Here is a 53,921-nt window from a genome sequence, read left to right as displayed (position 1 = left end):
TGAGATCACGCCACTACACTCCAGCCTGCACGACAGAGCAAGACTCTGTCTCAAAAAAAAAAAAAAAAAAAAAAAATGAGCTGGGCGTGGTGGCACACACCTGTAGTCCCAGCTACTCGGGAGGCTGAGGCAGGAGAATCACTTGAACCCGGGAAGTGGAGGTTGCAGTGAGCTGAGATCATGCCACTGCACTCCAGCCTGGGTGACAGAGAAGACTCCGTCTCAAAATAATAATAATAATAATAATAAATAGAAATAGCCAAACGTGTCTAGTGGCTAGTGGCTACTGTACTGGACAGTGAGGCTCCAGAATAGAAGTGCCATATGGGTGAGGACTTTGTTGCACTCACTTCTGTGAGTCTAGAACAGAGCTGGCAAATAGCAGGGAATCAATAAATATTTAAGTCAATGGCTGAGTCTTGACAGAAAGCTAGTCATGTCGGTATTATTCCCATTTCCCAGCTGGGACCACTGAGGCCCAGGGAAGTGATATGACTTGACAAGTTCACCTAGCTTCTCCTTGAGGAGTCCAGGATTTGGGTCCAGTTCTTCCTGACCTCAAGCCTATACCCTCAGCCACTCCCACAGGGCCTTCATTAAGCCTCTACCAGGGCTGTTGCTTGAACAAGAGGCAGCCTCTCCAGGTCCTTCTCAGAGCATCTCCCTCACCTGCAGTGGTGATAGCAGCTTCACAGTTCTCCAGGTGCCCTGGTTGGGCCCTGCCCGTCCTTCTACCCAGGCGTCACTGTGTCAACACCTTCTCCTCTCCGGAGCCAGGTGACCGAGCTCCCAAAGCCACAGATAGGTAGAACAGAGGTGGGGAGAGGAGAAAGAAGAACGGAGGAGGGTGGAGATAAGGTGAAGGGGACTGGTGCCCCATGTGGGCAGGAACGGGAGGCTGGAACAAGCACTTAGTTCCTCCAAGGAAGACGCATGAACCTTTTCTACACCTTTATTTATGAAATGCTTATTGAACGGATACAGAGTTAGTGTCTGTCAGCAGGCTGGTGGAGGGAGCTAATGTACCCTCCTTCCTTCCCCTGGTGAGGGCTGAAGCCACAAGTGGCTTTATCCTTCCCTCCACCTTGGCAGCAATGGGCTGGGAGGGCCCTGGGACAGGGAGGGGGTTCAAGGGCAGGAGGAGGAAGGGAACAATGGGTAGTAGCGCCTGGGGCAGAGCCCCCTTCTCCTGGAATAAGAGGCTTGACCCTGCTCACCCTGGCAGGAGCTGTGCTTCTCCTTTGCAGCATGGAGAAGTGGTTTGCACTGGGCAGCAGGGGGGATGAGCTCTGGGACTCTCTCCTCCTCCCCAGCCCAAGGTTCGGAGTGCCCTCTTCAGCTATTTCTCACATAAGGGTCCTCTGTGACACCTCTAGTTCCCTTCAGGAATGCCTGCCTCCCCAGATCTCAAAGGGCACTGCCCTCAGTCCTTGGGGTTAACGGGCAGGGAGCCAGACCTGGTGGGGCACAGCAGCTGGTGACCTCTCCCTGACGGGAGCCTCAACTATGTCCACACTTCTAGGGGGATCATGCCCTCCTTGCTACCCAGCGGGGGCAGCAAAGACTCATCCTCTAGGAACTTGAGGGGGAAATGGACCAGGTGGCCCTGGACCTGGGTGAGCTCAGACCGAGCCAAGGGGGGACTGACTGTGGCCAAGGGCTCCACGGCCACGTACTCCCGGAGAGTCCGCAGGGAACGCGTGGCATTGGACGGCAGGCAGCGGAAGATCTGTGGGCAGGGGCATGGACGCCAATGAGGCTTGTGGAGACTCTCCCAACAATCTAAGTCCAACTAGGCTAGACCCCTTCCCCCATACCATCTCTCCATACTCCCGTTGACCCTGGGCCACTAACTCTCTTTTTTTTTTTTTGAGACGGAGTTTCACTCTTTTCGCCCAGGCTGGAGTGCAATGGTGCGATCTCAGCTCACTACAATCTCCACCTCTTGGATTCAAGTGATTCTCCTGCCTCAGCCTCCCGAGTAGCTGGGATTACAGGAACCCACCACCATGCCCGGCTAACTTTTGTACTTTTTTTTTTTTTGAGACAGAGTTTTGCTCTTGTTGCCCAGGCGGCTGGAGTGCAATGGCGTGATCTCGGCTCACTGAAACCTCTGCCTCCTGAGTTCAAGAGATTCTCCTGCCTCAGCCTCCCAGCCACACCTAGCTAATTTTTTTGTATTTTTAGTAGAGACGGGGTTTCGCCATGTTGGGAGGCTGGTCTCAAACTCCTGACCTCAGGCGATCCACCCACCTCGGCCTCCCAAAGTGCTGGGATTACAGGCATGAGCCACTGTACCCGGCCTGGGCCACTAAATCTCTTGATAGCAAATGTCCCCAGGCCCTCATCCCCCTTCCCAGAATGACTGTGTGGTAGAGCTTCTCTCCATCCTACCCTGAGCAGGATAATCTACAAATTTCCCCAGGCCACTCTACTGCTTCCCTCCCAAGTTCCCACCTGCTCATAGATATTGGCGTTGCTCTCAGCCGTGTCTTGCCACAACTGGAAGAAGTCATCACAGATGGGGTCTTGGAGATCCAAGTCTGGCTGGGTATTTGCTCCAAGAATCACACTATAGGAGAAAGGGGTCCCAGCAGGGCCAGATTAAGATCCATAGGGAACCTGAGTACCAGAAAAGTTACATTGTCCCTACTCAGGTAATTCAAAATTGGCTGGGCACGGTGGCTCACGCCTGTATTCCCAGCACTTTGGGAGGACGAGGCCGGTGGATTGCTTGAGCTCAGGAATTCAAGACCAGCCTGGGCAATATGGCAAAACCCCATCTCTACAAAAAAATACAAAAATTAGCCAGGCGTGGTGGCATGTGCCTGTAGTCCCAGCTACTCGGGAGGCTGAAGTGGGAGGATCACTTGAGCTGGGGAAGTCGAGGTTGCAGTGAGCTGTGGTAACGCCACTGAACTCCAGCTGGGTGACAGAGCAAGACCCTATCTCAAAACAAACAAACAAACAAAAACAAAATAAATGCAATATAAAATAGTAAAATAAGTGTAAAAGAAGCCAACAGAGTTCTGATTTGTCTTGACTTCGATGACTACCTTGATGCTTTAAAAAATTACTTTTAAAAGATTTTTTTTTTGGCCGGGTGCGGTGGCTCACGCCTGTAATCCCAGCACTTTGGGAGGCCGAGACGGGCGGATCACGAGGTCAGGAGATCAAGACCATCCTGGCTAACACGGTGAAACCCCATCTATACTAAAAATACAAAAAATTAGCCGGGCGTGGTGGCGGGCACCTGTAATCCCAGCTACTTGGGAGGCTGAGGCAGGAGAATGGTGTGAACCCGGGAGGCGGAGCTTGCAGTGAGCCAAGATCGTGTCACTGCACTCCAGCCTGGGTGACAGAGCGACTTGTCTCAAAAACAAAACAAACAAACAAAACACAAAAGATTTTTTTTTTTTTTGGCTAGGGGCGGTGGTTTATGCCTGTAATCCCAGCACTTTGGGAGGCCGAAGCCTGAGGTCAGGAGTTCAAGATCAGCTTGGCCAACACAGCAAAACCCTGTCTCTACTAAATATAAAAAAATTAGCTGGGCGTGGTGGTGGGTGCCTGTAATCCCAGCTACTCCGGAGGCTGAGGCAGAAGAATTGCTTGAACCCAGGAGGCAGAGGTTGCAGTGAGCCAAGATTGTACCATTGCACTCCAGCCTGGGCGACAAGAGTGAAACCGTGTCTCAACAACAACAACAACAAAAAAGATTTTTTCTTTCGTGGCCAGGTGCAGTGGCTCACGCCTGTAATCCCAGCACTTTGGGAGGCCGAGGTGGGTGGATCACCTGAGGTCGGGAGTTCGAGACCAGCCTGACCAACACGGCGAAACCCCATCTCTACTAAAAATACAAAATTAGCGGGGCGTGGTGGCGCATGCCTGTAATCCCAGCTACTCGGGAGGCTGAGGCAGAAGAATCGCTTGAACCTGGGGCAGAGGTTGCGGTGAGCTGAGATCTCGCCATTGCACTCCAGCCTGGGCAACAAGAGCAAAACTCCATCTCAAAAAAAAAAGATTTTTTTCTCATTTTTTTTTTTGGTGTTCCTGCTTTACTGATACTCTAAACTGATTAGTCTGCCTACTGATTTTTTTTTTTTTTTTTTTTTGGAGGCAGTCACGCTCCGTCGCCCAGGCTGGAGTGCAGTGGCGTGATCTCGGCTCACTGCAACTTCCGCCTCCTGGATTCAAGTGATTCTCCTGCCTCAGCCTCCCGAGTAGCTGGGATCACAAGCGCCCGCCACCACACCCAGCTGATTTTTTGTATTTTTAGTAGAGACGAGATTCACTATGTTAGCCAGGCTGGTCTCGAAATCCTGACCTCAGGCAATCCACCCGCCTTGGCCTCCCAAAGTGCTGGGATTAGAGGCGGGAGCTGCCGCGCCCAGCCTTGCCTATTGAGAATCTAGTACTGCCTCTACCTCTGGCTCCGGGAGCACCTATGCGGTGCTACCTTTCGTCCTGCTCAAAAGGCAGACGCCCCCATCTCCCTCCCATCCTGTAGCACCCCGCCCCAGCTCTACCTGAAGCAGTGCTTCCGCAGACTCAAGGCAAACCTGCCCGCCTGATACTCTGCCCCATTCATGAGGGATGGTTCCGTCTCTGTGTCCTCGATCAGCACGGCCAGCTCACTGTCCCGCTTCCCCAGCAAGCTCCGGTCATTGATGTTTGCAGAACCTGGGGTGGATGCGGGGCACACTGTCTGCTTGGGCCCAGGGCACTCCCCCCAGTACCCCATCCCCTCTACCAAAGCACTGGCCTGCAACATTCCTTCTTGGACCCTCCACCCCTACGTGAGCCTCAGCTGCAGTCTCTGTCATCCCACCTCTCATCTCTTTGCCTGTCCCCACACCCTCTCCCTGCCAGGGGCCCAGATCCGGCACTGACCGATAATGACTGTCCGGTCATCTGCGATGAGCATCTTGCTGTGGATGTAGATGAGTTCCGAGACGGGGTGCCCGCCTAGCTCTCCATGGGTACGAAGCCCGCAGATGGAAATATAGTCCCGCCATGCTGTCCCCACTGCGTACAAGAGGTGGTGTGACAGGAGGGGAAGTGAGGTGAGAGGTGGCTCTGTGTGCAGACAGGGCCCTGTCCCACCTCCTCTCACTCCAGAAGCTCTTCCTACATAGAGTCTGGTCTCTCTCCTTCTCCCTGCGGTGAAAGGCCAGCTATGGCCTGCATAGCATCAGAGGCTCACAGGAATGACAGCCTCCTTCCCCCACCCCCAGGCCTCCAGCGCCCCAATCTCCCTCTTCCAGGGGCCCAGGGCTTGAGCCCCCAGCCCCCAGCACTCACTGGCTGCTTTGAGGCGATGCAGGATTGAATACTCCCCACGACACAGGGTCCTGAGAGAAAAGAAAGAGGGAGAGAAGTGGAGGCTGGCAGAGGGGAGGGGAGCGCAGGAGAGGTGGCCCTCCTTTAAGGCCCAGCAGGAAGGGATCAGGACAGAATCAGGAGGGGGACACGGGTGGGATGGGGCCACTGAGAGCTGGAGTCGGCCTGGGGGGTCACCTGTAAGTAAAGTGCAGAATGGCCTGGATGGAGTTGCCACCGCCTGTGGAGATGTCACCCTCGAAGCCAGGGAGTAACGGCAAAAGCACGTAGACTCGGTAACACTGCCCCTGTCTGGGGAGAAGGTGGAGCCAGAGGTGCGACTGGTCCCTCAAACCCCACCCCCTTCAACTGGGCTCAAACCACACCCACAGTCCCCACCTTCCTGACAGTCCACCTTACTTGTGGGCCTTCAGGATTCTGTCCACAATCTCATCGCCCACCTTGTTCAGAACCGTCCGCCCATCTGAGCAGCTAATGAAGAACTGATTCTGGGGCAAGAACCAGAGACAGACATCAGCAGCCTGGCCCCTGGCCCTGTCCTCGGCCTACAGCCTTGGTCCCAGGCTCCAGGCGTCTGCTTCTGCTCCACCAGCCCTCGATGACTGACTCCACTCATTCCCCAGGTCTCTCTCCTGGGACACCCCTTGCATGCTCTCCCCCACCTCCTCCCGGTCAGACCTCAATGTAGAGGAAGTGCCGGCTCTCCCTGATGGTGTGCAGGTAGGCATTGAGGATGGAGTTCTCCAGAGTCCCTGCTGACCAGCGGTCCACTGACCGCAAGACCTAGGGAATGGTGAATGCGATGTGCTTCATTTTTTTTCTTTTTTAAGACAGAGTCTCGCTCTGTCGCCTAGGCTGGAGTGCAGTGGCATGAGCTCCGCTCACTGCAAGCTCCGCCTCCCAGGTTCACGCCATTCTCCTGCCTCAGCCTCCTAAGTAGCTGGGACCACAGGTGCCCGCCACCACGCCTGGCTAATTTTTTGTATTTTTAGTAGAGACAGGGTTTCATGGTGTTAGCCAGGATGGTCTCGATCTCTGGACCTCGTGATCCGCCCGCCTCGGCCTCCCAAAGTGCTGGGATTACAGGCGTAAGCCACTGCACCCGGCCTTTTATTTTATCTTAATCTTTGAGATGGAGTCTTGCTCTGGTGCCCAGGTGGGAGTGCAGTGGCGTGATCTCAGCTCACTACAACATCCTCCTCCTGGGTTCAAGCGATTCTCCTGCCTCAGCCTCCCTAGTAGCTGGGACTACAGGTGCGCACCACCATGCCTGGCTAATTTTTTGTATTTTTAGTAGAGATGGGGTTTCACCGTGTTAGCCAGGATGGTCTCGATCTCCAGACCTTGTGATCCACCTGCCTTGGCCTCCCAAAGTGCTGGGATTACAGGCGTGAGCCACCACGCCCGGCCGTGATGTGCTTCTTAACCACAGAGAAGGACAGTGTGGGCAGCTCTCATACCAGGGAGACTGGGTTGGGGTGTTAGGCTGAAGGAGACAAAGGGGAGGGCTGGCTGAAGTGGGGGGCCTCACCTGTACGGTGGTGCACTGCCCTCCTGGAAGTGTGAAGGGGAGCTGATTGGCCGTGCTGGTCGACTTGGGAAGCAGGTAGGGGTACATGGGAGTCTTGTACTTGGCCTTGGTGGTCTGAGGTGGAGGGATGGCAGAGTCAGCAGGAGGTGCCAATCCGCCCTGGCTCCCTCCCTACCTCCAGCCCCTACCGGAGGGGATGAACACCTTGGTGAAGTTCCAGCGCTGGATGAAGTGTCGGGCGAGGTCCCGGGCAGGTAGGCCATGGACGACCACCCCAACGTCCCGCCATGGCATCCGGGGGGTCGTCTCCCTGTCAATGAAATCTGGGGGGTCCCAGGAGAGTCAGGGGAGACGTCAGGGCTGGACTCCTTGGGACACTTGGGGCAGGGAGAAGGAGCCTGCCAGAGGGAGGGCTGTACTACCCTTGACCCCTCTCATCCCATTCTCAGTACCAGCCCCAGCTTCTGACCCTGCTCTCAGCTGTCTGGGGCTTTGGCGGGTGGGAGGCTTCACCTTCGAAAGGCCGGTCCAGCTGCACCCAGTCCTTGGTGATAAGATTGCTGTAGTCCTTGCCCAGCCAGAAGAATTGGTTGTGAGAGAGGTCTGGGGTGGCTGGCGAGTCTGGGCACGGGGTGGGAGGCTGTAGGGGGAACATACCCAAGCCAGGGGCAAGGGGAAGTCATGGGGCTGTACAGAGCCAGGGCCAAAGAGAGGAGCACTGAAAGAGTGACAGAGACCGAGAGGAAGAATGAAACAGAGGGTCTGATTCCCCAGCCTTCCCCTCCAGCCGCCTTTGACACTTTTAGAGGAATGGGGTGATGGTCAGTGAAAATGGGGAAAGGACTGGGTTACAGCACTTTTTTTTTTTTTTTTTGAGATGGAGTCTCGCTCTGTTGCCCAGGCTGGAGTGCAGTGGCCCGATCTCGGCTCACTGCAACCTCCGCCTCCTGGGTTCAAGTGATTTTCCTGCCTCAGCCTCCCGAGTAGCTTGGATGACAGGCAACCGCCACCATGCCCAGCTAATTTTTTGCATTTTTAGTAGAGACAGGGTTTCACCATGTTGGTCAGGCTGGTCTCGAACTCCAGACCTCAGGTGATCCACCGGCCTTGGCCTCCCAAAGTGCTGGGATTACAGGCATGAGCCACGGCTCCCGGCCAGTTACAGCACTTTCAAAGTGGGTTCTTGGAGTCCCAGAAAGTCTGAGGAACCCTGAGGTGGGCAGGGCCTGGAATGACTGAGGGGGTAAGGCTGGAGCTGGGAAATGATGTTGACTGAGCTTATCTGAGTTTGGGGGTGCTCAGAAGGCCTCAGGGGGATTACCTGGGAGGCAGCTGATTCAGAGGAGTCTCCAAGGTCAGTCAGTCGGTAGTGCAGGTCATCCCAGCGGCCATAGGCAAGGTCCAGTCCCCCCAGGAATGCTACCACTTGGTCTACCACCAGGAGCTTCTCATGATGGGCCCACAACGTCACTTGGTCTGGGTGACGCATCACCTGGAGCAGGTATGGAGGGTTCATGAGGGTGGGTTTAGGTGAAGGAAAACAGGAGGTACTGGGAGGGAGAGAGGAAAGATGGAAAGATGAGACCGTCAGGGAGCGGGAGCACTGGGGGCTGGGACAGTGTGGGGAGAAGGGCTGTCATGTGGGAGGGTCTCTGAGGCCCAGATTCACCTTTATGTTGGGGTGCAGCAGCATCAGCGCCCTCTTGCTATAGCCACTGTTGATGCCCAACGCCAATTCCACTTCTTTAAACAGCAGAATAGACACGCGGACACCCTCCTCCTGGTGGTGAGTTGGGGAATCAGATCCTAGCGCCTCTCCCAGAGTAGCCCCTTTCTACACTCCCAGACCTTTTCCACGTGTGTCCCTCCAGCCTGTCTGGAGATCCTAGAGGCTCTGCCACATATGCCCTGCTTTGCTGCTTGCCGCAGACTTAGACTAAATGTCATCTGTGTGCTCACCCACTCAGCCATCCACACATCTATCCACCCACCCTTCATCATCCATCCATCCATCTTCCCAAGCATTTACTCATCCCTTTATGTACCATCTATCATTCATCCACCTACCCGCCTACCCTCCTAGCCCTCCACCTTTCCAACTCATATCCTTCCATCCATCACCCTTTCTGTCCTCTATCCATCCACCTGCCCAGCCACCCTGCATCATCCATGCATCCTTCTTCCTGTCCGTCAACACCACACATGCCCCCTCCATGGCAGGTGCTGTGCCTTGTAGTGGAACAGTGATATTAACTAGTCCAGTGAGAGAGATAGACATGTACACCCCCAGATAACACAATAAAGTATTATGTATACTGGGAGGAAAGTCTCTGCCAGGTGGAGGGAGCATGAAGAGGAAGTTGTCAGTTCTCCTTAGGGCAGAGGGAGAGGGCGGAGGTGATGCCTGACAGGCGCTGGGCCAGGATGGGCACTTTTCCCTCCCCTGAAGCCTCAGACTCCCTGCTTCTCCCAGGCTGCAGCCCTGCTAATCAACCTCCACCCACAGGCAACCCCCTCCCCCTGCGTCCTGACTGCTGTCCTCACCGCCTTCCTCTTGAGCATAATGTCCAGTCTCCAGTCATCTGAATGGGCCGGACGCTTCAGGTAAACCTCAGGACTCAACCTGGGATTCAGGGCAGTGGATTAGGGGCAAACGAAGCCCCAGACCACCAGCTGCACCCCCCCCCCCTCCTCCTAATGCTGATCTGCCCAGGCTCTATCCTGCCCCGTGTTGTTGGGGCCTTTTCCCACTCACCACCAGTCTGTGATGAAAATCTCCTCTTGAGCTCGAAGGATGGCATCTGCTACAGCAGCAAAGTAACCTGCCCCATTCACAAACCTGGGGGGAGGCCAAGCCAAGGAGGTCAGGGGAGTCAGAAGCCAGAAAGCTCTGGAGAGTGAAGACCGGAGGACAGTCGTGGGTCAGAGGTGACAGCAAAGTCAAAGATCAGAAATGATCAGAGAGCACAAGTGGTATCAGACACATCAAAATAGTGTTTGCCCATATGCGCTAAATACAAATAAAAATTACAAAAAGACACAATAACCTAATCAACTAAAGAATGGGAGGATTAATACATCATACATAAAGAACACCAATAAATCGACAAGAAAAAGTCACATGAGCCAACTGAAAAATGAGCAAAGAGTAAGAACTGACAGTTCACAGAGAAATTAAAATGGCCAATTGTGGCAAATGTTCAGTTTCATTAGTAAACAAAGAAATTAAAATGAAATTACATTTAAAAAATCCATTAGATTGGTAATAATTCAAATCATTGGTAACATTCGATATCAGCATATTGAATGTTATTCAATATGCTGGGGAATATTCAATATACTGGGGAAGTGGGTATTCTCATAGACTATGGGAATATAACTTTTAGGAGACAATTTGGCAGTATCAAAAAATATATGTATAGCTTTTTTGAGATGGTGTCCCGCACTGTCACCCAGGCTGGAGTGCAATGGCATGATCTTGGCTCACTGCAACCTCCGCCTCTTGGGTTCAAGCAATTTTCCTGTCTCAGCCTCCCAAGTAACTGAAATTACAGGCGCCCGCCACCATGCCTGGCTAATTTTTATATTTTTAGTAGAGACGGGTTTTTGCCATGTTGGCCAGGCTGGTCTTGAACTCCTGACCTCAATGATCTACCCGCCTTGGCCTCCCAAAGTGCTGGGATTACAGGCATGAGCCAAAGCGACTGGCCGGCAGTATCAAAATATTAAATGCACACACCCTTTCATATCATTAAATATACATAGTAATTACATGCCTAGGAATACATCCTATACAATGCTTAGGCAAAGACTGTGTTCATTGCATTGTTTGTAAGAGTGAAAAATGGGAAATAATCTAAGCGTCTAATCTCTCACACAGGTATTAAGTGAAAAAATAAGTCACAGAAGAGGGTGCATGATCTCATTTATGTTGAAACAAAAGTAACACGTGCATGCACATGTGAAAATATGCAGGAAGGCTGGGCGAGGTGGCTCATGCCTGTAATCCCAGCACTTTGGGAGGCCGAAGCCAGTGGATCACTTAAGGTCAGGGGTTCGTGACCAGCCTGGCCAACATGGTGAAATCCTATCTCTACTAAAAATACGAAAGTTAACTGAGCATGATGGTGCACACCTGTAATCCCAGCTACTCAGGAGGCCAAGGCAGGAGAATCGCTTGAACCCAGGGGGTCAGAGACTGCAGTGAGCCGGTATCGCGCCACTGCACTCCAGCCTGGGGACAGAGCCAGACTCCATCTCAAAAACCAAAACAAAACAAAACAAAACAAATGAACAAACAAAACCTCCTTCCATGACTAATATCACATGTGCCTGTGATATTAGCACATGGGACCCTGTGAGATCAGGTGCCACTGACTCCCAGCTTCTCCTCTGACTGCTTCTCCTCACTCAGTAACAACAATATGTCCTAGTGGTTCCCAAACACCCTGAGCTATTTCTGTCTTCTGTGCCTGGACTGTTCTGCATTTTCTTTATCTTGTATAGTTCCATGAGGATCAGCAAGTGTATGTTCCCATGCAATTACCAGTCCTATCAAAATATAGGACATTTTTATCGTCCTGGAATATTCCCTTTGTGCCCCACTACAGGCAATCTTTTCCCCATACCCTGATCTGATTTCCATCACTGTGGATTGGTTTTGGCTGTTTTAGAAGTTTATAGCCAGGTGCAGTGGCTCATGCTTGTAATCGCAGCACTTTGGGAGGCCAAGGTGGGCAGATCACGAGGTCAGGAGATCGAGACCATCCTGGCCAACATGGTGAAACCCTGGCTCTACTAAAAATACAAAAATTAGCTGGACGTGGTGGCGTATGCCTGTAATCCTAGCTACTCAGGAGGCTGAGGCAGGAGAATCACTTGAACCGGGGAGTCAGAGGTTGCAGTGAGCCAGGATCGTGCCACTGCACTCTAGCCTGGCGACAGAGACAGACTCCATCTCAAAAAAAAAAAAAAAAAAAAAAAATTAGCTGGGTGTGGTGGCACACACCTGTGATCCCAGCTACTTGGGAGGCTAAGGCAGGAGAATTGCTTGAACCGGGGAGGCTGAGGTTGCAGTAAGCTGAGATTGCGCCACTGCACGCTAGCCTGGGCAACGAGAGCGAAACTCTGCCTTAAAAAAAAAAAGTATATAGGCCAGGCACTGTCGCTCATGGCTGCAATTCCAGCACTTTGGGGAGGCTGAAGCAGGATGATCCCTTGAGCCCAGGAGTTGAGACCACACCCGGCTAATTTTTTAAATTTTTTGTAAAAAAAATTTTTTTTAATTAGCTGGGTGTGATGGCATGTGCCTGTAGTTTCAGCTACTTGGGAGGCTGAGGCAGGAGGATGATTTGAGCCTGGGAGGTCGAGGCTGCAGTGAGCCACGATCACACTACTGCACTCCAGCCTGGGTGACAGAGCAAGACACTGTCTCAAACAAAACCCAACAAAATTAATATTGTGTCAGTCTCTGATTTAAAGCAATCAGAGGTGGACCCTCAGGTGGTGACTACCTGAGGGTCACCACCTCGTGGAAACCTGTCCTGATATCCCTGCTGTATCAGGTACCTCCTGTCTGTGCTTGTTACCTTCTACCTATCACCAGTATGGCAAGTTCACATTGTTTCACGATTTGATCACCTACTTCCCTAACCCAGAGAGGCCTGTGTCTTACTGCCAGCACTGCTAGGTGCTTAGAAAAATGTTTATTAAGGCCGGGTGTGGTGGCTCACGCCTGTAATCCCAGCACTTCGGGAGGCCGAGGCGGGCGGATCACCTGAGGTCAGGAGTTCAAGAAGAGCCTGGCCAACACGGTGAAACCCCGTCTCTACTAAAAATACAAAAATTAGCCAGGTGTGGTGGTGGGTGCCTGTAATCCCAGCTACTCGGGAGGCTGAGGCAGAAGAATCGCTTGAACCTGGGAGGCGGAGGTTGTTGCAGTGAGCCAGATCAATAGAGCAAAACTCTCTCTCAAAAAAAAAAAAAAAAGAAAAGAAAAGAAAATATTTATTAAATGAAGGACTAAATCAGAGAGATTTGAGAAGATCATAGAGAACAGAGAGGGTCAGTATGGTAGAGGGGGGTTTAAAAGGTTATAGGAGGTTAGAGAGGTCAAGGGTCAGAAGAGATGACCAAGTGTGGGGGTCAGAAAGGTCAGAGCGACATCAGAGAGATCAATGTGGTTAAAGATGTCAAAGGTCAGGAAGATTAAAGAAGTCATGGGGCAGGTCATTGAGGTCAGAAGGGTTCAGATGAGATAAAAGAAAGGATGAAGGACTCAGAAATTACACAGGGGGTCAAGAAAGCCACAGACAAACTCGGAAGGGATGTCAATGTCTCACCACTGGGCCAAGGTCCCAGGCCGGGGTGGGGCGTAGCTGTCATGCTGGTGCAGCTGTAAGAAGTCTCTGCCTGGGCCCTGTGCCAGCTCAGTGATCTCTTGGGCCCACCACCGTGCCTGCCGGTAGCTGCTGCACTTGAGAATCAAGGACCTGGATGGGAACGATGAGATGTCCATAAATCCTCGCCCTCTATACCTGTGATCTTGCCTAGAGACCTCCCCTTTCTTTCCCACTTCCTCCCTTAGTCCCTAATCACAACTCCACAGGGACAGGGCGTGTATGTATCTGCCTTATTTATTTATTTATTTTTGAGAGAGAGTTTAGCTCTTGTCCCGCAGGCTGGAGTGCAGTGGTACGATCTCTGCTGACTGCAACCTCTGCACCCCAGCTTTTAGCGATTGTCCTGCCTCAGCCTCCCAAATAGCTGGGATTACAGGCACGCACCACCACGCCCAGCTAATTTTTGTATTTTCAGTAGAGACGGGGTTTTAGCATGTTGGCTGGGCTGGTCTCGAACTCCTGACCTCAGGTGATCTGCCCGCCTTGGCCTCCCGAAGTGCTGGGATTACAGGTGTGAGCCACCGCGCCTGGCCGTATCCACCTTACTCATAGTTGGATCCTAGTATTGTATCAGCAACCAGTATTGTACCAGGCACTCGGGTTTGTTGAATGAACAAATGAACAAATGGAATTTCATTTATGTCAGCAGTTCCCTTCCCAGGCTTCTACTAATCCCCTTTCTCTGGGCCCAGTCTAAGAGCAGTCCCAAGCATCTGGCTAGACCAGTTCCTGGTTCAAAACTATGTCCAGATCTGGGGAGGTGGAAAAGCCTTCCTGTCTCCTGTGGTCCCTCTTTCTCACCTCCCAGCAAGGCCGTGGGCTGGCTCACCACTCAGCTGGTGTCTCTCACCCCAGGGAGGCCTCACCTGTGGGAGGTGTCGATCCGCACGCCGTGCCGTGCCTCCGTGCTCCTTTTCCCCACCTGCACCTCGAAGCCAGGGTCAAAGAGCTGAACAAATGAGATGGCACCCGTCTCGAGGCACATGTACAGCAGGAAGGAGTCCTTCACCACCAGCCACCTAGAGCAGAAGGGCTCCCTGTGTTCCTCTCTGCCCTCGCAATCTTCTTCCTCACCCCCACCCACTGCCCAGCTGGCTCAGCCATAGCCCGTACCTCTTGGACCAGCGATAACAAACTTGGTCTCGGCCACAGCAGGTGAGGCCGGGAACACGGTGGCCACCTGAGCGCTTCCGGATCATCCCCTCCCTGTGGGACAATCAGGAAGAGAGGCGGGATGAGGACTCCAGACCCCCAGCCCACCCTGCACTGCTTGCCCCAATCTCAGGCAGGGAGAAATTAAGAGCGATGTCTACGGATGCCTGGGTGAAGGGGGCCAGACACTCACAGTCCTTTGCGGCCCAAGTCTGGGATAAAGGACAGATGACTGACTTCCAGGAACTCTGTCTGCAGAGGAAAACAAAAGCCCAGAGGAGACACCTGGCTTTCAGCCCCTCAGACCCTGGGGCCCCTGGCCCTCCTCCCCCTGAGGGTCTGATAATCCTGCTCCACATCTAAAATCGGCCCCTGGACCTTACCATGGCATGGTAGTTGCGATAGAAAGACATGGTCAAGAGACGGTTGAGGTAATTCTCCAGGTATTTCTGAAGTGGAGAAGAGAGAGAGAGAGACAGATGGGACCGAGCCATTTGCACCTCCAATGCCTTCCCGGAGGACCTGGCATCTGGTCCCACCTGTTTGCTGGCTGCATGTCTGGTGGAGCCCTCAGGATCTGCCCGGGGTAGAGAGGGCATCTCTCTGTTGGCTGCATCTCGGGCTGGAGAATAGGCAACGGCAAAACTGTGGAAAGGTTGGATGAAGGTCAGGTAAGAGCTGGGAGGCTGGGTGCTCTGGTTCCTGAAAACACTGGAGATGGGGCTTGGAGGAAAAGAAGAGGCCTGGAGGTGGCCAGGCGTGGTGGCTCATGCCTGGAATCCCAGCACTTGGGGAGGCTGCAGCAGGTGGATCACTTGAGCTCAGGAATTTAAGACCAGCCTGGGCAACATAGCAGCACCCCATCTCTACAAAATATACAAAAATGAGTTGGGTGTGGTGGCTGTGGTCCTAGCTACTCTGGAGGCTGAGATGGGAGGACTGCTTGAGCCCAGGAGGTTGCCATGAGCCAAGACCATACCAGTGCGCTCTAGCCTGAGTGACAGAGGGAGACCTTGTACAAAACAAAAACAAAAAAACAAACAAAAGGCCTAGAGGCTGGCAAAAGGAAGGCCCCCTACCCTGGGAATGGAGACTAGAAAAGGGTGAGGCTGCCAAGAGCATTTTGGGCATCCGGCCCAACTGAGATGCTGGCACAGAACCATGGACAGGCAAAGCTGAGCAGGGAAAGTTTCCTATTAACTGGGGTCAGCGGAGGCAGCACAGTGGCCAGAGTTGCAGGGAGGAAAGGTTGTGGGCCCGGGGTGAGACAGATAGAAAGGAGGGTGAGGGGCAACTGCCCTCTACAGGAAGCAGTCTGGTCACCCTCACCGAGCCAGAGGGAGCAGACTCATCAAGACTTTGTGTCTCAGGAGGTCCCGATGCAGCTCCTGAAAATGACGGAATTTCTTCTTGGTTGTCCAGGAAAAGTCGCCGTGAGTCAAACGGACAGAATACAGAGTGCAGGTTCCCACCTAGGGGTATGAGGAACTGAATGGATGTCCCCTGCGTGGGTCCCCGCCTCCCCACTCTGGCCAGCCCTCCCTTTCCCCCTTCCCTGGGGCCAGCCGAGCCACCTTGGATCCATTCCGGGCCCTCCTCCCTTTCCCCCTCCCTGGGGCCAGTCTGGCCACCTTGGATCCGCTGGTATATCTTTCGGTGCCCACCACCTGGGCTGTGACAGGGACCCCAGGTGCGAACACCAAGGGGTGCACTTTCAGAGGCTGAAGCTCATAGATGGCCAGAAACGGGTGCATCCGGTCGGCTGGGAGGAAAGAAAGTCGAGGAGTGTAGACCCCAACAGGCCCCAGCCCCCTGGCTCCCGAACGCCTCTCCTCCCTGAGGGCCATCCATATTCCCTGTGTACCTGGGTCCTCTCCCTCCTTCAGGGTGTCCACCTCATCGGACTCCATCTGGAGCTGGCTGGAGTCCAGTTCGTCCCCAGTGGGGAAGAGGCTCTCAGGGGTCGCCATCATCCTAGGAACATTGGGAAGCCTTAGGGAGGCAAGCTGCCCTGCAGAACCCGCCCCCCATCCTAACTCCCGCAGGTCCTCCATCTCTTCTAGATCCTCCTCTTCCCCCACGGACTCCTGACCGCCCGCTGATGACGCCTGACCAGTTTGCAACGCCCCACCAACCCCTTTGAGCCCCCATCCCCTGCCTTAGTCCTTCATCCACAATCCCAGTCCCGCCCCCCGACCCCCGCCCCGTCCCGTAACCAGAGCCCCGGGGAACACCCAGCCAGGCCCAGAAGGCTCCAACCTAGGGCGGCGCAGCAGCTGCGCGGGGAAGCGGCCCCGGGTGGTCGGGAGAGCGCGCGGCTACGGGGCTCAAGCCAGGCCAGGCGGGCCGGGGGCAGGGGTCCAGGCGGGAATGAGGAAGTTACGCGATCCCAGCCCGGGGGAGAAATCCCGAAATCTGAGCGTGCGACTGAGTCTGGAGGCCCCGCAGCCCGAGCCCGTTCCGTCCCCGCCCGATTTCCGAGACCCGGGACCCCTGCGCGCCCATTCCCGGCCCCCTCACCCTGGCAGACGGAGCCAGCGCCCGCGCGGGTTCCCAAGCCAAGAGAGCAGAGCGGAGCCGCAGCCGGAGCCCACGCCCCAGCGGGCCGGGGCGGAGCCCAGCTCAGGGCCTGCCCTCGGGGGCGGGACGGCCCCCGGCCTCACCTCCGCCGGATTCTCGTCTGTCCTGTCCCGCCCCCGCCGCCCTCGGCCCGCCCCGCCGCCCAGCGCGCCACCGAGAGCCCGGGGCCGGGGGCCGCCCTGTGCTCTGCAGGGCCGCCGGGCCGCGTAGCTCTCTCGGTGCGGCGGGCAAGTGCTGCCCGGCGTCGGGGCGTCCCGCGCCGTCGGTCCCAGCGTCCCCGGCCGCTGCCTCCCGGGGCACCCCGCGCTGCGCGCATCCCTCGGGCTCGGCGCCCGACCGGGGCCCCTCCAGCCGCGGGCGCTGCCTCTGTCCCCGGGGGGACGCGCCTCCGCTGCGGGAGCTGCCGGTGAGTGCCCCGCTGCCGGACCCGCTGCGAGCCACATTTGAGCTCAGCTCAATGTACAAACTCAGCGTACAAACGCCTAGCCCAGATAGCGTTTGTACCTGGAAGGAATGAGGGCGTAAAAGGCCTGAGGGGTGGTGGCTACAAACCCATTAGTGTATGAAAGCGGGCATTCTTTCATTCATTCACCAAACATTTATTGTGCGTTTACTCCGTGCCAGACACTGAGCGTATGGTAGTAAATAAGATGGTTAGGGAGCCTGCTCAGCTGGAATTGGCAGTCTAGGGGGAAATAAAATTTTTTCGGGTATTAAAATACAAGATATTTCAATCTTTTTTAAAAAGCAGATTTATTTTTCTCTTTTGATAGACATGTGGGTTTCTAGTTTTGCCCATTGTTTTAGCTCATGTAAACATTCCTGTAAGTCTTTTCGTGGATAGTTTTCCTTTATCTCGGGGTAACTAGGGAGTGGAGTTGTTCGATCATATAAGTGTATGTTTAACTTATAAGAAACTGCCAAACGATTTTTTTCTAAATGGTTTTTCCATTCTAGATTTCCAAAATCAGTGTATGGTGGTTCCAGTTATTCCACGGCATGGCCAACATTGGATATTGTCAATCTTTAGCGTTGGCCATTTAATGGGTGTTCTAGGCACATCATTGCAATTTGATTTGCATTTCTCTGGAGATCAATGATATTGACCATGTTTCATGTGATGATTTGCCATTTGTATGTCTTCTTTTATAAAGTGCCTATTCAGTCTTTTGCTATTTTTTATTTTTATTTTTATTTTTTTGAGACGGAGTCTCGCTCTTTTTTTTTCTTTTTTTGAGATGGAGTCTTGCTCTGTTGCCCAGGCTGGAGTGCAGTGGCGCAATCTCGGCTCACTACAAGCTCCGCCTCCCAGGTTCACGCCATTCTCCTGCCTCAGCCTCCTGAGTAGCTGGGACTACAGGCGTCCGCCACTACGCTCGGCTAATTTTTTTTTGTATTTTTAGTAGAAACGGGGTCTCACCGTGTTATCCAGGATGGTCTCGATCTCTTGACCTCGTGATCCGCCCTCCTCGGCCTCCCAAAGTACTGGGATTACAGGCGTGAGCCACGGCGCCCGGCCAGAGTCTCGCTCTTGTTGCCCATGCTGGAGTGCAGTGGCGTGATCTCGGCTCACTGCAACCTCCCCCTTCCAGGTTCAAGGGATTTCGGGCTAATTTTTGTATTTTTAGTAGAGACGGGGTTTCACCATGTTGGCCAGGCTGGTCTCAAACTCCAGACCTCAAGTAACCCGTCCTCCTCAGCCTCCCAAAGTGCTGGGATTACAGGCGTGAGATACCGTGCCCGGCCTTTTGCTAATTTTTTTTTTTTTTTTTTTTTTTGAGACAGAGTTTCGCTGTTGTTGCCCAGGCTGGAGTGCAATGGCGCAATCTCGGCTCACTGCAACCTCCGCCTCCCGGGTTCTCTCCTGCCTCAGCCTCCTGAGTAGCTGGGATTACAGGCACCCGCCACCACGCCTAGCTAATTTTTTGTATTTTTAGTAGAGACGGGGTTCCTCCATGTTGGTCAGGCTGGCGTTGAACTCCTGACCTCAAATGATCCGCCCTCCTTGGCCTCCTAAAGTGCTGGGATTACAGGCGTGAGCCACCGCACCCGGTCTTAAACTTATAAAACAGGCAAAAACAATCTATAGTGATGGAAATCAGATCAGTAGTTGCCTGTGGCAGGGTGTAGGGAAAAGATTGCCTGTAAAGGGACACGTGAGGGAACATTCCAGGATGATAAGAATGCCCTGTATTTTGATAGGAGTGGTGATTGCATAGGAGCATACACTTGGTAATACTCATGGAACTGTACATTAAGATGTGTGCATTACATTTTATGTACATTTTTGCTCCAATAAGGTTCATTGAAAGAAAAAGAAGGCCGGGCGCGGTGGCTCACACCTGTAATCCCAGCACTTTGGGAGGCCGAGGTGGGTCGATCACGAGGTCAGGAGATAGAGACCATCTTGGCTAACATGGTGAAACCCCGTCTCTACTAAAAATACAAAAAATTAGCTGAGTGTGGTGATGCGCGCTACTCGGGAGGCTGAGGCAGGAGAATCATTTGAACCAGGGAGTCAGAAGTTGCAGTGAGCCGGGACAGAGCCACTACACTCCGGCCTGGTGACAGAGTGAGACTCCGTCTCAAAAAAAAAAAAAAACAGATTTCTGTGTAACTCAGGCAGTACCGTGTAATCAGCAACCTAACACTCCTCACGTTGTGGCACCCTCAGGGAATGATGAAACAGCACTTGTGGCTGGGCGCAGTGGGTCACGCTTGGAATCCCAGCACTTTGCGAGGCTGAGGAGGGCAGATCACGAGGTCAGGAGATCGAGACCATCCTGGCTAACACAGTGAAACCCCGTCTCTACTAAAGATACAAAAAATTAGCCGGGTGTGGTGGCGGGCACCTGTAGTCCCAGCTACTTGGGAGGCTGAGGCAGGAGAATGGCGTGAACCTGGGAAGCGGAGCTTGCAGTGAGCCAAGATCGCGCCACTGCACTCCAGCCTGGGTTACAGAGTGAGACTCCATCTCCAAAAAAAAAAAAAAAAAAGGAAAAACACAGCACTTGCACAACTTTACTTAAGAGCACTTAGAGTCCTTGGCTAGGATGCTCTTGACTAGATGCTCCCAGCCTTGGCTCTGGCCACCCCAAACTGGCTGAGGTCATCGATGCTTGCTTGGGGACATGCTTCAGAAGCTCAGTGTACTGGTTAAAAGAGTAGATTCTGGGCTGGGTGTGGTGGCTGATGCCTGTAATCCCAGCACTTTGGGAGGCTGAGGCAGGCAGATCACTTGAGGTCAGGAGTTGGAGAACAGCCTGGCCAGCGTGGTGAAAGCCCATCTCTACTAAAAATACAAAATGTGGCTGGGGATGGTGGTGGGTGCCTGTAATCCCAGCTACTTGGGAGGCTGGAACAGGAGACCCGCTTGAGCCCTGGAGGCAGAGGTTGCAGTGAGACGAGATTGCACCACTGTAATCCAGCCTGGACAACAGAGCAAGACTCCCATCTCAAAAATTAAAAAAAGGCTGGCGCGGTGGCTCACGCCTGTAATCCCAGCACTTTGGGAGGCTGAGGCGGCTGGATCACAAGGTCAGGAGATCGAGACCATCCTGGCTAACACGGTGAAACCCCATCTCTACTAAAAATACAAAAAAAATTAGCCGGGTGTGGTGGCGGGCACCTGTAGTCCCAGCTACTTGGGAGGCTGAGGCAGGAGAATGGTGTGAACCCGGGAGGCAGAGTTTGCAGTGAGCTGAGACCACGCCACTGCACTCCAGCCTGAGTGACAGCGAGACTCTGTCTCAAAAAAAATAAAATAAAAAAAAAAACAGAGTAGATATTTGGGGTCAGACTGAGTCAATGTGAGGGTTGTGAGCTGGGCATGGTTCCTACTCTGCTAATAACTGCCTGCGTGACCTTGGGCAAATTACCTTACCTCTCAGTGCCTGCTTTTTCACATCTGTAAAACCAGGATAGACTTACCTAACCAGCGAGGGACTTACCTCAAAAGATCTTTGAGGCCTGGTGCGGTGGCTCACGCCTGTAATCCCAGCACTTTGGGATGACAAGGCGGGTGGATTCCCTGAGGTCAGGAGTTCTAGACTAGCCTGGCTAACATGGTGAAACCCCGTCTCTACTAAAAATAAAAAAAAAAAAGCTGGGCATGGTGGTGCACACCTGTAGTCCCAGCTACTCGAGAGGCTGAGGCAGGAAAATCGCTTCAACCCAGGAGGCAGAGTTGCAGTGAGCTGAGATCGCGCCACTGCACTGCAGCCTGGGCGACAGAGTGAGACTCCGTCTCGGAAAAAAAAAAAAAAAAGATCTTTGACATGATTAAGTGAAATGAGATAACATATAAAAGTCCCTAGCATTTACCTGACACAGCCTAATGAATCAATTACAACCATCTTCATAACAGGGGACAGGAACTATCAGACCGTTTAATGAGAATCTAACATTTCCCTGAATAATAAAGTTTCTTATTCTAAAAAATTAGAGTATTCTTTGAAAGTTTACATCTTGGGCACTTCAATTCTCATTCTAAAATACAAACAAATCCCCAGCGGTGTCCAGCCTGGCGCCAAGTTGTCGGGCATTTCCATAGTGAAATGTTACTGTATCTGTCTGTCACAGCACCTCTGCATCTGTCCCTGCCATGCCACCTCTCCCAACCACCTCCTGCTTCTCCATGGGGATCAGAAAGGACCCCCAAATTAATGGGGCATAAAAATAGGTGTCTGAATGGGAGTGTACCCCCACCCCTTTCTTCCTCCCTCCTCTCCCCCTTCCATCCCTGGCGCCTGTAATCACCAGGTGGTCTGAGGCTAAGTGGTAGTTTTGCCCATGGTGGGGGGGCTTGGAAACCACACCCCTCTCCCGGGGGCCCTCTTGGCCATTCCCAGCTCCGGTCGCCTCCACTGTTGAGATGGGTCTGAAGGGTGCATGGTGTTTCCCATGGTGCGGGTGCCGGAGGCAGCGGGGGACTGAAAGAGGAGCAGGTATGGAGTAGACTAAGGGTACAGCGGGGCTGTCAGGCAGACAGACAGACAACTGCATGGCGGGGAGAGAAATGCTCAAACCAGCAAAGGGAAAAGGATCATCTGTCTTCCTGGGTGGGAGATGGATCACTGAAGTCCTCACAGGACAGGCTAAATACTTCGTAGGGCCCAGTTCGAAATAACCAAGTGGGGCCCCTTGTTAACAATTTAGGAATTTCGGCCGGGTACAGTGGCTCCTGCCTGTAATCCTAGCACTTTGGGAGGCCAAGGTGGGCGGATCACGAGTTCAGGGGATGGAGACCATCCTGGCTAACACGGTGAAACCCCATCTCTACTAAAAATAAAAATAATTAGCCGGGTGTGGTGGCGGGCGCCTGTAGTCCCAGCTACTTGGGAGGCTGAGGCAGGAGAATCACTTGAACCTGGGAGGCGGAGGTTGCAGTGAGCCGAGATAGTGCCATTGTACTCCAGCCTGGGCAACAGAGTGAGACTCTTATCTCAAAAAAAAAAAAAAAAAAAAAAGAAGAATAAGAATTTCAAGATGGTGACAGCAGAGACCTATCCCAAGCATGGTGGCCCTTCTGGGTCGGAGGATCCTATGCAACTGCACAGGTCACATGCGTGTAAGCCAGCCCTGCTTGCTCTGCAACAGCCCCTCTTCCTCTCCCTGCTGCTGCCACCAACACTCCTCACTAGCCCCCAGGCCCCAGGTGTCTTCCCTTGCTTCTTCCCTCCTCAACCCTGGGTTGGGGGTGAGGGAGGAGGTGAACCCTGACCTACAACTTCCTTCTTCCTCCTCCAATCTTTTAGGCCTGAGTCCTGCTGCCCCTCCAGATCCCAGTCCAGCTATAGCCCCCATCATGGCTGAGGGAGGGGTACCCTCGCCAGGGCCTGGTGCCTACTTCAGCAGGAAAGCCCGACTCTCCTTCCGCCACCAGCTGCATGACATAGCATCGGCCAATGACTCCACCATTTGAAGGGGACAACGAGGAGCTGAACCTCCAGGAAGGCTTAGCAAGTTTCCTTCCCTAGATTTCTCAGAGATCCTAATGTCCACCTCCCCAAGTCCTTTCTAACCTTCTCATTAAATGTGTCCATAGTTGCTAACTGCTGTGTGTGTGTGTGTGCTGGGGGTGTAGATGGGGCCAAGGCTGCAGGGCTGGGTTATGGGGCTGAGATGGGAAGTGTTGTCTATGGTGGGAGTGAGACACAGCAACGATGAATATGAGGCAGCTGACCTAACGCAGGTGTGACAAGCGGGAAAATAAGAATTGGCTGACGTCAAGCTTCAGGGTTGAGTGTGGTGAAGACAGTCTGGGGCGGCTGGGGGCAGGGCAGGATAGCAGATGGGATGAGAAAGCATATTCATTCACTAAATGCCGAGTATCCACCCCTGCACGGAGGCATGGAGGATATATCAATGAATCAGGAAGGAGGAATTCTCCTCACTGAACTGACTTGCTAGTAGAGGGAGGGAGATGATCATACACAGGTAAACAGCTAAGCAGAACCCAAGACAGTGATGTGTGCTGCTGTGAAGAAAATGAAACGGGCATGTGAGAGTGGGATTGGGGGGTGGTGATTCTTCAGTTTCAGGTGGTCGGGAAAGGCCTTTCTGATGAGGTGACGTTTGAGCTGAGCGCTGCATGATGAGTAGCCATGTGGAAATCTGGGAGTGATGTGTCAGCGTAGGTTTACTAGTTCCAACAAATGGCCATCTCTGGTGCAGAATGTTGACAGTGGGGGAGGCTGCCCACGTGGGGAGAGGAGCACATGGGAAATATCTGTATTTTCTACTCAATTTTGCTGTGAACCTAAAACTGCTCTAAAAAATGAATTTTAGGCTGGGCGCAGTGGCTCACGCCTGTAATCCCAGCACTTTGGGAGGCCCAGGCAGGTGGATCACCTGAGGTCAGGAGTTGGAGACCAGCCCAGCCAACGTGCTAAAACCCTGTCTCTACTAAAAACACAAAAAAATTAGCCAGACGTGGTGGTGGACGCCTATAATCCCAGCTACTCAGGAGGCTGAGGCAGGAGAATTGCTTGGACTCAGGAGGTGGAGGCTGCAGTGAGCCGAGATCACACCACTGTACTCCAGCCTGGGGGACAGAGCCAGACTCCGTCTTAAAAGAAAAAAAAAAATTTGGGAGACTGAGGCAGGTGGATCACCTGAGGTCGGGAGTTTGAGACCAGCCTGACCAAAGTGGAGAAACTCCGTCTCTACTAAAAATACAAAATTAGCTGAGCGTGGTGGCACATGACTGTAATCCGAGCTACTCGGGAAGCTGAGACAGGAGAATTGCTTGAATCTGGAATGTGCAGGTTGCAGTGAGCCAAGATCATGCCATTGCATTCCAGTCTGGGCAATAAGAGTGAAACTCTGTCTCAAAAAAAAAAAAAAAAAAAAATTATTTAAAAATAGCTGGGTGCAGTGGCTTACGCCTATAATCCCAGCTACTCAAGAGGCTGAGGCAAGAGGATCGCTTGAGGCCACTTTAAGACCAGCTTGGGCAACATAGGGAGACCTTGTCTCTAAAAAATATTTAAGGCTGGGTGTGGTGGCTCATGCCTGTAATCCCAGAACTTTTGGAGGCTGAGGTGGGTGGATCACCTGAGGTCAGGAGTTCAAGACCAGCCTGGCCAACTTGGCAAAACCCCATCTCTACTAAAAATACAAAAACTAGCCAGGCACAGTGGTGCGCGCCTGTAATCCCATACCTACTTGGGAGGCTGAGACAGGAGAATCGCCAGAACCCAGGAGGCGGAGGTTGCAGTGAGCCAAGACCAGGCCACTGCACTCCAGCCCGGGCAACAGAGTGAGACTCCATCTCAAAAAAAAATAATAATAAAATAAAATAAAAAAAGGCTGGGCACAGTGGCTCATGCCTGTAATCCCAGCACACTGGTAGGCTGAGGCAGGAGAATCACTTAAGCCCAGGAGTTTGAGGTTACAGTGAGCTATGACAGTGACACTGCTGCCTGGGTGACAGAGCGAGACTCTGTCTCTAAAAAATACATAATAATAAAATTAGCCTGAGGTGAGGTGACACACACCTGTAGTCCCAGCTATCGAGCTCCTTTATGTCCCTGGCTTGAGTGGGGACAGCTTCGGAGGGGCCAGAGTCCATTTTCAGCCTCTCATCCAAGGGGCTGATCACACCCCCTACCATGGGAATGGTGGCTTCCAGAGCTGGCCAAAAGCACTCCTGGTGGCTGTGTTCTCCCACTCAACATTCATCTTAAATTCCATTTGCAGACAAGGCCCACCTTTCTCCCAAAAGCCAAGCAAGTCACAGTGCTACTGCTGACCACAAGGTGAGGTAACAGAGGTTCAGTGTGGAGAGAGGGGACCATGAGGCTCGGCTGGAGGAGGCTGGTCTTTGTGGCCTTAGGGGCAGTAGTCACCCATGATGACTGGCAGGAAGCAGGCTGAAGGAAGGTGACTCCAGTTTTAGTCAGAATTCCGAGTTCCACCTTGGGCTTGAACAGGGAGTGGGTGTTGCTGGTACCCCCAACACCAACCACAATCCAGTGGTTCAAGGACCTGGATATGGTGGCGGAAAGGAAGTTTGGGGGAAGGTAGTTTGGAGAAGAGGTTTGAAAACCACCCATGTAAAAGCTTACTGGGGAATAAAGCATTCATAAACTCCTTTCATCTCCTCTCCAACTTGCTCTGAGTTCAGTGCAATGGTTTTTACAAACAGGAATGGGCCAGACAAATTCAGGCTCAAAGTACAAAGTACAAAGTACAAAGATTCTCTGTGACAAACTTTATTAAATTTTGCATCAGTACGGGGTATCTCTTATTGCATACTAGAATCCCAGGACTCAGGGGGGTGGTAAAGTGGCAATGGCGAATTTGGGTATCTGGTCTCCCAAAAGTACTTGCCGCTCTACCCCTGACTCTGCAATGGCTGCCAGGCGGATCACTCCTCCACTGGAGCCATCCCGCTCCATGGCCAAAGCGAGAGCTGTGGATAAAAGGAGAAAGCTGGGTTCAGATTCAGATGCTGGGATCACTGCAAGGAATGAGGAATGCTGGCCTGACTTGGGTAGTTGGGGTTGAAGCTCATAGGCCCAGAAGCCTAAGCTCTCACCATTGGCAGTGAATTGCAGACACTCTTCCTTTGTCATGCCTTCCCGGTAGGTAGCATCAACATAGCCATAAATGTAGGAGCTCCCGGAGCCTCCAATGGCAAAGGACTGCCTTACCATCATACCCCCCATAGGCACTGAGTACACCTGCCAGATAGAAGGAGAAGAGTCACCAGTCGTATCCTCCCTCCAACACATGTACATTCACCTGTCCATTCTGCTATTGGTCTGAGGCACGTGAATAGTAAGAATAAGTGAGGTAGAGACTGGAAAGAAAAAGAAAATGGCTGGGGAGAGGATAAAAGGCCTGGCTCAAGTGTGCTCTGGTCGGGTGGGGATCTGACCTGCCCTCCTTCTTGAGGGTCCCAGCCTGCGATGATGATTCCCGCCATCAGGTCTTCCCGGTATCGGTAACACATCTCCTTAAAGAGGCTGGCTGCTGTGTGGACCAGTGGAGGCTCATTCAGTTCAATGCTAGAGGGTCAGGGAAGTCACAGAGAAAGTTTCAAGACCTAGAAGTCAGGCTATTTAGCTCCTCAGCTTCCAACTCCCTTCAGATACTTGCCCCTCCCCTGCCCACAAGCACCTGTGGAAACCGAGCTGATAAGTGACAGCATCAGCTACTGCCTGGGTATCAGCAGCTGAGCCTGAGCGACAGCAGAAAATGTGGTCGTGAATAGGTGTCAGCTTGTCAGTCACTCGATTGGCGATGTAGGACCTGCAGGATGGCAGAACAGTGAGGAAAGCAGCCCACCTGTCTTCCACCTCCATCCCATCACTACCCACCCTCTTAGGGCTCAGGGATAGGATGTCCAGTATTGCCTTTTTTTCCTTTTTCTTTGAGATGGAGTCTCGCTCTGTTGCCCAGGCTGGAGTGCAGTGACGCGATCTCTGCTCACTGCAGCATCCACCTCCTGGGTCCAAGCGATTCTCTAGCCCTAGCCTCCCAAGTAGCTGGGACTGCAGGCACGCACCGCCACACATGGCTAATTTTTGTATTTTTTAGTAGAGACGGGGTTTCGCCATGTTGGCCAGGCTGATCTCGAACTCCTGACCTCAGGTGATCCACCCGCCTCGGCCTCCCAAAGTGCTGGGATTACAGGCGTCAGCCACCGTGCCTGGCCTCCAGTATTGCTTATTCTCATCCAAACTGAAGCGGGCTGGAGAACAGACTTTTGTAAGGATTCCACTAACGAGCGAGGGGAACTGAAAGTAACAAAAGTTGGGACAAATCTTTTATCTCCAGAGAGAGAAGAAACCTCTCTTCCCACAGTGGTCTGTGGAGGCAGGCAGGGTGGGCTGGCAGGCAGGAAAGGAAAAGGAAGACGGGAAGACCTTTCACAAATCTGTCCTGAGCTCACCCAGTGGTTGTTCTGGAGTCCGCCCCCAGAACCACGCCCCCATCAAATTGCACGGCCATGATAGTGGTCTGGGAAAAGGGAAAAAGGAGTAAGTCTACATTCTCCAGCATACACAAACCTTAATGATCTCTCTACCTAGTTCCCAAAATACAAATCTGTGCGTCGCTGAACCATTTTCAAATCTTATAGGGGCCTCAGCACCCCGCAGAATACCAGAATGCCAACCCTCAAATCTCAAAAGACTCATCCCGTACTTAAGCCCAAGATCTTCACTAGCCTCGCAGGATTTCAGAATTTCAAACTTCAGCCCACCCTCCACCTCCCACTACGAAGCTACCGCACCACTCCACCATCCTCGAGGTACCTCTCCCCATTCCTGGAGCACAACACATTCCACCTCCCCTCCACCCCTGCCAGATCTCTCAACCCCACTCAGGCTTTAATCTTCCCATCGCGTCAGGTCTTGTGCACGTCCTATGAACCCCGACTGCTTCCTCACCCCAGTGGAGACTTCTCGGCTTTCCCAGTCTGGAGTGAAGGCCTCCGGCCCCCAAGCCGGTGCCGGCCCGGCTCCCAGAGCAGCTAGTAAGGTAGCCGCCATCTTTCTCTTCTGGTACTGCCTCAAAGCAACTGTCGTAAAGCGCTCTGTCACGCTCTTTGGTCGCGCTTTGAGGCTTTCTGGGAGCGAAGCTACTCCGAGGTTGACGGCAGAAGAGAAAAGAACAGTACAGTACTACATGGGGACGGTTCTTTTGCGACAGTGAGCACTTGATGGCAGCGTGGCAAGCAACAAAACAAGAAAGTCAGCAAAAAACAAAAAAAAAACCCCAAAAAACAAAAACCGTCCGGCACTTTGGGAGGCTGAGGCGGGCGGATCATGAGGTTAGGAGTTCAAGACCAGCCTGGCCAACATGATGAAACTCCTTCTCTACTAAAAAATACAAAAATTAGCCGGGCGTGGTGGGGCGTGCTTGTAATCCCGGCTACTGGGGAGGCTGAGGCAGGAGAATCGCTTGAGGCCGGGAGGCGGAGGTTGCAGTGAGCCGAGATGACGCCACTGCACTCCAGCCAGAGCGACAGAGCAAGACTGTGTCTCAAACAAAACAAAACAAAAAACAGTCCTAGTGGCTTGCGCTGTACCGATCTTATGGAGTTACAGTCCAAAGGGCCCACAAAATAAACCTGAGAGTCTTTGGGCTAAAATCACCACACCATGTTTTCATTTCTTTTAGTTATATACTTAGGAGCATATGCTGGCAGAGGAATTTATGGGTTCTATAATAACTGTGTTTAACATTTTGAGCAACCAACAAACTGTTTTCCACAGAAACTGCACCATTTTACATCTCTACAAGCCATGTATGAGGGTTCCAATTTCTCCACATCCTCACCAACACTTGTTATTGTGCATTATTTTAGTTATAGCCATCCTAGTGGGTGTGAAGTGGTACCCTGTGGTTTTCATTGGTATTTTTCTAATGATTGGTGATGCTGAGCATATTTCCATGAGATAATTGGCCATTTGTATGTCTTTTTTGATGCAATGTTTATTCAAGTTCTTTGCACATTGTAAAATTGGGATATGTCTTTTGTTTAATATATTTTTGGGGTTTAATTTTTTTTTTGAGACGAGGGTGGGGTGTGTGTGTGGGATGGGTTTGTCTTGCAGTGTTTCCCAGGCTGGAGTGCAGATGGGATCATGGTACACTATATCAGCCTCAAACTTCTGGGCTCCAGTGATCCTCCTGCCTCAGCCTCTCAAGTAGCTGGGACTACAGGTGTGTGCCACTGAACCCAGCTCTATTTGTCTTTTTATACTGGTGTGATCTCGGCTTACTGCAGCTTCCGCCTCCTGGGTTCCAGCAATTCTCTTGCCTCAGCCTCCTGAGTAGCTGGGATTACAGGCATGCGCCACCACGCCTGGCTAATTTTTGTATTTTTATTAAAGAGATGGGGTTTCGCCATGTTGGCCAGGCTGGTCTCGAACTCCTAACCTCAGGTGATCCTCCCGCCTCAGCCTCCCAAAGTGCTAGGATTACAGGCATGAGCCACTGTGCCTGCCTCTATTTGTCTTTTTATTGTTGAGTTGTAAGAGTCCTTTTTAATATTCTAGGTACTAGAAACTTATCAGATACATGATTTGAAAATATTTTCTCCCATTGGATTGTCTTTTCATGTCCTTCATTGGTGTTCTTTGAAGCATGAAAGTTTACAGTGGCAGCTCTTACATTTTTAGGTCTGTGGTCCATTTTGAGTTAATTTTTGTATGTGATGTGAAGTAGAAGTCCAAATCCATGCTTTTGCGTATGGATAGTCAGTTAGTTGTTCCAGCACCATTTGTTGAAAAGACCTGCCAGGGGCAGTGGCTCATGCCTGTAATCCCAGCACTTTGGGAGGCTGAGGCAGGTGGATCACGAGGTCAGGAGATCGAGACCATCCTGGCTAACACGGTGAAACTCCTCTACTAAAAATACAAAAAAAATTAGCCGGGCGTGGTGGCGGGCGCCTATAGTCCCAGCTACTCGGGAGGCTGAGGCAGGAGAATGGCCTGAGCCCGGGAGGCGGAGCTTGCAGTGAGCTGAGATCCTGCCACTGCACTCCCTAGCCTGGGCGACAGAGCGAGACTCTGTCTCAAAAAAAAAAAAAAAGAAAAGAAGACTGTCTCCCCATTGAATGATCTTGGCACCCTTGTTAAAAATCATTGACCATACATGTATGGACTTACTTCTGGATTCTCAGTTTTGTTTCATTGATCTATATGTCTGTCCTTATGCCAGTATCATATTGTCTCGATTACTGTAGCTTTGTAGTACTTCTTTTCGTTTCTTTCTTTCTTTTCTCTCCTTCCTTCCTTCCTCCTTTCCTTTCCTTTCCTTTCCTTTCCTTTCCCTTCCCTTCCCTTCCCTTCCCTTCCCTTCCCCTCCCCTCCCCTCCCCGCCCCCTCCCCCTCCCCCCTCCCCCTCCCCTCCCCTCCACTCCCCCCTCCCCCCTCCTCCCCCCTCCCCCTCCCCTCCCCTCCCCTCCCCTCCCCTCCCCTTCCCTTTTTTCTTTCTTGACAGAGTCTTGCTCTGTCACCCAGGCTGGAGAACAGTAGTGTGATCTTGGCTCACTGCAACCTCCACCTCCCAGGTTCGAGTGATTCTTTTGCCTCAGCCTCTCAAGTAGCTGCGACTACAGGCGCCTGCCACCACACCAGGCTAATTTTTCTAGTTTTAGTAGAGACGGGGTTTCACCATATTGGCCAGGCTGGTCTCAAACTCCTGACCTCGTGATCTGTCCGCCTCGGCCTCCCAAAGTGCTGGGATTACAGGAGTGAGCGACCGTGCCCGGCCTGTAGTACGTTTTTCAAAATTGAGGTAAAATTCACATAACAAAATTATTTTACAGTGCACAATTCAGTGTCATTTAGTACATTCACAATATTGTACAACTATAACCATTTATTTATTTATTTACTATTTATTTATTTTTTTGAGATGGAATCTTGCTCTTGTCGCCCAGGCTGGAGTGCAGTGGTGCGATCTCGGCTCACTGCAGCCTCCGCCTCCCGGGTTCAAGCGATTCTGCCTCAGCCTCCCGAGTAGCTGAGATTACAGGCGCCTGCCACCACGCCTGGGTAATTTTTATATTTTTAGTAGAGATGGGGTTTCGCCATGTTGGCCAGGCTGGTCTCAAACTCCTGACCTCGTGATTCACCTGCCTCAGCCTCCCAAAGTGCTGGGATTACAGGCATGAGCCATTGTGCCCGGCACAACTATACCCATTATCCAGTTTCTGAATGTAGTAATTTCTAGATTCAGGAAATGTGAATCCTCCAACTTTTTCCTCCTTTTCAAGATCATTTTGGCTTTTCTGGATCCTTTGCATCTCCATATAAATTTTAGCATTAGCTTGTCCATTTCTGCAGAAAAGGCTGTTGGAATTTTGTTAGGGATTGTACTTAATCAATTTCCATTTGTGGAGTATTGCCATCTTAACAAGTCTTATTCTCATAAAATGGGTTTTTTTTTTTTTTCATTTGTTCAGGTCTTCTTTAATTTCTTTCTTTCTCTTTTTTTTTTTTTTCTTTGAGACGGAGTATCGCTCTGTCGCCCAGGCTGGAGTGCAGTGGCGTGATCTCAGCTCACTGCAAGCTCCACCTCCTGGGTTCACGCCATTCTCCTGCCTCAGCCTCCCGAGTAGCTGGGACTACAGGCACCCACCACCACACCCGGCTAATTTTTTTGTATTTTTAGTAGAGACAGGATTTCACCGTGTTAGCCAGGACGGTCTCGATCTCTTGACCTCGTGATCCGCCCGCCTCGGCCTCCAAAAGTGCTGGGATTACAGGCGTGAGCCACTGCGCCCGGCCCTTTAATTTCTTTTAACAGTGTTTATAGTAGTTTTCAATATATAGGTCTTGCACTTCTTTGGTTAAATTTGTTCCCAAGTATTTTATTCTTTTTGATGCTGTTATAAGTGACATTGTCTTCTTAATTTCATTTTTGGATTGTTCATTGCTAGTACATAGAAATACAACTGATTTTGGGTTTGATCTTGTATCCTGCAACTTCATTGAACCATTTATTTGTTGTTTTTTGTTTTTTGTTTTTTTGTTTTTGAGACAATCTTATTCTGTTGCCCAGGCTGGAGTACAGTGGCGCAATCTCGGCTCACTGCAACCTTCATCTCCCGGGCTCAAGCAGTTCTCCTGTGAGCGCCACCGTGCCCGGCTAATTTTTGTATTTTTAGTAGAGATGGAGTTTCACCATGTTGGTCAGGCTGGTCTTGAACTCCTGACCTCGTGATCTGTCTGCCTCAGCCTCCCAGTGTTGGGATTACAGGCGTGAGCCCGGCCATTTATTAGTTCTAAGAGTTTGTGTCTATATTCTTTAGAGTTTTTCTGTATAAACCATCATATCATCTGCAAATAGAATTTTATCTCTTCCTTTCCAATCTGGATGCCTTTTATTTCATTATCTTGCCCAGTTGCTCTGGCTAGTTACTTCAGCACAATGTTGAATAGACTGGCAAAAGCAGACATCTTTGTCTTGTTTCTCATTTTAGGGGAAAAGCTTAGGGGAAAGCTTAGGGAAAAGTCTTTCATCATTGAGAATGCTGTTAGTCCTGGGTTTTTCATAGATGCCTAGGCAGGGGAAGTTCCCTTCTATTCCTAGTTTGTTGATTTTTGTTTGTTTGTTTGTTGTTTTTCTTTTTTGTTTTTTGTTTTTTTGAGACAGAGTCTTGCGCTGTTGCCCAAGCTGGAGTGCAGTGGCACAATTTCGGCTCACTGCAGGCTCTGCCTCCCAGGTTCCAGCGATTCTCCTCCCGAAGTGTTGGGATTACAGGCACATGCCACCGTGCCCGGCTAATTTTTGTATTTTTAGTAGAGACGGGGTTTCACCATGTTGGCCAGTCTCTACTAAAAATACAAAAATTAGCCTGGCATGGTGGTGTGCCTGTAGTCCCAGCTACTCGGGAGGCTGAAGCAGCAGAATCACTTGAACTTGGAAGGCAGAAGTTTCAGTGAGCCTAGATCATGCCATTGCACTCCAGCCTGGGCAACAGAGCAAGAGTCCTTCTCAAAAAAAAAAAAAAAAAAAGGAATACAACATTGGTTCAGCATATGAAAATTAATGCAATATACCATATTAATAAAGGAAAGATGCAAAATTATCTCAATAAACTCAGAAAAGCAGTTTAAAAATCCAACATTCTCTCATAATAAAAAACAATCATTGGCCAGGCGTGGTGGCTTACACGTATAATCCCAGCACTTTGGGAGGCCGAGGTGGGTGGATCACCTGAGGTCAGAAGTTCAAGACCAGCCTGGCCAACGTAGCAAAACCCCGTCTCTACTAAAAATACAAAAATTAGCTGGGTGTGGTGGCACATGCCTGTAATTCCAGCTACTTGAGAGGCTGAGGAAAGAGAATTGCTTGAACCTGGGAGGTGGAGGTTGCAGTGAGCCCAGATCACACCACTGCATTCCAGCCTGTGCGATGGGAGTGAGACTCCATCTCAAATAAATAAATAAATAACAATCAACAGTTGGGCGTGGTAGCTCACACCTGTAATCCCAGCACTTTGGGAGGCCAAGGTGGTTGGATCACCTGAGGTCAGGAATTCGAGACCAGCCTGGCCAACATGGCGAAACCCCGTCTCTACTAAAAATACAAAAATTGGCTGGGAGTGGTGGTGGACGCCTGTAATCCCAGCTACTCAGGAGGCTGAGGCAGAAGAATCACTTGAACCTGGGAGGTGGAGGTTGCAGTGAGCCGAGATTGCGCCACTGCACTCCAGCCTCAGTGACAATAGTGAACTCCGTCTCAAAATAAGTAAATAAATAAATAAAATAAAATACGTTATAGGAGGGTGGGAGAAGGGGCACAAAAATAAAATAAAATACATTATAGGGAGGGACAGGATGGACAGAGAAACAATTAGGAGGCTAGTGCAGTAATCTAGGATATATTCTCCCTTCATAGTCAAAGGTACTAGAAGTGGAGAAAGTGGGCACTGCTCAGACTTTCACAGATTGGATGCTGATGTGATGAAAGAGAAACAGAAGGGCTGGGGCTGGGCACAGTGCCTCAGGCCTGTAATCCCTGCACTTTGGGAGGCGGAGGCGGGCGGATAACCTGAGGTCGGGAATTCAAGACCAGCCTGACCAACACGGAGACACCCTGTCTCTACTAAAAATACAAAAAGTAGCCTGGTGCGGTGGCGCATGCCTGTAATCCCAGCTACTTGGGAGGCTGAGGCAGGAGAATTGCTTGAACCCGGGAGGTGGAGGTTGCGGTGAGCCAAGATCGCGCCATTGCACTCCAGCCTGGGTAACAAGAGCGAAACTCTGTCTCAAACAAACAAACAAACAAAAACCAACCAAAACAACGACGACAAAAAACCCAGAAGGGTCTGGGTGACGAGGTTTTTGGTCTGAGGACCTGGAAGAATGGAAGTGTCATGCACTGGCCAGCAAAGACTATGAAGGGAGAATTTTCGTGGGGAGGGCGTACTGGAGCTTACGCCCATGGTAGGTTTGCTATGGACATGGTAGGTTTGCTATGCCTAGGTGACATCCAAGTGGAAATACCGAATAGGCAATCGTATATGTAGGATTCTGGAGTCCAGGAGAAAGTGGATTGAAGTTGTGATTTGGGAGTTATCAGTGTATAAAATGGCAAGGTCTTTCATGTTCATTGTGGGAGTGGCCGTGGAGTCATTTAATAAACATATATTATGCAGCTGAGCACCTGCTTGGGGTGAGGCATGACGCACATGCGCTTGGGTAGCTCAAGGGTGAGGGTGCCATTTATTCACAGAGGCAGGGAACACAGGAGGAGGTGCAGTTCTTAGGGGGATGGTGGTGGGACCCGCGTTGGACGTGTTGCATTTGCAGCGTCTGTGGAGTGTGCAGGATGCTTGCACAGGGGTGAAGCTCAGGGACAAGTCTGGGCTGGAGACTCAGCGTGTGGTTGGCAACCGAAGCCACGGGAGTGACTGCGATAGGCCGGGGGAGCGTGAGTCTCTCGGCTGCCGAGAACAGAGATGACACATCTTCTCACATTGGTTTTTTATTTCCCTTAAGCGCCTGTCGTCATCACACAAAACGCTCTACGTCGACGCTGCCAAATACTGCTTTTTATTCCTCACAGCTCCTCCCGTCTTTCCGAGACTGCGGACAGAGGGAGCTCGACGCCATTCCCTGCCGGGGGCGGCCCTCGCCGCGGCGACGTCACGGAGGAGGCGGGATACGGAGGCGGCCGCGGCGCGGGCTGCAGGACTGACCCCGGGCTGCGCGGCCCCACCCCGGGCGGTCCGCTCCGTTCCCTCCGGTCCCCGCAGCCGCCGTCTTAGGCCAGCTGAAGCAGGCCGCGCTCGGCCGGCAGGCTCTGGGTGCGGTTGTAGACATCCTCCAAGGTGCCGGCGGCCCGGACCAGCGCGGCCCGCGCCTCCGCCTCGGTGGCTGCGGGACACGCCAGCTCCAGCAGGCGGCGGCGACCTGGGAAGCCGAGGAAGGCGAGGCGGGCGGTCTGACGGACCAGCCAGGGGTGATGCGGACCCAGGGCCGCACGGTAGGCGTCGCTGCACTGCACGCCCGCGTCTGGGCCTCCCAGCGCGCGGGTCGCCACCCGGTGGAGGCAGAGCTGGGACCAGCGCAGCGCGCGGTGCAGCAGGAGCAGCGTGCGAGAGCCCGAGCTCCGGGCCGGGTCCCGGGGGGCCGCCCCCGGCTGCTCTAGCAGTCCCGCCCTCCGCTCCCACGCCGCCATGGCCGCCAGCGACCAGTAGTGCTCCGCGTCCGGGCCGTGCACCCGATCCTCCAGGGCTGTCACCTTGGTGAAGACCTCCCTAGTGGCGAAGGCGAAGACGGAGCCGAGGGGAGTCAGGAACCTGCGGGCGAGACGACTTGAGAGAATGGCGATGGAGCCGCCAAGGAGGCGGGGACCGGCTGGGGGACGGGGAGGCCACTCACTCGACGAGTGCCTTCCATCCCGCCAGGTACGGGGACAGCCCCACATCCCCTTCGGGTTTCAGACTGGCGTGGAACCGCCTCATCATGCGGCCCAGCATCCCCCTAGGGCCCAGACACGGAGGCTGTTTCCTCTCCGGGGCCTCCAGGGGTCCCGACTCCTGCCGGACCTGGTGGGGAGACACGATGGGAAGAGGTGGGAGCAGATTCCGCCCTGAAGAAATTGTTCCGAAGGTTTAGCTGGTGGCTCTTCTGCTGTGCGCTCAGCTTCCGACGGGAGAGGGTAGACCAGGGGGAGGACCCGCCCTATGCCGGACCCTCAGCCTGGCTCCACGTCTCCCTGTTCTGGTCCCTCCTGAAGCGCCCGCGCCCAACCCTGCGCCTAGCGTACCTGGAAGGGCGCCGTTCCCCCTGGAACGCAGGGCTGTGCCCTGGGTCCGCAGCCCGAGCGGGCGCCTGGGGAGAGGAGAAACGGAGCGGTGAGGGCTCCAGAAAGAGGCTTGAGTCGTGAGGGCCTGGACTCCGGGCTTCCTCCCGGAGCAGGTGATGGAAGGGGCAGCTCACCTAGGCTCCGAGCACTGAGATAAAGCAGCAGCAGCGCGAAGATAGCGAGAGGAATTGAGTGGCTGAACCAGTGTCGCAGGACTGGGGGCCGCACCGCCACTCCCATGCCTGCTGCTGGGACCGCCGCCCCCTCACCGGCGCCTAGCCAGTCCGTGTCCCTCCGCCTCCGGGAGGGGACAGAAGCCCGTGGTGCCCTGAGGCGCAAAGGGTTAATAATTAACCTACTAAGGCCCCTTCCCCTGTGCCCTTCGCCCCAAAGGGCAGCTACCCTGGGTGCGAGGAACCGGGTGAAGGGAATTTGGGGGATTCGACAGCAGTGACAGATCAGTGCATTTCCCTTCCCTGTAGGGCCAGCTGTAGTAAGAGGCACTCTGAGTAGTGGGAAGAGAGGCAGGGGCCAGAACAGCTCCCCTACTGAGCAGTGGTGTGGGCCCTAAATTCACTCTGGGCTTGAGTTCCCTCCACTGTAAATTGAGGATAATAATAGGCACTTTGCAAGCCTCATGTGAGGATTAAATGATAACGTATGTGAAAACACTAAATGGAAAAGCTGACCACAATTGCCCTATAAATCTTATTAAGTTCAAGCATTGCACGCCTCTGGGATCCAGGGAACACCCACTTCTCTCTCTCTTTTTTTTTTTTTTTTTTTTTTTTTGAGACAAAGTCTCGCTCTGTCGCCCAGGCTGGAAAGTGCCGGCTAATTTTTATATTTTTAGTAGAGACAGGGTTTCACCATACTGGCCAGGCTGGTCTCGAACTCCTGACCTTGTGATCCGCCCGACTTGGCCTCCCAAAGTGCTGGGATTACAGGCGTAAACCACCGCGCCCAGCCGGTAACACCCACTTCTAAATTCTCTATCTTATCCCCAGGGGACTTTGTCTTGACCTGGATACATGACCACTTGCAATCATATACATACGTCAGGCTTTATCCTTTTGCATTTTTGTGGTTTAATTTTCAAAACTCCAGATTGGCTCTTCAATCATTCATTGCACCAACTTTTATTAAGTACTTCCGCACGTACTAGGCTTCGAGAATACAAAACTGCCTTCACAGAGCTCAAGGTCCACCGGGGGAGAATTTATCCTCTGTCTCCCCCACTGGAATGTGAGCTCTGATGACAGGGGCCTTGTTATTCTTGCTTACAGCACATGGAATATTGCTTAAGCCAAAACATATTATTGCTAAATAGGTATTGAATAAACAAAGGAGTGTGTATGAGGGGCAGGTAAATCAGGGGTTGTGGCCCCTAACAAATTTAGCCAGGCATTTTTAGGCCAGGCACGGTGGCTCACGCCTGTAATCCCAGCACTTTGGGAGGCCGAGGTGGGCGGATCACCTGAGGTCAGCCTGGCTAAAGCGGCAACACCCCGTCTCTACTAAAAATATACAAATTAGCCAGGCATGGTGGCGAACGCCTATAATCCCAGCTGCTCGGGAGGTTGAGGGAAGAGAATCGCTTGAACCCGGGAGGCAGAGGGTGCAGTGAGCCGAGATGGTGTCACTGCACTCCAACCTGAGCGACAGAGTGAGACTTCGTCTCAAAACAAACAAACAAACAAACGAACAAAAAACATACTTAGCCAGGTTTTCTCGCTTTTTGTTTTGCAAATTAGGAGTCCATCTGGTGGTCACAGGGGGAAAGGCATTCCAGGAAAGGATAGAAGGATACAGAAAGCAATGGAAGAAACAGCATGATCTTTTCTTAGGGGTTCTTAGTCTCCTGTCCCCAAACTTCTTAGAGTTATTCCTGTTGGACCGGGCGCGGTGGCTCACGCCTGTAATCCCAGCACTTTGGAAGGCCGAGGCAGGCGGATAACAAGGTCAAGAGATAGAGACCATCCTGGCCAACACGGTGAAACCCAGTCTCTACTAAAAATACAAAAATTAGCGTGGCGGAGTCTTGGTGCGCGCCTGTAGTCCCAGCTACTCGGGAGGCTGAGGCAGGAGAATCGCTTGAACCCAGGAGGTGGAGGTAGCAGTGAGCCGAGATCGCGCCACTGCGATGCCACCACTGGGCGACAGAGCGAGACTTCGACTCAAAAAATAAAAAATAAACATTAAAAAGAATTATTTCTGTTTGTGTATATCTTCTTCCAAGGTAGGGAGGAGTGTCCCGGATTCTCAAGGTGTTAGGGCCCTGATCTCTCAGAAGACCTCTCAGAGGAGGAGACTTCTGAGTTGACGGGAGTTTTCTCAGCTTCTCCAGTTCGAGGATTCTTGTCCTATCCTCACTCTGATGTCCCCTCACATCCTGGAGGTCTCTGGGTTTCTCTTGCCCCATCCTGTCACTGGTGGGACTCCCGGGAGGTCACTTCCATCCCTAGCCCTGGTCTCCGCTCTGTCTCCGCTCTCACTGCTGGAATGTTTCCCAGCTTGTTTGGCTGTAAACCTAAGGCAAATTGCTTGCCATTTTTGAGCCAGTTCCCTCATCTACAAAATAGGAAGGATAATTCTGACCCCCTAAAAATTGTTGTGAGGGTTAAACAAAATACTGCAAAGCGCTAACCATAATTCGTAGCCTATAGTAAATATTCAGTAGGTGATGGTTATTTTAATTCGCCCTCTCTCACTGCTCCTCCTACCCTAGCTCTGGGAGCCTCTGCCTCCGGGAGCAGGAAATAGGGTTCCGGGAGTGGATTAGTTTTGGGTTTCACTTAATGTGGGAGGCCCTTCCGCAATCGGAGCCCTCACAGAGGCCAAACTGATATAAATCTGCTTAGGAGGCCTGATTCACAGACGCTGCTGGATGGAGCGGGGCGCAGGAGCCAAGCTGCTGCCGCTGCTGCTGCTTCTGCGGGTGGCTCCTTTCACATGTGCACAGGCAGATGGCCGGAACGGCTACATGGCGGTCATCGAAGTGACCAACGGGGGTCCCTGGGGCGACTGGGCCTGGCCTGAGATGTGTCCTGACGGATTCTTCGCCAGCGGGTTCTCCCTCAAGGTTGGGGCTCAGGCGTAGGTCCTGGAGAGGGCGGAAATGCGTGGGACCATAGAGCCAAGGATGATAATTCCGTGACTCGCCCTTGCTCCTATCCTCGATACCCAGGTGGAGCCTCCCCAAGGCGTTCTTGGCGATGACACTGCACTGAATGGGATCAGGCTGCACTGCGCGCGCGGGAACGTCCCAGGCAATACGCACGTGGTAGAGTCCCAGTCTGGAAGGTGGGGCACAGGGGTCGAGGATCCCTTGGGGGTGATGGTATGTCCCTTACCCTCTGTTACATACTCCGTCACGACAGGCAGGCTGGCTCCTCCAGAGCTGCGGGGCAGTATAGACCGGGGAGGCGAGGGGTGGATGGAAGACCCCCCTCCGCTCCTCGGCGGAGGTCAGGCAGCACCCAGCCCACCGGGTCATATACACAACGCTTGGCTTGGAAAGTCTCAAGGGCTTGGTGAATGGGGGCGCCCGCAGAGGCAATGCATCTCCCTTTGCCTTGCAGCTGGGGCGAATGGAGTGAGCCGCTGTGGTGTCGCTGCGGCGCCTACCTAGTGGCTTTTTCGCTTCGCGTGGAGGCACCCACGACCCCCGGTGACAACACAGCAGCGAACAACGTGCGCTTCCGCTGTTCAGACGGCGAGGAACTGCAGGGGCCTGGGCTGAGCTGGGGAGACTTTGGAGACTGGAGTGACCGTTGCCCCAAGGGCGCGTGCGGCCTGCAGACCAAGATCCAGGGACCTAGAGGCCTCGGCGATGACACTGCGCTGAACGACGCGCGCTTATTCTGCTGCCGCAGTTGAATGGCGCCTCTGCCGCCGCTCTCTCCCTGGCCAGGAGGCTAGTCCCACCTCTTGCTATTAAAGCTTCTCTGAGTTGACTTTGGTCTCGCCTGTTTATTTATTTTATTTATTTATTTATTTATTTATTTATTTATTTGAGACTGAGTCTCGCTCTGTTCCCCAGGCTGGAGTGCAGTGGCTCACTCGGCTCACTGCAAGCTCTGCCTCCCGGGTTCACGTTATTCTCCTGCCTCAGCCTCCCGAGTAGCTGGGACTACAGGCGCCCGGCACCACGCCCGGCTAATTTTTTTGGTATTTTTAGTAGAGCCGGGTTTCACCGTGTTAGCCAGGATGGTCTCGATCTCCTGACCTCATGATCCGCCCACCTCGGCCTCCCAAAGAGCTGGGATTACAGGCGTGAGACACCGTGCCCGGCTGGTCTCGCCTGTTTAAGGAATGGGGAACTGAGTCTCCTTTTCCCCTCCTAACTTAGCATTAGGTGAGGCATACATTTGGATTTGGTCTCAGGGGTCTATGGTAGATTGCTGAAAAGTTATGGACTCGAGAAAAACGCACTTAAAGACATAATTTTCAGACAAGTGATGGAAGTCCGCCTTTTTTTTTTTTTTTTTTTTTTTGGAGTCTCACTCTGTCGCTCAGGCTGGAGTGCAGTGGTATGATCTTGGCTCACTGCAGCTTCCACCTCCTGGGTTCCAGCGATTCTTCTGCCTCAGCCTCCTGAGTAGCTGGGACTATAGGTACCCACCACCATGCCCAGCTAATTTTTGTATTTTTAGTAGAGGTGGGGTTTCCCCATGTTGGCCAAGCTGGTCTCAAACTCCTGACCTCAAGTGATCCACTGGCTTCAGCCTCCAAAGTGTTGGGATTACAGGCTTGCACCATCGTGCCAGGCCAGGAAGTCTGGCTTTCTGAGAGGGTCTGCAGACACCCTGCCTCCATTAGGTGCCTAGGTTGTCTCCTTTCTGAACCAGTGACCTAAGATTAAGAAAATTCTATCAAATTATGGCCAGATGTGGTGGCTCACAGCTGTAATCTCAGCACTCTGGGAGGCTGACGTGGGTGGATTGTTTAAGCTCAAGAGTTGGAGACCAGCCTGGGCAACATGGTGAAATCCCCTCTCTACAAAAAGTACAAAAATTAGCAGGGGTATGGTGGTGTGCGCCTGTAGTCCCAGCTACTCAGGAGGCAGAGGCAGGAGGATTGCTTTAGTCCAGGAGATGGAGGCTGCAATGAGCTGAGATCGTGCCACTGCACTCCAGCCTGAGTGACAAAGTGAGGCCCTGTCAAAAAGAAAAAAAAAAAAAAATTCTACCAAATTAGGAAGTGACAAAGCCACAGTGGCTTTACACTTCCATTTTCTAGAGCTTAAGAAGTTACAGTGTCTTTTCCATAGTTTTCATTATTTTCTCCTACAAAACGGATCCTTGTTTAGGATCTTTGTCCTTGCTGTTCTCTCTGCCTATAATCCCCCAAATATCCAGATGGTTAGCAAGCCCTCCTGATCTTGTCTCAAATTTCATTTTCTCAAATTTTCCCTGTCATAAAAGAGAGTCTCTCCATAAGTCAATATCAATCCCATTACCAACATGTTTTTAAAAAGTGCTTATTGGCTGCAAACGGTGGCTCAAGCCGGTAATCCCAATACTTTGGGAGGCTGAAGTGGGAGGATTACTTTTGCTCAGGAGTTCAAGACCAGCCTGGGCAACATGTCGAAACCGCGTCTCAACAAAAAACACAAAAAAGTTAGCAAGGCATGGTGGCATATGCTTATGGTCCCAGCTACTTGGGAGGCTGAGACGGGAGGATTGCTTGAGCCCAGGAGGTGGAGAATGCAGTGAGCCGAGATCGTGCCACTGTCTTACAGCCTGAGTGACAGCGAGACCCTGTCAAAAAAAAAAAAAAAAAAAAAAAGTGCTTATTACCTATTGAAATAATTTTTTGCTTCTTTAAAAATTGCCTATCTTCCACCCTTGGAATGCCAAGTTCCTTGAGAGAATAAAACTTGTCTGTCTTGTTTACCATCGTTATTTCCAGCGCAACCAAATAGCTCAGTATCTATTTGTTAAGAAAGTACGAGTCGGGTGCAGCGGCCCCAAAGGCCAGGTGTATCTGTAGTCTCTCGCACACTCCTCCTTACAGAAGGCACAATCTGAGACAGAGAAGAGAGCTCAAAGCAGTTTATTCTAGTGAGCAAGGGAGTGAGTGAGCCAGGCAGGCGTCCAGGAAGGAGCAGGTGTAACCCGGCGGTCAGTGGAGCCTCAGTGAGGGGCGTCCTGCAGAAAAGAGAAGGTGAGAACGCAGCCAGGACCAGGCAGGTTCCCTCTACAACTCCACCGCACGCCATTTCACCTGTTTTTTCCTGCAATCGCCACAGAAGACACCAATGGTCGCGTTCACCAGCTGGATCCCACACAATACCATCTCCAGGCAGGAGGCGGCCACCAGCAGCGAGAAGAGCGTCACATTCCAGGGGACCACGCGAGGGGGCGCCTCGCACCGATCCCATAGAGTGCGGTTGAGCAAGTAAGCTCCCCTGTGGGAGGGGTAAGGCCACGTGGGAGAAGGCGGCCTGCGCGTGCGCCACCCCCGCCCCCAAGAATACGTCCTAGGGGATTTGCAAAGGCCCAGGTAGCCCACGTGGAGCGAGTGCTCTCGAAGTCGAGTCCCGCCCAGGTGTCCCAGTCCACGGGGGAAGGGCGGGAGGGAAGAGGCAGAGAATGGAGGACACGAATACAGGCTAAACCTTACGCGGTGTCTTCGAAGTGGTAGCCCCACTCGCCGTTCATTAAGCATCTGGGTCCATTTCGGAGCCCAGCTCCAGACACCGAGAGGCAGTAGATGGCACCAAGCACCCCGAACGCCGAGGAGAAGACCGAGCGCAGCATCTGGATGTGGTGTGGAAGGGGAGGTAAGGCCCAATCTCCCCACCTGTGGGTGACGACGCTCAGCGCCAGCCCCCACGCATTATCGAAATCTGCTCCAGTCGGGTTGTTAAAATGTATTTTTTAATGCCGGGCGCGGTGGCTCACGCCTGTAATCTCAGCATTTTGGGAGGCTGAGGCGGGCGGATCTCCTGAGGTCGAGAGTTCAAGACCAGCCTGGCCAACATGGAGAAACCTTGTCTTTACTGAAAATACAAAAATTAGCCGGGCGTGGTGGCACATGCCCGAGGCTGAGGAGCAGAGATCGCACCACTGCACTCCAGCCTGGGCGACAGAGCGAGACTCCATCTCAAAAAAAAAAAAAAAAAAAAAAAAAAAAATTAGAAATTCGGACTCGGTTTCTGCACCTGTCCTCGCAGAACCACAGCACTCTCTATGGAATTCCTAGCTACACAAGCTCCTCTGCAGACTCCCAGGCTCCATCCCACCCCTCCCTGGCACCCACAAATCTCAGATCTCAATAATACTGAGGGGTAGGCGGGTGAGGGGGAGAGGGGGGAACTACAACCCCAGTGAACCTCGGCGGCTGCTGGCCTTCGGGTTAGCCTAACTGCAAGCCCGGGGTTTGAAGGGAAATTTATTTTAAACCTGACCCGAGGCTGGGCACGATGTCTCACACCTGTAATCCCAGCACTTTGGGAGGCCAAGGGGAGCAGATCGCCTGAGGCCAGGAGTTTCAGACCAGTGTGGCCAACAGTGAAACCCCGTCTCTACTAAAAATATAAAAATTAGCTGGGTGTGGTGGCAGGCGCCTGTAATCCCAGCTACTTGGGAGGCTGGAAGAACAAGAATGGCTTGAACTAGGGAGGCGGAAGCTGCAGTGAGCCAAGATCCTGTCACTGCACTCCAGCCTGGTGACAGACAAAGACTCTGTCTAAAATACATAAATAAATAAATGTAAAATAAAATAAAAATACATTTTTTTGAGGCGGAGTTTTGCTCTTGTTGCCCAGGCTGGAATGCAATGGCACGATCTTGGCTCACTGCAATCTCCTGCCTCAGCCTCCCAAGTAGCGGGATTACAGGCACCCGCCACCACACCTGGCTAATTTCTGTATCTTTTCTTTACTTTACTTTTCTTTTTTTTGAGACAGAGTTTCGCTCTTGTTGCCCAGGCTGGAGTACAATGGTGTGATCTCGGCCCACTGCAACCTCTGCCTCCCGGGTTCAAGTGATTTTCCTGCCTCAGCCTCCTGAGTAGCTGGGATTACAGGTGCCCACCACCACGCCTGGCTAATTTCTGTATCTTTTCTCTTCTTTTTTTTTTAAATAACTGCTTACTGCAGCCTGGACCTCCTGGGCTCAAGCGGCCCTCCCACCTCAGCCTCCCGAGTAGCTGAGATTGCAGGTGCTTGCCACCACGCCCGGCTAATTTTTGTATTGTTAGTAGAGATAGGGATCTCGCCATGTTTCCTAGGCTGGTCTAGAACTCCTGGCTCAAGCCATACTCCCACCTCAGCCTGCTAAAGTGTTGGGATTACAGGCAAGAGACACCACCCCCAGCCCTGAATTCCTTCTTAATCTGGATCTTACCCTGCAGCGGTTTCCACAGCACCCAGCACCACAGCAGCCCTTGCCCCCTGCCCGAACAGCTGCAATTCCTGGACACAGTACCTGTGGGACAAGAGTCATTGTTATAGCACGTTCCCCCAGATCCTCCAGGCCTGACTTGCATCAGTGCCTACCTCCTTCAGGAAGCTGCCTGTGATGCCTTCAGCCCTTTGGACTGTAGAAGACCTTATCTCTACTTCTCCCGGAGCTGCTGGGCTTCACCTTACTTTATCCTTATCTACGTGCCTACCTTATCTCTGTTCAGATTGTGGCCTCTGGAGGGTAGGGCCCAATATCATTATTTTCCCCAATCTTGGCACATAGTAGGTGCCCTACTGAATGGAAATCAGGGAAACTACTTCACATGCTATGAATTGATTCATCTCTCAGGGTCTCAGTTTTGCCTGTGTAAAATGGGTCTGGAAGATCTACCTCACAGCTCTGTTCTCAGGATTTAATGGGCGAACAAGCTGACTAGGTGTTAAGACTGGCTCAGAGGCCGGGCGCGGTGGTTCACGCCTGAAATCCCAGCATGTTGAGAGGCCGAGGCGGGTGGATCACCTGAGGTCAGGAGTTAAAGATCAGCCTGACCAACATGGAGAAACCCCATCTCTGCTAAAAATACAAAATTAGCCGGGCGTGGTGGCACATGCCTATAATCCCAGCTACTCGGGAGGCTGAGGCAGGAGAATTACTTGAACCTGGGAGGTGGAGGTTGTGGTGAGCTGAGATCGTGCCATTGTACTCCAACCTGGGCAATAAGAGCGAAACTCCATCTCAAAAAAAAAAAAAAAAAAAAAAAAAAAAAAAAAAAAAAGACTAGCTCAGAGTAACTCAATATTTATAAGTTCCCTCAGCAGCAGGAAGGGATAGAGGTGTTGGAGTGTCTGGTGAATTTGGATTACAGCAGAGTGTGGAAGAGTGCTAGTGGATGGTCTGACATGGAGTGTAGCATTTTCCAAGGTTCAACCCTTGGTGTTTTTTTCTCCCTGTGGCTTTCCTAACAATGCCCATCCCCTTTCAGGGAATCAGCTCTTCACTCTGCCAGAAGTTGCCTCCAAAACTGATGCTTCCAGATCCTCGTTAACTTGAATGTCTTGGGTTTAGCTCAAATTCAAGCAGCCTCACGCTCATCTCACAATATTCCGCAAATTCATCTCCCTTTGACTTTCTTGTCTCCATCAGTGGAAAAAATAACATCTACTAGGTCACCCAAGCTGGAAATCTTTAACGTTGCACCCAGAAAGACATCAAATTTTCTCAATTTTTCCTTAAGTGGCTCCTGAATCTGTGAGTCCTTCCCCACATTGAATCCCTAATCACCTCCCATGAGGATGTTCTCAGCCTCCCTATTACACTCTCATAGCTCTTGCCCCATGCCACCCTACACTCTATCCTCTATCAGATTAAACATAGCATTTTTTTCTTTCTTTCTTTCTTTCTGAAACAGGGTCTCACTCTGCCACCCGGGCCGGAACGCAGTGGCTTGATCATGGCTGACTTTAGCCTTGACCTCCTGGGCTCAAGTGATCCTCCTGCCTCAGCCTCCTGAGTAGCTGGTATCACAGGCATGCGTCATCATACCCAGCTAATTTAAAAAAATTCTGTAGACATGGGATCTTGCTATTTGCTCAGGCTGGTCTTGAACTCCTGGGCTCCTCCTGCCCTGGCCTACCAAATTGCTGGGATTACATGTGTAAGTCACTGCACCTGGCCTAAACATAGCTTTCAACTGGTCTTTTCTCTGCTCAAATCCTTTAGGGTCTCTTCACAGAGAAGCCCGTCAAGACTGAACTCTTTTTTTTTTTTTTTTTTTTTTTTGAGACAGAGTCTCACTGTGTCTCCAGGCTGGAGTGCAGTGGTGTGATCTTGGCTCACTGCAACCTCCACCTCCCAGGTTCAAGTGATTCTCCTGCCTCAGCCTCCTGAGTAGCTGGGACTATATGCACATGCCATCACACCGGGCTAATTTTTTGTATTTTATTAGAGAAGAGGTTTCACCATGTTGACCAGGATGGCCTCGATCTCCTGACCTCGTGATCCGCCCGCCTCAGCCTCCCAAAGTGCTGGGATTACAGGCGTGAGCCACCACGCCCGGCCAAGACTTGTAACTTGAATGTCTAAGTCTTGTAAGGCATTTAAGGCTCCTCATCTGGCTCCGTTATCTTTATCTTTGTTGCACAAGGTCAGGTTCTTTGCCTGTCTCCTGTCTCTGGAATTCCACAGCTGTCTTGCTTTTTGCTTTCTTGTGTGTGTGTTTGCTTTTTGAGACAGGATCTCACTCTGTCACCCAGGCTGGAATGCAGTGGTGCAATCATGGCTCACTGCATCCTCAACCTCCTGGGCTCAAATGATCTTCTCACCTCGGCCTCCCGAGTAGCTGGGTCTACAGGTGCAGAAAAACATGCCTGGCTAATTTTTTTGTAGAGTTCATGTCTTACTATGTTGCCTAGCTGGTCTCGAACTCCTGGGCTCAAGCGATCCTCCTGCTTCAGCTTCCCAAATTGCTGGGATTACAGGCATGAGCCACTGTGCCTGGCTCCTCATGTGTCTTATCTGGCACATACCATCCAAGGCAGCATTTTGTGCTTCTCCAGGGAAAGGGCTGAGAGTTTCAGTTCTATTATATCATCCCCAGCAACCTCAGAGAAACACCTGCTCTCTCCTCTTCCTGTCTCATGGCAGGGCCAGGACCCATGCTGACACATTTGCTTAGCCTCCCTGGTTAGGTCACTTACTGGAGGCTTGTGGATCCAAACACACCTAGAATTGCCTTTTGGATTTACCAATTTTGAATGATCTACTTGTCTGAAGTTTTTGCTTTTGTTTGAGAGAGGGTCTCACACTGCTGCCCAGGCTGGAGTGCAGTGGCATGATCATGGCTCACTGCAGCCTCCACCTCCTGGGCTCAAGTGATCCTCTCACCTTAGCCTTAGAGTAGCTGGGATTACAGGCTTGTACCACCACACTCAGCTAATTTTTTCTTTTTTGAGATGAAGTTTTGCTCTTGTTGCCCAGGCTGGAGTGCAATGGCGCGATCTTGGCTCGCTGTAACCTCCACCTCCCGTGTTCAGGTGATTCTCCTGCCTCAGCCTCCCGAGTAGCTGGGATTACAGGCATGCACCACCACGCCCTGCTAACTTTGTATTTTTAGTAGAGACAAGGTTTCTCCATGTTGGTCAGGCTGGTCTGAAACTCCTGACCTCAGGTGATCAGCCTGCTTCAGCCTCCCAAAGTGCTGGGATTACAGGTGTGAGCCACCGCACCTGGCCAGACCCAGCTAATTTTTAAATTTTTGTTGAGATAGTCTCACTATGTTGCCCAGGCTGGTCTTGAATGCTAGCACTCAAGTGATTCTCTTGCCTCCGCCTCCCAAAGTGCTGGGATTTTATAGGCACGAGCCACCACACCTGGCCCTATTTGAGATTTTTACTCTTTTTGATTAAAGTGTTTGCTTCCCTTTGTAGTATGTGCTTCTCTGTCTCATTCGTTGCCATCTTTTTGTCTTAGTGAAAAGTGTCATCATAAATGAAGAAGAAAACACTGTGTTTATAGCCTGAATCAGCTCATATTTCTCCATTTCCACAGCCACTGGCCTAGTCCAAGCCACTCTCATCTCTCCTGGATGTCTTCCGTGACCTCAGTTTGGTCTTTTCTTTTTCTTTATCTTTTTTTTTTTTTTTGAGATGGAGTCTCGCTCTGTCACCCAGGCTGGATTGCAGTGGCATGATCTCGGCTCACTGCAACCTCTGCCTCCCGGGTTCAGGCGATTCTCCTGCCTCAGACTTTCGAGTAGCTGGGATTACAGGCATGCACCACCACGCCCTGCTAACTTTGTATTTTTAGTAGAGACGGGATTTCGCCATGTTGGTCAGGCTGGTCTCGAACTCCTGACCTTATGATCTGCCAGCCTCGGCCTCCAAAAGTGCTGGGATTACAGGCGTGAGGCCCTGCGCCCAGCTCAGTTTGGTCTTTTTCTGTATCTATTGCAGACCTTCTACTACCCATTCTCCACACAGTGGTCAAAGGAGTCTTCTTCATTCCAGTGGTGTGTGGAGCAACCAGGCCTCTCACACTGCCAAGGGGAATGAAATTGGCATAAGAACTACAGAAAACTGGCAATATCTATTAGCACTGAATATTTGCATGTCTTAAGAATCAGCAGTTTTACTGCTAGGTTTTTATCCAATAGAAATGCACATGTATTTGTACCTAAATACATCTACAAGAATGTTTATAGCAGCATTATTTGCAAAAAAACCAAACTGGGAACGATCCAAATCTCCTTCAACAGTAGAATGGGCCGGGCACAGTGGCTTATGCCTGTAATCCCAGTACTCTGGGAGGCCAAGGCAGGCGGATCACCTAAGGTTGGGAGTTCAAAACCAGCCTGACCAACATCGCGAAACCCCGTCTCTACTAAAAATACAAAAATTAACCGGGCACGGTGGCACATGCCTGTAATCCCAGCTACTCAGGAGGCTGAGGCAGGAGAATCATGTGAACCTGGGAGGCAGAGGTTGCAGTGAGCCGAGATGGCGCCATTGTACTCCAGCTTGGGTGACAGAGTGAGACTCTGTTTCAAAAAAAACAAAAAAGCAAAAAAGCAAAAAAAAAAAACAAAAAAAAAAACCAGTAGAATGTATAAATGAGGTATAGTCACATAATAGAACGTATAAGAAAAAAAGAAAACTACAGCTACACCTAATAATATGGGTGGCTCTCACAAACGTAATATGGAGCTAAAGAAGCCAGATACAGGCCGGGCACGGTGGCTCACGCTTGTAATCCCAACACTTGGGGAGGCCGAGGCGGGTGGATCACCTGAGGTCGGGAGTTCGAGACCAGCCTGACCAACATGGCGAAACCCCGTCTCTACTAAAAATACAAAAATTAGCCAGGCGTGGCGGCGCATGCCTGTAACCCCAGCTACTCTGGAGGCTGAGGCATGAGAATCATTTGAACCTGGGAGGCGGAGGTTACGGTGAGCTGAGATGGCGCCACTGTACTCCAGCCTGGGCAACAACTCCGTCTCAAAAAAAAGCCAGACACATACTCTATGATTCCATTTGTGTAAAGTGCAAAATAAGCCAAACTCGTCTATGGGGTTAGAAGACAGAATAGTGGTTACGCTTGTTGGTGAGGTGATTCTGGGGTTCCGTGTGTGGTGAGAGGCATGTCTGGGCTTCTGGTAATGATCTGTTTCTTGACCTGGGCTCAGATGTGCTCACTTTGTAAAAGTTTGTTGAGCTGTGTACTAAGGATCTGGGTACTTGTCTGTATGACTTAAATAAAAAGTTTTAAACTGTCAAAAAACGAAGTGCCAAAAGTCCTTCAATAGGGCCTGGCGCGGTGGCTCACGCCTGTAATCCCAGCACTTTGGGAGGCCGAGGCGGGCAAATCACGAGGTCAGGAGATTGAGACCATCCTGGCTAACACGGTGAAACCCCGTCTCTACTAAAAATACAAAAAAAAATTAGCCGGGCGTGGCGGCAGGAGCCTGTAGTCCCAGCTACTCGGGAGGCTGAGGCAGGAGAATGGCGTGAACCCAAGAGGTGGAGCTTATACTGAGCCGAGATCGCGCCACTGCACTCCAACCTGGGCAACAGAGCGAGACTCCGTCTCCAAAAAAAAAAAAAAGTCCTTCAATAGTTTTCTGTTGTACTTATAATAATAAAAATTCAAAAGACTACACTGTGGCTTTTCAGGGTGTTCCAGGCCTAGCCTCTGCCCTCCTCAGACCTCATCTCATTACATCTCACCTCACCAGCCACCTGTCTGATCCTCAGAAGTGTGGAGCTTGTTCCCACCTTAGGCTTTGTACTTCCAGCCCCCAGTGTCTGCAACACTCACACCTTCTTCTTGTCATTTGGGTCTCAGTTCAGACATCATCTTATAGAGCTCTTCCCTGAAAATCCTATAAAAAGTGGCATCTGCTTTGCCTAGGAGCTCTTCATGCCAGCACCATTTTATTTTATTTTATTTTTATTTTTATTTTTTTATTTTTGAGACGGAGTTTCACTCTTGTTGCCTAGGCTGGAGTACAATGGTGCAATCTTGGTTCACTGCAACCTCCGCCTCTCGGGTTCAAGCGATTCTCCTGTCTCAGCCTCCCGAGTAGCTGGGATTACAGGCGTGTGCCACCATGCCTGGATAATTTTTGTATTTTTAGTAGAGACGGGGTTTCTGCATGTTGGTCAGGCTGGTTGTGAACTCCTGATCTCAGGTGATCCGCCCGCCTCAGCCTCCCAAAGTGCTGGGATTACAGGCATGAGCCACCACGCCCGGCCGATGGTACCTACTTCTATCTGAAATTGCCTTGCCTAGTTCTATACTTCATTCAATGACTTTTTTATTTTTTATTTTCTTGAGACAGGGTCTCGCTCTGTTGCCCAGGCTGGAGTGCAGTGGTGTGTGGTCCTAGCTCACTGCAATCTTTCATTTCTGGGCCCAAACTAGGACTACAGGCACATGCTGCCATTCCGTGACTATTAATTGGGTGTCTGCTAAGTGCAAGGTGCTGGTCTAGCACTGGGTACATAGCGGCCAACAAAGCAGGCAGTGCTTGCTCTCGTGGGACTTCCAGCCTTGCTTCCATGAGACTGGTGGCCTCACCAAAGGGAACACAAGCTTCAGGGAGAGCAGGAACCTGTCTGTGTCCCTGTGATATAGAGCAGTGCTTACTTATTTGTTTATTTATGTATGAGATGGAGTCTTGCTCTGTCGCCCAGGCTGGAGCGCAATGGCGCAATCTCGGCTCACTGCAACCTCTGCCTCCCGGGTTCTCCTGCCTCAGTCTCCCAAGTAGCTGGGATTACAGGCGCCTGCCACTATGCCTGGCTAATTTTTGTATATTTCTTTAAGTAGAGACGGGGTTTCACCATGTTGGCCAGGCTGGTCTTGCACTCCTGACCTCAGGTGATTGGCCCGCCTCAGCCTCCCAAACTGCTGGGATTATAGGCGTGAGCCACTGTGACCAGCCGGGTGGTGCTTCTTGAGAGTGACTCTGGGCACAGAGGTGGAAGAAAGGCAACTGTGAATGCATATTTGGGGAAGGGAGACTCAGGGAGCTCCGCTGAAGCAAGCCAGTTAGATGGGGCAGAGGAGTGTGGGGAGACAGGGGTGGTTTAGGTTGGAGAGGGAGCACCCCGTGACAATGGCTAAGTGTGTCAGCCTGAGAGGAGTGTGACTCTCAAAGAGAGTTGAGTTTAGAGCGATGGAGTAGAGTACAGCAGCCAAGATCCATGCAGGAGGAGGGAGTAGAAGAAGAGATACCAGAGAGTAAGAGGGGATTGTTGGTTAAAGGAGAGGTATCCTCTTTTAGCAAATAGAGGTGTGACCAGCGAGGTGTGACCAGCAAAAGGGACCAAGGGGAGCTCTCCCCTGGAGAATGTCATTAGCCAACCGTCCTGAGAAGTGGAGAACTGTGCTGGGTAGATCTTTTGTCTTTATCGCATGAAGATATTAAACTAGGTTGACCATCCCAAAGTTTCCCTAAATGGGTGGAGAGTTGGAAGATGGGGGTTAGTAAATTGGGGAAATCTGTGTCTCCTTTTCTTCCACTTCTGACAGATCCTAGTCTTGGCCAGGCATGGTGGCTCACATCTATAATTCTAGCACTTTGGGAGGCTAAGGCAGGAGGATCACTTGAACCCAGGAGTTTGAGACCAGTCTGGGCAACATAGGGATACTCCGTCTCTACAAAAAATGTAAGCTGGGGCAATGGCTCACATCTGTAATCCCAGCACTCTGGGATGCCAAGGCGGGTGGGTCACCTGAGATCAGGAGTTCGAGACCAGCCTGGCCAATGTGGCGAAACCCCGTCTCTACTAAAAATGCAAAAATTAGCTGGGTGTGGTGGCACGTGACTGTAATCCCAGCTACTCAGGAGGCTGAGGTAGGAGAATTGCTTAAACCCAGGAGACAGAGGTTGCAGTGAACGGAGATGGCGCCAGGGCACTCCAGCCTGGGCGACAGAGCGAGACTCCGTCTCCAAAAAAATAAAAAATAAATAAAAATAAATATATTTAAAAGTGAGCTGGGTGTGGTGATGCCCACCTGTGGTTCCAGTTACTCAGAGGCTGAGGTGGGAGGACTGCTTGGGCCCAGGAGATTGGGGCTACAGTGAGCCATGTTCGTACTACCACACTCCAGCCTGGGCAATAGAGAGAGACCCTGTCTCAAAAAACAAAACAAAACAAAACAAACACAAAAACCAACCCCCGCCTCCGCCCCTGGCAAATAGCTTCTCATCTCCTGGAAGACGACTTGAGGGCATCCTCCCTGCCATACTGATCTAAGTTCTGAGTTTATCCTTAGCAGTCCGCACAGATTGGGCTTCCAGAAATGTTGGGTGAGAGTGAATGGACACGGAGGCAAGGGAGGGTGACTGATCCATGATGGCAGTCCTTGGCTCTGGGTAATTTCACTGCACCCCACCCTCATGCCTGTTATTATCCTGCCCTGATGACGTCTCTGACAACCAGCTGCTCCTTCTGCCTTAACCATTGTAGTGAGGTTTTCCTAGCATCTGCTCAACAGTGGGGACAGCGAGGACAGGCAGGACATGCTCCCTACCCGGTAGGGGAGCTCTTTAGAGCAGTGAGGCTCTCGTCCTTTCTGTGCCCCTCAGACATTCAGCTTGGGATGCTGGGGCTCCTCCAGGACTGACTCCAGAGGGCTCCTAGCCCCCACCAAGCCATTGCCATCCTCTCCCAAGGAACCATCCTTATTCCTCTCTCCCTCTCCCTCCTGTTCAGAACCCCTTAGGTGGCACCCAGCCAGCTGGCCCGGGCTCCCCTGCCAGCCTTCTCACCATTAGGCCCCCGCCGATGAAGCCGCCCATGAGCCAGACTTGCAAGCTGAGATGGTTGGTGTTGGTCCAGGAGGTCTCCCCATTAGGTACCAGCAGGAGGGCGTTGGCCACGATGCAGACCAGGCAGAGGGTAATGAGGGAGAGCCCCACACAGCGGGCACATTTTCCCGTACACATGGTGAGGTGTCAGGAAGGACAGGCAGTGAGTGAAAGTAAGCCGGCAATTCCCAGGTCCAGAGGAAAACAAGCCTGGAGCACGGAGCAAAGGTCAGACAGAGGCGTGGCAGAAACTGGCAGGATCAGAATGATAAGGGAGAGAGGCACAGGATGTGGGCCCTGAGGAGGCGGAGGCGGAGGAGCTGCAGCCCTGAGGTGAAGGGAGGATGTGGTGCTGGACAAGGTGGGGGCTATGGACACACTACCCTGTGTTAGTGCCTTCCTGTTTT

At 51.8% G+C, this 53,921-nt stretch overlaps 6 protein-coding genes across 11 annotated transcripts; 2 read left to right on the top strand and 4 right to left on the bottom strand.

The window, feature by feature from the left end:
• Nucleotides 1–938: 938 nt before the first annotated feature.
• PLD2 (phospholipase D2) lies at nucleotides 939–17,079 on the bottom strand. Of its 2 annotated transcripts, XM_002826875.5 has the most exons (25): nucleotides 16,945–17,079; nucleotides 16,289–16,398; nucleotides 16,056–16,186; nucleotides 15,754–15,896; nucleotides 14,964–15,069; nucleotides 14,808–14,873; nucleotides 14,618–14,676; nucleotides 14,386–14,478; nucleotides 14,139–14,291; nucleotides 13,213–13,362; nucleotides 9,627–9,710; nucleotides 9,416–9,494; nucleotides 8,541–8,651; nucleotides 8,193–8,363; nucleotides 7,385–7,511; nucleotides 7,076–7,194; nucleotides 6,872–6,985; nucleotides 6,019–6,123; nucleotides 5,740–5,828; nucleotides 5,518–5,631; nucleotides 5,302–5,351; nucleotides 4,891–5,025; nucleotides 4,527–4,680; nucleotides 2,458–2,572; nucleotides 939–1,729 (listed from the first exon to the last, which is right to left on the bottom strand). In XM_002826875.5, exons 2-25 carry the CDS (start codon nucleotides 16,395–16,397, stop codon nucleotides 1,505–1,507), a joined length of 2,802 nt encoding a protein of 933 aa, XP_002826921.3. In that variant the 5' UTR covers nucleotide 16,398; nucleotides 16,945–17,079; the 3' UTR covers nucleotides 939–1,504. The 2 variants fall into 2 exon arrangements, with proteins under 2 accessions (XP_002826921.3, XP_054391984.2); XM_054536009.2 differs by lacking the exon at nucleotides 2,458–2,572 and having other exon boundaries at nucleotides 16,945–17,077.
• Nucleotides 17,080–17,142: 63 nt separating this feature from the next.
• Nucleotides 17,143–23,057, top strand: C19H17orf114 (chromosome 19 C17orf114 homolog). Of its 2 annotated transcripts, none has more exons than XR_008515248.2 (2): nucleotides 17,143–17,410; nucleotides 22,761–23,057. XR_008515248.2 is itself a non-coding variant. In XM_054536008.2 (2 exons), the coding sequence occupies exons 1-2, from the start codon at nucleotides 21,878–21,880 to the stop codon at nucleotides 22,925–22,927; spliced, it is 240 nt and encodes a 79-aa protein (XP_054391983.1). In that variant the 5' UTR covers nucleotides 20,600–21,877; the 3' UTR covers nucleotides 22,928–23,057. The 2 variants fall into 2 exon arrangements, 1 of the variants encoding a protein (XP_054391983.1); XM_054536008.2 differs by lacking the exon at nucleotides 17,143–17,410 and adding an exon at nucleotides 20,600–21,950.
• A 2,648-nt stretch (nucleotides 23,058–25,705) lies between these two features.
• Nucleotides 25,706–28,125, bottom strand: PSMB6 (proteasome 20S subunit beta 6). 2 transcript variants are annotated; one of them, XM_002826878.6, is made up of 6 exons: nucleotides 27,906–28,125; nucleotides 27,407–27,474; nucleotides 26,632–26,763; nucleotides 26,390–26,519; nucleotides 26,048–26,192; nucleotides 25,706–25,921 (listed from the first exon to the last, which is right to left on the bottom strand). In XM_002826878.6, the coding sequence occupies exons 1-6, from the start codon at nucleotides 28,005–28,007 to the stop codon at nucleotides 25,779–25,781; spliced, it is 720 nt and encodes a 239-aa protein (XP_002826924.1). In that variant the 5' UTR covers nucleotides 28,008–28,125; the 3' UTR covers nucleotides 25,706–25,778. The 2 variants fall into 2 exon arrangements, with proteins under 2 accessions (XP_002826924.1, XP_009249441.1); XM_009251166.3 differs by having other exon boundaries at nucleotides 25,706–25,941; nucleotides 27,906–28,063.
• Nucleotides 28,126–35,035: 6,910 nt separating this feature from the next.
• Nucleotides 35,036–36,541, bottom strand: GLTPD2 (glycolipid transfer protein domain containing 2). Its single transcript, XM_054536007.2, has 3 exons — nucleotides 36,250–36,541; nucleotides 35,862–36,028; nucleotides 35,036–35,779 (listed from the first exon to the last, which is right to left on the bottom strand). Exons 1-3 carry the CDS (start codon nucleotides 36,526–36,528, stop codon nucleotides 35,242–35,244), a joined length of 984 nt encoding a protein of 327 aa, XP_054391982.2. The 5' UTR covers nucleotides 36,529–36,541; the 3' UTR covers nucleotides 35,036–35,241.
• On the top strand, nucleotides 35,751–40,244 carry VMO1 (vitelline membrane outer layer 1 homolog). 3 transcript variants are annotated; one of them, XM_009251164.3, is made up of 4 exons: nucleotides 35,751–35,887; nucleotides 39,150–39,370; nucleotides 39,476–39,571; nucleotides 39,870–40,244. In XM_009251164.3, exons 2-4 carry the CDS (start codon nucleotides 39,176–39,178, stop codon nucleotides 39,885–39,887), a joined length of 309 nt encoding a protein of 102 aa, XP_009249439.1. In that variant the 5' UTR covers nucleotides 35,751–35,887; nucleotides 39,150–39,175; the 3' UTR covers nucleotides 39,888–40,244. The 3 variants fall into 3 exon arrangements, with proteins under 3 accessions (XP_009249439.1, XP_002826920.1, XP_054391981.1); XM_002826874.5 differs by having other exon boundaries at nucleotides 35,763–35,887; nucleotides 39,476–39,591; XM_054536006.2 differs by lacking the exon at nucleotides 39,150–39,370 and having other exon boundaries at nucleotides 35,763–35,887; nucleotides 39,476–39,591.
• A 2,085-nt stretch (nucleotides 40,245–42,329) lies between these two features.
• Nucleotides 42,330–53,689, bottom strand: TM4SF5 (transmembrane 4 L six family member 5). The gene is made up of 5 exons (XM_002826873.4): nucleotides 53,476–53,689; nucleotides 44,643–44,723; nucleotides 42,916–43,052; nucleotides 42,517–42,700; nucleotides 42,330–42,440 (listed from the first exon to the last, which is right to left on the bottom strand). The coding sequence occupies exons 1-5, from the start codon at nucleotides 53,650–53,652 to the stop codon at nucleotides 42,426–42,428; spliced, it is 594 nt and encodes a 197-aa protein (XP_002826919.2). The 5' UTR covers nucleotides 53,653–53,689; the 3' UTR covers nucleotides 42,330–42,425.
• Nucleotides 53,690–53,921: the final 232 nt, after the last annotated feature.

Source organism: Pongo abelii, chromosome 19, assembly GCF_028885655.2.
Source record: "Pongo abelii isolate AG06213 chromosome 19, NHGRI_mPonAbe1-v2.0_pri, whole genome shotgun sequence".
Lineage (NCBI taxonomy): Eukaryota > Metazoa > Chordata > Mammalia > Primates > Hominidae > Pongo > Pongo abelii.
This window is presented reverse-complemented; position numbering and strand designations above follow the sequence as displayed.

Bases quoted from the DNA above. Each gene is read 5' to 3' on its own strand.
- TM4SF5 (XM_002826873.4), bottom strand. From the start codon at position 53,652: ATGTGTACGGGAAAATGTGCCCGCTGTGTGGGGCTCTCCCTCATTACC. The intron at 44,724-53,475 runs GTGAGAAGGCTG...CTTGTCCCACAG, and splicing joins TCATCGGCGGGGGCCTAATG to GTACTGTGTCCAGGAATTGC. The intron at 42,701-42,915 runs GTAAGGTTTAGC...CCCCTCCCACAG, and splicing joins TACCACTTCGAAGACACCGC to GGGAGCTTACTTGCTCAACC.
- C19H17orf114 (XM_054536008.2), top strand. From the start codon at position 21,878: ATGGGTCTGAAGGGTGCATGGTGTTTCCCATGGTGCGGGTGCCGGAGG. The intron at 21,951-22,760 runs GTATGGAGTAGA...CCAATCTTTTAG, and splicing joins GGGGACTGAAAGAGGAGCAG to GCCTGAGTCCTGCTGCCCCT.
- PSMB6 (XM_002826878.6), bottom strand. From the start codon at position 28,007: ATGGCGGCTACCTTACTAGCTGCTCTGGGAGCCGGGCCGGCACCGGCT. The intron at 27,475-27,905 runs GTGAGGAAGCAG...CCCTTTTCCCAG, and splicing joins GCCGAGAAGTCTCCACTGGG to ACCACTATCATGGCCGTGCA. The intron at 25,922-26,047 runs GTGAGAGCTTAG...TTTTATCCACAG, and splicing joins TCTGCAATTCACTGCCAATG to CTCTCGCTTTGGCCATGGAG.
- PLD2 (XM_002826875.5), bottom strand. From the start codon at position 16,397: ATGATGGCGACCCCTGAGAGCCTCTTCCCCACTGGGGACGAACTGGAC. The intron at 13,363-14,138 runs GTGAGGCCTCCC...GTTCCCATCCAG, and splicing joins CGGATCGACACCTCCCACAG to GTCCTTGATTCTCAAGTGCA. The intron at 5,632-5,739 runs GTAAGGTGGACT...CCTTCTCCCCAG, and splicing joins AGAATCCTGAAGGCCCACAA to ACAGGGGCAGTGTTACCGAG.
- VMO1 (XM_002826874.5), top strand. From the start codon at position 39,176: ATGGAGCGGGGCGCAGGAGCCAAGCTGCTGCCGCTGCTGCTGCTTCTG. The intron at 39,371-39,475 runs GTTGGGGCTCAG...CTCGATACCCAG, and splicing joins CCAGCGGGTTCTCCCTCAAG to GTGGAGCCTCCCCAAGGCGT. The intron at 39,592-39,869 runs GTGGGGCACAGG...TTTGCCTTGCAG, and splicing joins GTAGAGTCCCAGTCTGGAAG to CTGGGGCGAATGGAGTGAGC.
- GLTPD2 (XM_054536007.2), bottom strand. From the start codon at position 36,528: ATGGGAGTGGCGGTGCGGCCCCCAGTCCTGCGACACTGGTTCAGCCAC. The intron at 36,029-36,249 runs GTACGCTAGGCG...TCTCCCCACCAG, and splicing joins GGGGAACGGCGCCCTTCCAG to GTCCGGCAGGAGTCGGGACC. The intron at 35,780-35,861 runs GTGAGTGGCCTC...TCTCGCCCGCAG, and splicing joins GGATGGAAGGCACTCGTCGA to GTTCCTGACTCCCCTCGGCT.